Source organism: Pteronotus mesoamericanus, unplaced genomic scaffold, assembly GCF_021234165.1.
Source record: "Pteronotus mesoamericanus isolate MK-2021 breed Mesoamerican mustached bat unplaced genomic scaffold, CSHL_Meso_final contig_2, whole genome shotgun sequence".
NCBI classification, from domain to species: Eukaryota; Metazoa; Chordata; class Mammalia; order Chiroptera; family Mormoopidae; genus Pteronotus; species Pteronotus mesoamericanus.
The window spans coordinates 25,924,182-25,994,612 of NW_026555084.1; the positions used below are offsets into that span (position 1 = coordinate 25,924,182).

Genomic DNA, 70,431 nt, shown 5'->3' on the forward strand with positions numbered 1-70,431 from the left:
TGGAGACAGCCCTGCGGGAGTTGTCGGTGCCTGAGGCTGCCTTGGGCCCTCGTCCTGTGGATGTGTGTGTAGGAGGTTGTCCCAGACGCCGACTGCCCCTCCAGTATTCTCTGAACTACCTTCATCCGGGGTTTGGCCAAAGGTCACTGTGGAGTGAGTCTTTCTTTTCACGCCAGGCAGGGACGACCAGCGGCGGCCCTGTCTGACTTCTCTGGAGAGGGCACCAGGCCCACCCCTCATCCCACGGCCCCCCCTCCTAGCTTTGGAAAATTTCTGAGCACAATATTCTGAGCAGCGCCTGTCAGAGCATGACAGTGAATTATGGTTTCAGGCACAGAGGTACTTTCCTCTGCGTGAGAATCCCCTTCCTTTCTCCTCTTTCCCAACAGCCATGTGGCTGGGGCGTCCCTGGCTGCCGTGGGTCCCCCTCCCTGCCCTCCAGCAGCATGTGAACAAGTTACGGTCTGGGCTGTGTGAGCAGAGGCCAGGCCGCTGCGGCTTCTCGGGAGGCGTGGGGTTTTCGAGCCCTTTCTGGCCACCCTGGCACTCAAGCCCTGCTTGCCCAGGGCTGCCTGGGCTCCTCTTCAATGGACCCCGTCAGGTGGGGCGGGTGGGGCAGACTGGGTAAGAGGGTAGGATTGATATTCGCATGGACCTGGACTGTGTTTCCAGCCTCTTCCTATTCTGTGACCAAGCTGCTTTATCTCTTTAAGCCTCTATTTCCACAGCAGTAAAATGAAAGTTCTACCAGCAGTTACCCATTTCACAGGACTGATGTCAGGAATAGGAAAGACCATGCTTTCAGGTTGGCCCACAGCGGGCCAATGAGGCCGGGCCTGGACAGCCCCTGCCTCTGTGGGGAAGGCCCACCAGCCCAGCCGGCCCTTGGACCCTACTGCTAAGCGCCTTTGCAATCCCCTCTGCACCCCAGAGGCTTGGTAGCCCCAGAGTGACAGCAGGGAGAGAAGGGACCAGGCAGAGCCCTCTCTGTAGTCCCTCTCCTTCTCTCTCCTGGCCGGAGCGCAGCGGGCAGGGCTCAGACCAGGAAGGCCAGGCAGCCTTCCTCCGGCCTTCTGACGGATGGGGCGCAGGCGGCACTCACCCTCCTCCGGCGATCGCCCACCCCCAGCAACAGCCAGGGCTGACCCCTTAACCAGGGAGTCCATCTCCTGGTGGCAGCTCCGAGTACTTAGCACACTCAGTCTCCAGGAAAGACATGGGTGTGTGTGTGTGTGTGTTGTTGAGGACCCCAAAATGGGAACTTGACCTTCCCTGGTGGGAGGAGAAGGCGGGGCAATGGCAGTCACAAGGAGGACGCCCCAGGGGAACTGAGAAAGTGCAGCGGAGCTCCCTTTTCCGGGGAGGCTGGGTGGGGGCTGGGCAGAGGTTGAAGTGACAGATGGAGCGGGTTGGCTTTTTTAAGGAATCCTGTGGTGATCTTTATTTTGCATTTCACCACTCGGGTTCTGATGTTCTTATGAATGGCAGCGTGTGCACCTCGAGCGCTGGAAGTGAGGTGCGGCAGAGCGCACCCAGCGCTGAGCCAGGCTATCCTCAGCCCCGCCCCTGTGACCGCCAGGCCAGGCGAGCAGGGCAGGTGACACCTCCCCTCTCAAGACGCCTTCTCCCCAGAGCCTGACCTCTTACCCGGTTAGATCCTTCACCTCCTCTGTCTCCCCACTTCTGGGAGCTCCTGTGTGTCCCACCCTCCAGCCCTCGCTCCCTCAGATTTCTTCAGTCTCTGCACAGAACCACAGGCCTTCCTCCTGAGCCCATATGGATCTGCAGGCGGTAGCGCTGTCAGCTGACGAACGATTTTCTTCCAGCTGTGGAATGAATGGATGACTTTACTGGATGACATGTAATGTCTGTAAGGCAGGGCTGTCTTCTCGGCCACTGCTCTGTTCCCAGCAGTGGACAGACCAGCAGCGGCGGCCTTGGCTCAGTGGCTCCATTAAGTGCAATGAGCTCCGCCTGCTGGAGAGAGTCAGCCTTGGCCAAGGCAAGTGTGGGAGGGCAGGATGGTCCCATTTCCCAAGACAGTGGGCTGCCCTTGGGAAAAGACACAGGAAACAGGGCTCTCAGCGGCCCTGACCCTAAGCAGTCTTGGCGTGATGAGAGTAAGGCTACCTTCTGCTGTGCCAGGCATGTTGTATCATCTTGTTCATCCCATGATGGACCTATGAAGTAGATGTGATGGTCATTCCTGCTACAGGTGAAGAAACAGAGGCGGTGAGTGGTGAAGTGATGGACCTGAGGCCACACAGTTGGGGAGCAATGATGCCAATGCCACACTAGCCTCTCGGTGCCAAGGACGTTTAAGATGGAGAACACAAAGGGGGCAGGGGAGGGTACTGGAATGTAGTTGGCACAGAGGGTACGGCTGGAAAACCTGGGCTTGCTTGCTTGTCACAGGGTGGCCTCTGGGAGTCAGGCGACTGGGGTTCCAGTCCCAGCTCAGCCGTTTTCTCTGTTCCCAGGGGTTTTCCCCTTCCTAAGACTCAGTTTCCTCATCTGTATAATGAGACCAGCGGGCACCCATTTCACAGGGTCACAATGCTGTAAGGGAACACAGACGCTTCGGGCCAGTAAGAGACATGCTGGTAAAGTGAACACTGAGGACCCAAGGCCCTGGGGCTGGTGGGAACTGAAATGATCACAAGTTCCACAACGGCGGAGGTTCAAACCCCTGTGCTGTCTGGGCACGTGAGGACCGGCCCATCCTCAGGACCCACTGCTGAGATGCCCCCAGGGGCTGTGGGGTAAAGGAGCATCACAGCCCCAAGGACCAAAGCCCATCCCTGGAAAATACCCAGGCCAGGACAGCCCCCATCCACACGGACATACGTTTCTTTGGCTTTATTATTACAAACACATCATGGCCCTGCTACACCTGGGAAATCCTGGGCTCTGTGTGCTCTACCTACCTTCCCTCATCTACCTGGCCAACAGAAGTGTCCAAGCCACGTGTGGGCTCGGGACACGTTTGACAGAACAGTTCAACTCATAGCTTATAGTGATGCCACTTCTCCAGCGTGACAAAGCTTACAAAAACAGTGCCAGGGCGCCCCCCCCACCCCCACCCCTGATGCTGGGTTGCTCGATGCATGTTTTGGAAGCTTCACGAACTTTGGTTCCCTCTTCTGGAGCAGTTGGCATAGGCAGGAAGTTCCACGTTTGGGACAGGTCCTTTCTGGAAGCGAATGTCAGGGAGTGACATCCAGGTCTCTCCATGCAGTGGGTTAACAGCCATGTTTAGAGAGAACAGAAATGAAGAGTGTATCTCTCCCCTTCCTCCCCAACTCGCCCAAGGCTCAGATCTCACTATGGTGCGGCCCATGTACATTGAAGTGTGCTATTTGGTTTCAAAAACATTCAGTCTCTTTGGCAAAGTGGGAGAAATTGGCAAGGAGCAGCAGAAGTGCCTTCCTCCCGTGGTCCTTCGCACTAGTGCTTCATCCTCTCTAATAACCGCTGATAGACTGGGGCTGAAAGAGAGAAGTTGGAGAGGTGAAAAGGAGGCACGCCTCTCCGTGTCCGCCTAGCGCCTATCAGGTTCATGAGCACGGGGGCCAAGGGGTCTCTGTCTGCCACACTCCCCGGCGTCCAGCAGGCGCTTTGTGGTTTGTGAAACTTCCTCTTTCAGTGAGGTTCTGAACTGGGATTTTCCAGGTCTCCTGGCTTTGAACCACGCCCTCACCATGGGCTCCCGCCAAGCCCCCGTGCACTATTTCTAGGCTCCCAAAGCCAAACATTTACATCAGTCCCAAGAGGCTGGTACTCTTATTATCTCCATCTTATAGAGAAGGAAATGGAGTGTTCTGCGCCTGACCCCAAAGGCCAGGCTGGCTTTATTGCATCAGTGATGTTTTTCTCTCTACAAAGCAGATGGCAGGGATGCCTGCTGGGGGGTAAGGCCCACACAAGCCTATGGGGACTTCAAACCCAGACCAGACTCACCTAGTTTCACAGAGCTCTGGGCGGCCTGAAAGAGAACACAAGGTGTCAGGTTTTTGAGTCAGAGGTGTGCCTGCACCTGCCCATGGCGGCGGCTTCACTCACCGCCATCCCTGCTCAGAACAAGTGCTGGGGAGGAGGGAGAGGAAGGGGGGCGTGGAACTACTGGGCCCTGGGGAGCTCCTCAGTTGGCCTTGGCAGCCCTAAAGTGATGTGCAAATCCGCACCAAGTGGAGCCTGAGGTGAACGTTCCCGGGACACCTCAAGGCCAGGGTTCCACCGAGACCCCGGCCTAGAGCTTGGGGAGCTGGGATTGCACAGGGGAGTCAGAGCTCAGGGCCAAGAACCTTCCTGTGGGGCACTGAGGACACCCCTCTGTCCAAAAGGAAAGTGACACATCCCAGCTGCAGGCCTCTTGGGTAAGGATTGCCTCCCGCAGACCCTTTTCTTGACGTGTAAGGCTTCCGTTAGGTGCCCCATATTCCCAAGGGGCTCCACCTGACCCAAAGCAGCGGAGCATCCTGGGAGGGGCTCCGCGCCCTGGGCACGGCTGGAAGCAGGCAGAGAAGCACAGAGAGAGTCAGGGGTCCCGAGGAGGACGGGGCGAAGGCACAGAAGGGAGTCTCTGCCCACAGAGCTGGTCCTGTGTCCAGAACCCACACCACAGCCTGGGAAGCCCCTGCGGTGCCCGAGAGGGGCCATGTCATGGAAAACAGGCCCAGGCGGGGGGCGGGCCGGGCCGCTGTTGGGCAGGTTCAGGATGGGGGCCCTCCTTGGAGAGATGGGTTCTGGGGCTGCCTCTGTTCTCATCAGCAGTAGCTGCCCTATAGATGGGGCTCAGAGGCCTCCGTTTTAAAGGCCTGAGAAGCAGGGGCTGCCTGGGCTCTTGTCCCTGAACTCCACACAAGCCAGGGCTAAGGATGCCTTGATGGGAGAGAGAAGTTTCAAGAGGGCCCTGGGACAGCAGCCAAGGAAGACAGGGGATCTGGAGAGCCCTTCCATGGGCCCAGGACGAGGGCCCAACCAAGGCTGCTCAGGCCAGGGCCGAAGCTAGCAGGCATCTTACCCTGGAAAAGGCTGACGCCTGTTTGAAAATTTCAAGTGCGGAGTCTGCCAGCTCGTCCCCTCGTTCCTGAGGCCTGTTGGCTGGAGATGAAAGAAAAGGCAGCTTTGGTGAGAGAGAAACTATTAGCATGCCACTCCTAACGCCAGCGGGCTTCCACCGGTGTGCTGTGGCGGGCGCATGGGTGGCCGCGAGAACGTTTAAAACACACAACACCTGACTATTTAGTCAGGGGCACTGACTTCTTTTCCCTTAGACTGTCAAATACAATAAAAATGACAACAAGCAACACAATAGCTGTCCGATGTGAATGAGTCAAAATCATACCTATTTTTTTTGTTAGATTGGCAAAAAATGTATTTTTGGGGGGTGCCACAGAACTTTAGTAACTAAGTTACACGTGTCATGAGATGAGAAAGGTTGAAATTGCTGCCTAACAGCCATGACTGGGGGGCACTGCTGGGCTTCCCGGCTCACATTTTCCAATGAACTTGTCCCCCATGACTCCCCTAACACATGGCAGAACTGGGCCCGTGGGCAGAGGGCACAAAGAAAGGAGAACACACGAGTGAGGGCGGAGGCTGGACTCGGGTGCAGCTTTGCCGGGGTCAGGAGGGCTCCCACGGGGCGCGATGCTGTCAGAACCATGTCCACAGTGTCTGCAACGTGACAAACACTGGGCTGTGTCCGAGTGGGCTAAGACAGCCGGGCGACTCACAGAGAGAGGCCTGGCCTTGCGCGCTCCCTTACAGCGGCCGTGAAAGAACAGTCCCTCATTCTTTCACTCAGCCACAGCGATGCCGTCCACAAAGGCTCGGCTTGCACCTTATTCTTTTCTTTGCTTAGAAGAGTTTTTCTACCAAACACCAACTGCTAGAGAAAGGCAGCTACACCCTGAGGGGGAAGAGGAGGCTCCGGGGCCTTACCTGGAGGCTGCAGGACACTGGAGATGGCATGGACCACGCCGTTGGTGGCCATGATGTCGGCTTCGGCAACAGGCTCCTTATTGACACACACAACATTATTTTTCTGGGAGAAAAAGAGGCAACAGTCATTGCACATAGAGCATGTTTACCTCATTTGTTCAGCCAATGCTGACCGGGCACTTCCAGAGAGCAGACCCTGGGCCCAGTGTTGGGGACGCTCTGGTGAAAGGGACAGTCCCTGACCGCCTCGAGCCTTTGGTCTGCTGGATTCGCTCCAGCCCCCTTGTGCGGACTCAGCACACCGTGATTTACAAAATGCTCTTTTGTGTTCCTTACTTCATCCTCACAGCATCGTATGGAGGTGAGGCTGATATTATTGCCTTACGTAATGGAAGAGGAAACTGAGGCTCCAGAGAGGCCAGGGGCCTTCTTTAAGCTAAGTTGGTTGGATGGATGGGGACAGAAGCCAGATCTCCAGCTCTGGGTAAAGGGCTCTTAGCACTTCGGCGCGATGCCCTCCTTGGGATTTTCTCACAGTTAGCGCACTGGGGTAAATCTGTGTCAGGCTTTCTGGATGACCCGCATGTCAGACCGACGGCGGGAAGAGGGGGCTGAAGCCTGTGACCGACAGGACCTGACAGCCAAACCTAAGAGCTGGGGGAGTCTCAGGTGACCCGCACAAGTCAAACAAATCGTTCCTGCCTCCCTACATGCCTTCCCATGCTCTGGAGAGAAGCCGATGAGCAAAGAGACGGCTGGAGGGCAGGGGAGAGCGGGGTGCTGGGCCAGCCGCACGCTGGAAGGGCGGTCCCTCCACAGGGGGTCGGTGGCATTGGCTGGGGCAGCCACGGAGGCCTCAGGCAGCTCCAAAGTGGAATGTGTCTCAACGTGCAGAGCAGGGAGGGCTCACAGACCAAGTACTTTGGGATGGTCTGGCTCATGGTATAAGTCAGTGAGCCCTGGATTTGGGGGATGGAGTGAGAAGGGGATTGGGGATTAATCACTCAAGACATGGAAGTGATTGCCCCTCATCTCCTTAAGGGAAGGAAGATCTAATAGATGCCAGATGCCAATCAGAGGCTTCATTCCCCTGTAAATCTGAAAGTTCTTATTCATGTCTAACCACACAATCTCACTGGATTTCCCTGAAGACCTTTTTCTGTTTTCTTTTCTTTTCTTTCCTTTTTTTGGACAAAATGCTCTCAGAGATTCAAGATGCACCTTGAAGACTGTGTGTGTGTCTGGTGCCTTCCGGGGGAGAGGTGAGCCCTGGAGCCTGGGGTCAGGCCACGGCCAGCCTCTGAACGTGCGGACGCACTCACCGAGCCGACTTCCAACTTGTCGCCTTGGAGAGACTTCAGTCGCACCAGGGCCCCGACGCCGCCGCTAACCAGGATTTCATCGCCGATGTGGTACTTCAGGATGTTGGCGAGCTCCTTGGCATTGCCTGCAGGTTTGTGGGAAAGAAAGCCGAGGCAACGCCAAGGTTGGTTATTGGCAGGGTCAAGGAGGGCCCGGAGGAGAAGGTACAAAGGGTCGCCCTTGAGCTGGAGAACCTGCCTGGCTCACAGATACTCACTGAGCACCACTGTGTGCTCAGCCCTCGGCCTCACTGTCCCATAGTGATCAGGGGAACAAGGCCTATGTCCATGGCCACGAACCTCCCCTGCAGCGGCGGGCTGCCGCGTTGTGATGCTGAGAAGGAGTTAATCTGTGCTCCTCTGCTAGTGATTCATGTTTCCATGAGCTAAATATTTGTCTGGGAAGCCAGGGACCTTCAAGCACTGGCATCTGGGACATTTCATCATCAGCATGGCTCCCAATAGTTATAACAGTAGTGAAATATTTACACATTCTGCTCTCAAATGCCTATTCAGAGACGGCTATTTCCTGAAGGGAGAACTTGAAAGAATCAACAGCTGCAATCTGGAGGAGCTGTGGAGCCGATGAGGTCAGGGCCAAGGGGGGATTCCCGCCCCCGCGGCCCTCCCCCCGCGCCTCAGCATTCCTTCCAGCCCGCATCAGCCTCCTTGCCTACTGCGGGAGGCATCACGTGGCTCATCAAGGTGCACAGGCATTTCCCAAATTAAGTGTGGGAGGCAGTTCTTCAAGCTGCCATCTGCTCTCTCATCTCTATCGAGGCTGCCCCCACGATGCTCACATTACCAGCCAAATGGCTGAATCTCCCCAGGGCTATTTCCAGCATCTTGGGCAGGAAGTTGTAAAGCATTTTGAAGCATTCACTTGATTATCAGCACATCCCCATTAGTGCTAAGGGACAGAGCCACCAGGTACCAAGTGATTTCCAAACACAGACAGCTGGCAGCTGGCAAGAGTCCCCCTTCCACAGAAACACTGCCAGCCCTCGAGGTGTCTGCCACTGGGCCAGCCCTCCAGGCCCCAGAGTGTTGGGGTCCGACCCTGCCTGCGGGCCGGCAGGAGGGCGCGCTGGGGGAGCTCGGTGCTCGCCCTCCTCTGCTCCCACGCAGCTGAAAATGAAACGGAAGCTGAGCAGGCTCAGGCCACCTGGGGAATATTTCGTTCCTGCTGGACAGAGGCAGGGTGGAAAGTTTATGTTCACAATGAACTTCTCCCCTCTTCTCAGGAACATACGTCAGCATCAGAGACACAGGCATTCAGTTAGCAATAAAGAAAATTAAACAGGACACAAATTCAGCTCACAGCTGCCTGCAACCTGAACCTTCTATTCCGTTCCAGAGCAGGAAGGGAGGTGTAGACTATGTGGCCCCAGGGTTTGGCCAAGGTCCTTCCTTCTCCTCCTTCCCAGGCCCACCTTCTGTGATGGGCCGAAGTGTCTGTCACGGGCATGCGCCAGAGCTCAGCACCGCAGCCCTGTCCCGCTGCCCCTCCACCGCAGCCATCGCTGATGGAGGGTGTGTGCCCAGCACAGTGGGGAACACCTCAGTTAGTCCTCAACGCACCGAGCAAGGTGCTCTTACCATCCTCATTTTTCTAATGGGAAAACAGGCTCAGAGAGGTTAAGCAACCTGCTAGAGGCCCTTTGGCTGGCAAATGCCAGAGGCAGGATTTGAACCTGCGTTCAGGTCATCCGAGAGCCCAAGCTCTTGGCTAGATTTCTGCTCAAACATGCACAGCTACATTTTTCAGGGCCGTGACCAGCTTCTCATACAGCTTGTATCCGGGGGGGAACATGTGATGCAGGTAGAAGGCTTCATTATCACTGCTCTCACAGGCCCTCAGTGGAAGCCACATCTCAGTGACTGGCCTGGCCGTCCCCGACCCAGAAGCCCTCTCTGCTCTTCTCTGCCTTGTTTGGTGCCGGGAAGGCTGACGCTGTGAAATATGTCTTCCAGGCTCCCTCCCTCACCTCCCGCAAGCAGCTGACAGGCAGTGAGCGTGTGGGAGGAGAGTGGGGCTGAGGCGCGTGGTGACCCCGGCTCTGATGGCAGCCGTTTGTGGCTCTGGCCACTGTCCTGTGCCCCTCGTCCAGCTCTCCCTGGTCCCATCCACCCCGCCCTCGGGCCCAGGGCAGTAAAGGCCCCCCATGGCTGTTAGTCCCTGGGGCCACCACCCTTTGCTGGGCCCCTAACCTGCCCACACCTCTGCCAACTCTCACTGTTACTGTTTCTTTCAGTCAAACCCTTTGTAATGCGTCAACTCTTTCCTGTGGGGACCCTGACTGACACAGCGACGTGAGAGAAGCTGCAGCATGGACTTAAGCTGGTCTTTACCCAAAAGTTTGTTCCGCTCTTCCGGTGGCATGGCTTGGAAAGCTTCATCCGTGGGGGCAAAGACTGTGTAGACCCCGTCCCGGTTCAGTGTCTCCGTCAGCCCTGCAGACTGGATGGCGGCCACCAGCATGCTGTGGGGAGACGCACAAAAGACGTCACCCGCCTGGAGCTGGGGGTGTCCCTTTCCCTCACATACCCTTCCCCCCCACTGCAGGCAGCTGGAGCCCAGAGCACTGGAAATCCCCCCTCCACCCCATGCACAGAAAGGGACGATCCAGTCTCTATCTTTTCTCCTTAAATGCTAAGCTCGGTTAAACGGCCAGAAGTCAGAAGCCAGAAGGGGAACAAGGAAGAAAGGGGCAGTGGCACAGCTGCTCTGGAGCCTGGCTGAGCCACTGGGCCCCGGGGATGTGATCGGGGAGGGCAGAGGGTAAGTCTCCCAGGCTGCTGTACTGGTGGCTGACCTGGGTAACAAGAGGCACGCCATGTCACAGCGCCTAGTGGTGAGCAAGGCAGTCAGAAATGGAGAAAACAGGCCAGAAAGCGGACACCAGGAGGCTGAGAAGGAGTGGCAAGAAATCTTCAAATGCAATTGGCAGACACGGCACAGGGTGAGGCGCATGTGCGCGCAAGGCGGGGTGCTCTTGGCTCACCCCGGGCTTTAAGTTGAGAGTGTGATGCCTTCCTTGCACTTGAATAACAAAAGTGCAGGCCCTCCCTGTTTCCCACGGGGGAGGGCTATACTCCCACAAGTAACCCATTTTCTCAGCTGAGCCTTTCAAGGTCTGTCTCCCTGATCTTTCCCACAAACCTGGAAGGTCACACCAGTGTCACTAGTGTTCATTGATGCCCAGGGGGAGGGGGGAACTTGACAAATAGCTGAAACCCAGTGTCCTCCCCAGCATGACCCCTTGGCAGAAGCCCCGCCCTGGGATGGGGCTGGTCACCTGAAGCGATTGTCCCCCTTCAGGACGTCCATGACGGTCCCCATTGGAGGGGTCAGCATGCGGTCCATGGTGAACAGGGTCCCGTAGCGTCCCCTCTTGTCATGGGCGGCGATGCAGCTGTTCTCGATGCACAGGCTCTGTGTGGAGGCGGGGGGGGGGGCGGAGAGAGGGCAGGTTATCCCCCAAGGAGGAGCCCCCTGATGTGTGCTGAGGGCGTCATCCATGAATGTCAATGAATATACACAGGGCTGGGTTTTCAAGACTAGGATAAACGGATGTATTTTCTCCAGGGAAGAAAAACATAAAAGCAGTGTTCCAGAGGGCCCCAGAGGCCCCGTAATGAGACTATCACGTTACACGTGAGGTCCACTGACAATGACCAAATAGCCAGGCCACGTCTATCCATTTCTTATTTAACAGATGTCAACGATCTGTGGTCAGGTGGTGCTGGCTGGTCTCAAGCAAGAGCTGTGTTGTGTTGTGCTTCCTGCCTGATATTCCAGGGCAGCTGCTGGGTTTGAAGAGAGAGAAGGGACAGGAGAAGAGAGGAGACCCTTTGGACCAAGGAGGGCTGCGCTTCGGTCCAGGGGGCTTCTCTGCGCCTAAGCCAGGAAGGAGTCAGACCTCCATCCCCCCACCCCGAGTTCCCCACCCTGAGTTCCCGGGGGGCTGCTGTCCACCCAGCCAGGCCAGACAGGGGCATGGTTTCTCCCTGAAAGCCTCCACAAACAGAGGTTCTAATCCTTCTGCAAAGGCTTGTTGGATCCTTTGAGGTCAGATACACTTTGCAGAAATTCCTTCCTTCCTTATTTTTTTTTTTTAACACTAATACAGCTTCTATTTCTCAGAGCTGAGAAAAGGAGGGGCCTGGTCGAGGACCCAGAACTTACATTACGATAAACAAAAACTCTCAGTTTTTTGCCGCCCAGAGTGTCCAGGGTCTGTCCGTGGTACAGATACTTGGAGGCCAGCTGGGTTTTAACCATGTGGTTCAGAAGCAAGTTCTTCGTACGGGCATCAACGGGAGGGGTCCCATCTGCAAGAGAAGGGGTGGTCAGTTCCGGCGCACGCCCCGGGGAGACCGAGGGGAGGCAAGTGCAGCGAAGAGCCCGTCTGTCCTTGACTTTAGAGCCGGAGATTGAGAAATCGAGGGAGGCCGCAATATTCCTTAACATCTGGCACCTTCTGTGAATTAGAAAAAAACACAAGGCGGCCCAGATAATCGAGGGCGTTTGGAGTTTTGCCCTGAGAGGGAGGGGCAGGCACGGACACCACGGACCGTCTCCGCCTTCCGCATGGCCATGACTCAGCTGCATCCCGCCTCTGACTGCCGACTATCACTTTGGCCATTGTCCCTGCAAATAAAGAGGCAGGGGAGTGCCCTGCTCCCCCCATGGATGCGAACTCTTGAGTTCTGAAGGCCAGAGCCCCAAATGCATTCTTTGCTCTGCCAAAGAAAACAGCAGCGGCTCTGGAGTTCCTGGTGAAGTCACATCTGCTTTCGGCTGAGCTGGGCGGGAGGGCTCATGTTCTGCAGGGCGCTATCCATCAGGGAGGTGACAGCGGCAGGGCAGTGCTCCCCAGCGACACATTCACAGCGATGCCTTCCCTACGTTACCTTTGAAGACGGAATTCAGGGGGGCCAGGAGAGTCAACTGCTCATTTCCAGAGAGATGAGAGCTGAGGCCCGCTTGTTGGAAAAGGTCAACGGCGGTGGAAACATCGGACTCTGCAGCCAACTCAAACAGCGTCTTGGCTACAAAGGAGAAGAAAGTGGGTTCAAAAGTTAAAAGTGCTGTTTTCATTTGTCATCTGTGCACCCCAGAGCCTGACACACATCAGCAGGAATGTCACCTCGTGAGTCAACAACACCTCTGAACACTGCTGGGGCACTGCAGGCTCATGTCGTCAGTGGACGGTCACCCAGAAAACCTCCCTGGTCGGGGAAGCGAAGCGAGGCGAGGCTCCATGCGGCAGGGGTCGGCGGCTGTCCCAGCCCTTAGTCAGGGCACTGTCTAATGCCCGGGGCAAAGGCAGCACCGTCTATGCCACAGCTTCTGAAGAGCAGATGAAGGCCAGCGACCACACCCATGGAAAGAGTTTTCTTCTGGTTCGGTTTTTCCTTTGCAAATTCAGCACTCATGGGACATAGACCTTTCTCGAATTCCAGAATGGGGCTAGGATGCTAAATGAAACCCAAGCTATAGTCCATTCGGTCATTTCTCCCAGGGCCAGTGAACCTGGGATGCCTGTGCGCTACGGAGAACGCAAAGGCCTTCCGTGCCCAGCTGGGGTGGGCCGACCTTCTGACAGGCTTCGGTGATCGAATCGCTCCCTCCCCCGGCACCTACGGTGGCTCTCCGCTGCCTCCGGGCCTGCATCCCAGGACTCTCTGCAGCCGGGCCACAGCCCACTGGGCGCCCAGCCTTCCCTCCTGACAGGCTGTGAGCTGGGTGCAGGTGAGGAATCGGCCCCCAAGACCCCTGAATTCCCCCAGCTCTGCCACCGTGGACGGCAGAAGGGACAGTGGGCTTGGTAAAACTGAGGCCCCCCGAGGCCTGGCTTACCCGAGTCTGGGATGAGCAGCTCATCGATGAAGTGGATCACACCGTTGGTGGCCAGGACGTCTTTATTGGTGATGATGGGCTTCCCGTTGATGGTGAGCATGTCCCCGCTGCAGCCCACCTCCAGCGTGGTGCCCTGCAGGGTCTCCACGGACAGCCCCGCCACGATGGCCTCGGCACACATGGCTGACTTCAGGATGTGGTTGTTCAGCAGGTCTGGGGGCCGAAGCACACGGGCGGGTCAGGGCAGCCTGCCCATGGCTCCGAGGGTGCTGTGCTCTCCGGCGCCCACCTGCAGACGAGGCTGCGGCACCGCATGGCCCGGAGTGTGTCTCCCCCTGCCTGCGGTCCCTCAACCACTAGCCCGGCTCTGCGGTCAGGCTGCCTGAATTTGAATCCCGGCTCAGTCACTTACCAACTGTGGGACTCGAGTCCAGTGGAGATTAGCAGAGCATTCATCTCCTGGGGCCGGTGCAAGGCCGAAGCTCTGACTGCGAGGCGCCAGGCACAGTGCCAAGAGTAAACGCCCAATACATGTGATTAGCCTACTAGTGCTTGAACCTCAGGGATACGGGAAAAACTCACATGAGTTTACACTGGGACTTCGTGTCTACTGACCTTAATAAAAATGTAAAACGTGGGGAAAAGACGGAAACTGTAGCAAATGGGGTTATGAATTATTTGTACATTTTATTTGCTTTTGTACATTTTACCCAAAGGACCACTGTTGCCAAGCTGTCTTAGGGGCTGGGAATGGTGGCCAGTAAGGCATGGTCTTTGCCGCCCCATTTACCCCACCATAGATCATACATATATAATCCCTTAATTACTTGTCCAAGTGCTGCTTTAGGGACCAGACAGGGGTCAGAGGCCCCGAGGTGCCTGTGCCCGAGCCCCAGCCTGGCAGAGTAGGTTCTGGGACTGCGCCTCACGGAAGTCACCATGGACCTTTTGTCTTATTCTCACGGCAGAGGCGCGTTTCAGTGTGTCCTGAGCGTGGGAGCCAAAACCGCACCGCCTTGGTCAGGAGGAAGCTCTGGGGCCCTGCAGAGCCCTCGGGCGCCTGCAGAAGTGCCAGGGGACTTGAAAGCCAGCACTGACCCAATTCAGCCGGCGGAAGAGAGGGGACAACAAGGTCCCTATGGGAATGAGGCCTTGGGGATTTAGCTTCCTGGGGACGGAAACTGAAAGCAGAGGTGGGGTAGGTGACCTGCCAGGGCCACCCGCAGGGCGAGCAGGGCCAGGGCTGGAAGCCAGTCCTCCAATGGGGCACACTGGCCTGGGGCTGAGTCTCACCCATCTGTCAACCCACTAGGAACAACAGGACACTGTGGGATGAACTCACGGCCCCTGCCTTCCAGCTGCCAGCTCGGCGCCCACAGAGGGCTCTGGCTTTGAGAAAACGGGTTACAGAGCAGAAAAAGGCAGATGCACATAAAGGATAAATTAGGGGTGGTTTTGTTCACTTTATAATAAGAAGTTTTGACATCTACAAGATAAAAGTATGCTCTGTACAAACGTGTTTTAAGGAAAACAGTTCTAAGTGGAAAGCTAACTCTGCTGAGATGGACCCACAACTCACCTCCTCCAGGAAGCCTCCCAGACCCCTCAGGCTGCATGTGCCCAACCCGTGTCCTGCCCTCATGGTGGGCATCTTTGTCACTGTGACCTGTTTTGAAGCCTGTCATCCTCACTAGCCTTAAACTTCCTTGCAGGCAAAGGCTGTATCGTGTTCACTTTTGTGGCCCAGTTCCTGGCTCAGGCCAGACGCACAGAGGCAGCACAACATCAGGACACAGCGGATTCCCATCTGTGCACTTGGCACGCACCCCTTCCTGTCCCTGCAAGGCTGCAAGGAGCACCTTCCGCATTCACAGTGTTAGAAATGCACCAGGTGTTGTCGATAGCGCATTTCAAAGGGGGGCTTAAATAGATTCAAAAGAAACGAAGCCGTCCCTAGATTCTATCTGGGAGGAATAGGCGCGGTGGGGGCCCACAGGGGACTGGGGCCTGCCCCCTTTGCAGAGCCCTCTGGGTCACGGGGCAGCAGCTCGGTGGTCCTGGAGCTGAGGGGCAGGCTGGCAGTCGGCGCAGGGCCTGGCCTCCCCTCTAACCTCCTGGCAGGCTTGGCACCCGCTCCTCCAGCAACAAACAACACACCCCTGGCTTGGAGAGGGTGAGGAACGACCTGGCAAGGAGGAGTCCAGAGTCGACGTTATCGGTTTTTGACTATCACCCCAGATTATCCATGACACCCCTGGCCAGACATGGGAAGCGTTCAAGGGTCAGTGTGACAACTCCGTTTCAAGGATGCCAGGACCAGCCACCCCCGCCCCATACCGCCAAGCTGCCGCCCACCTGGCTGCCCGCTTCTGCCTTTGACCATAGAGGCCTTCAGCGATCCCTGCGTCTGGCGTGGACCTGCGTTGCTCTCCAGCTCTGCCTCCCTCCTCCGCCCAAGTACGTCCCTCGGCAAAGCTGGCCTGAGCCCGGATGCGCCCCTCCGGCCAGGGCCCTGCCCTGGCCTCTGCAGAGACCTGGCCGCCTGGAGCGACGGGACAGGATGCAGGCGGTGTGTGCACCTCAGATGGGAGCAGGCCTTGGGCTCAGTACGGCTGCCCCCATGAGGCGACAACATAAACTGAGGGATACTCACCTCTCAGGGCATCTGGGTCACCCAGGATCCGGTTCAAGGTCTCAGCAGGGATCTTCTCAAAGGCCTCATTGGTGGGGGCCAAGAAGGTGTACTGGCCGTCGCCCTCGAGCAGGGTGTTGAGCCCCGAGGCGGCCACAGCAGCCTGTGGGGGAGGGGAGAAGACGGAGCGTACCCTGAAGGCTCTGGCAATTTCCACGGACACACACGCGCCTCGCCGGGCCTCCCTCGGAGGCCTCCGGGCTTCAAGAGAAGCCCAAGATGAAAAGGGGGGCGGCACCACAGCGCACTTGCTACCCCGGCCGCCCATGGGGCCTTGCCCAGCCTGAGCCCAGCTACTGTGGCCACCTCTCAGGCGCTTCACATGCCTTCCCCCTCCCGCCTCCAGCCTGCGCCCCTGCCCTTCCCTGTCTTTGCTTCTGTGACTCCTCGTCCTTCTTTGGACTCTAACTAAAACGTCATTTCTCTAGGTAGTCAGTGTGACATTGCCTCACACCTCCACCTCACCTTGCCCTTGCCCCCAGGCAACGGGTCTGTTTGTTACACACACTGGCACAGCTCGCTGTCCTTCTCATGTTGCAATTAAATAGTTACTAGTAACGATGACTTGTGTGAGCCCTGTGAGTATAAGGGTCGTGTCACCTGTTGTCTACAGAGCAGCTAGAATGGCCTGAAAGCACAAACGGCCTCCCGCCGCCCTCAGGATGAAGCTGCAGTCCTTGGCCAGCTCTGCGCGCCCCGAAGGAGCGGCCCCGCCCCGCCCCCGCCTGGCCACACCCCCCTCCTCGGTCCTCGGCCCTCGGGCCCCACTGGCCTGCTGCTCGCCTCCGGGCCATCCGGAAAGAACACACCTGCCATGGAGGACAGGCATGTGCGTGTCTGGTTCACCTGACTACCCTTAGCATGTACAACACCTCCTGGGAAGCAGCAGGTACTTAAATACGTGCTCACAGAAGAAAAGATGGGTGTTAGGGAGAAGCAAGGAAGTCTGTGTGCCGAACCTACGCAGTAAGAGGTCCCTCAGTGGGGATGAAACGATGTTCCTCCAAAGATGCGCCACCCACTCTGTGGGAACATCGTTCCTGAATAGACTCCTGACCCGTGAGTGACCCGGAAGGAAAGCAGGAGAAGAGCCTTGGCAGCAGAGTCCCCAGGGCCCTCCTGAGCCGCCCCCTGGGCCCCTCAGTGCCAGAGCAGCCCGGGGGTGTTTGTCTCTGTGTGTTGGAGATCTCCAGGGGAGGAGCCGCCCCGCTCCCCACAGCATCCTTTGTGGTCAGGAAGTTCCTCTTGAATCAGGGCAAAAACCCTGACGGGGCGGCCCATATTCACTTCCTCTGGGCGGCCGTTGCCAAGAGGAACGCCCGCTTGCCCCTGAGCTGTAGGACAAAAGTCTGCTGGGCAGTGGGGCAGAGACCATCTTCTGGGGTCCCTCTCTGCTGGCCTGGGCTCCAAGGAAACACGGGTAGGGCTGGAGCAGGGGTCCCCTGGAAGGCACATGTCAAGAAGATCATGCAGCCCGACTGGCCATATATTCTAGTCCCATGTGTGGGAACCACCGCCTGGGAGGAGGTGTCCCAAGCCCTGGAGTCCATGGGGCAGGTCTGGCCACTTGGAGGACCTTGACCTGCTGCAGCCACAAGCCACTGAACTTTCCAGAGAGTCAAGGAAAGGAAACCTTCACACAGGAGAAGATGGGCTGGGGGGTTTACGGCTTGTGACCACGTTGTTCCCTTGGGGCCAAGCGGAGGGTCCGGTTAACGGATTCTCCATATTCATGGCTTTTAGAGGAACGTGTTCTGTGTCCCCTAAACGCCCGTGAACATGGAGAGGCCCTCGGCTCCTCCCGCAGAGGCAGCCCCTCTTGGGAGGCAGTCTGGGCTGGGCCCCCGCCTGGGGCAGTGCCTCACCCGAAGGGTCTCGAAGGTGTCCTCGATCTCGATGATCTGCTGGATGCTGTTGGTGGTGGTGGAGATGACCTTGTCAATGAGGTGCACCACCCCATTGGTCGCATGGTGGTCGGCTTGCAGCAGCCGGGCACAGTTGACGGTCACGATCTGCCCAGAGAAGCAGAGAGGACGAGTGGTTAACCCACAGAAGCGCCGACTCGAAGCCCCAGGCAGAGAAGCCCCCGCGCAGCATGTGGGTTCCACGGGCTGTGGGACTGGGGGCCCGAGGAGAAGCAGGTGCAGGAGGCAGAGGGTTATCTGCAGCTTGCGCCACCTGCGGGACCAGCCCTCAGACGCCAGCCCCGCCGTGGGCGCAGGCAGTGCCGTGTCTCGGGGACGCCCTACCCCGTTGGGATAGTGGTGGATCTGGATGTCCGAGTTCTGGTACATGGAGGTGAGGGCCAGGCCGTGTTTCAGCTCGTCCGTCAGGACCCGTCTGTTCACCATGTGGTAGCGAAGGGCGTTCAGCAGCTCGATGTTGACATTGCTCACCAGGGAGTCCAGCACTTCCTGGGAGGAAGGTCAGTGTGGCGTTTAGGGGGCTGCAGACCTCAGGCTCGAGAGCTGGGGCATTGCTACCCTGGCCAAGATGCTCTGCAGCCTGGGTGACCCAGGCCTCCATTCTGCCAGGACCCCTCCTCAGAGGACACTGCGGTGGCCTGTCCAACTGGAAGAACCCAGTGAGGTCTGTTTTAGCCTGAGGCCCTGGCTTGTTTCCTGAGACAGTGGGAAATCCCTACAGAGTCTCGTCCTTCATGCCCACCAGCCCACCCGCCTGGGGAGTAAGGCAAGAGCCCCTGGGCAGAGGGAGGTCGTCTCACAGCCGGCAAGGAGTTCCAGGCCTCGTTGCTGGGGGCGAAGATGGTGAAGCTGCCGGGCCCCTCCATCTCGGGCCTCAGCCTCTCAGTGCGGTCCGTGTACAGCTGAGTGGTGGTCGAGCCAACGACTCCCAGCGTCTCGTAAAGGTTTGAGAGCGGGAGGGCTGCAGGGGCGGAAGACGGGGTAGGGGCGGGCTGTGAGGCCACCCCCAGTGGACCATGCCCTTCCCTGTCGCAGGGAGAGGGTGGCACATCTGCAGGAAGGGGCCTGGGAAAGGCCCGGAGACGGCCTGCCAGCGGGGGCCTAAAGCTTGTGGCGCGCCTCTTAACAGCACTCGGTCAAAGGCCTCCCTACTGGAACTCGACCAACTGGTAATGTTTAATCATTTTAACCACATCAGAGCAAAGCTTCAGTCCCCAGGCACTGAGATGATACAGGCAGGAATGTACACCAGATACAGATATCCTGACAGATTCATCTAATTGTTGAAACTGGTTCCCGGAATGAAAGAACCGCACGGATCTTCGAGACGCTCTGCGTATTTACGAGTAGCTGAGGAGGGCTGTCCCTCGCACACTGAGCTTGCGGTTCGTGGCCCAGGCCGTGACCCTCAGGCTCAGAGGTGGGCTCCCCTATTCCAAGGTCATGCGCCTTCCCCATCCCACATTCCCACCTGCCCTTCCACGTAGGCCAGGAAGGCCAGGGCCCGGCCCGTGCCGACCACACCCTGTGGTGACCCTGGCGTCCACCAAACGGGCCCCTTTCCTTTCAAGTTTTGGTCTCATATTCTCAACTAATAAAATAGCACATACTTCAAAATTTACAAAAAATCTCCTCTGCACAGTCCCTGGTGGTGTATGGGAACTAACAGGAAGGCTCTGATGACATTCACAGGTGCCACGCAGTCCTTGGCCCCATGTGGCCTTTCGCGGCACCTTTGCTGACTGGGGATAAGCCCGCCTGGCCTGCCGCTCCCCTCGCGACAGAACCCCAATGCAGCAGGTTTCTGCGGAGCGAGGCGGTGTCCCCAGCCCAGTGGAGGCCACGGCCGTCCTGTCTGCTCTCTAGCACGCGGGTCAGGAAACTGGCTGTGTTTAGAATCACTCCCAGCCAGGGCTGACAAGGTCTGAGCCTTCGAGCCCGGGCAGGTCAGGGCTGGAGCCTGTTCCCCTGCGGGTTAAGGAAGTCGGCTTGAACAGGAAGGGCCCCACGGGGAAGTCAGTCTGCGGCGTCTGTCCTCTGGCCCTGACATGGAGCCTGCAGGCCAGAGGCACACGGGGCTGGGGGGCTGGGGGCAGCCCGCCCAGCCCCATCCCTCGGGCCCCACTCAGACCCGGCTGCCTTTGTGTGGCTGTGTATCTCCCCCACCTCTGCCCTCCATCCGCACTCACCGGCAAGGCCTGGCTCACTCACCTGCGGGACAGCCCTTCTCTCCCAGGACCTTTTCGTACCCGGGACAGCACTCGTAGCTGATGACTCTGCAATGAGACGCACACAGGGAGCATTAAGCAGGGTGTCCCCCTCCTCACAACAGCAGCCCTCTCCCCAGGAAGAATGGCCTCTGTTGACAAGGAAGGGAAACGGCGGGTGGTCGTTCACTAAGACACACTCATGGCTTTCATTGGCAAGGAGCTGGTCACTCCTCCGCTCTGTAGAAATTCCTGACAGCTGCCAACTGGGAAATGGTCAGGGGACAGTGGCAGCATATTCAACAGCAGGATTTGAAAAATACGTCAAGGCCTTATCTCTGGTGTAGTTCCCAGGGACCCAACAGTTGGTGCTCCTGAGAGGCAGCAGGGAGGGCTAGAAAGAGCCTCGACCTGTCCCGGCTCTGCGGCTGCCGCTGACTCCTTGGCCCCGCCCGGGAACAGCCCCCCCCCCCCCAGCCTCTGGGTCGCAGTTCCCTCATCTGTGACACACACGTGCGCACTGTGTGATGGTGGCTGGAATAAATCTCTCATGTCCTTCTAGCTCTCCGGCTTAATAACCAAGGAGGAGGACAGTGTGTATTGATCAAGGTTTTCTCAGTTTTCACAATCAAACTTTAAAAATTAAAATGAAAACAAAGCTCCTTTTATCAAGACGCTGTAAAAATTTTTTACATTAAAAACATTTTAATCAATGAAAACGTTTGTATGGTTTCAAATTGAAAATATGCAAAGGATTATACAGTAAAGTGTTCTCCCTCCGCCCCGATCCCTCAACCATCCCGTCCACCTTTCTGGGGGCAACCAGCATTGCCAGTTTGCGAGAGTCTATTTGGAGGAAGGAGCCTGGCAGGATGCAGTTGGAAACTTTGACATCGCTTGGCAGAGAAACTTACAAACTTCTCTTCTCACTCAGACCTGTCCATCGCGGAACATTTACCTCCTTCTGGACGTATGGAACACAGAGCTTCATCTAACCCCATATTCTGGGGAAGCCCCAAGACTGTCAAATATCATTGCAAGGAAGTAGGTGTTCCCTCTTTAAAAAGTTTTTTTATATTCAATTCATTGGGGGTAATATTGGTTAATAATATGTAGGTTTCAAGGGTACAATCCTATGATATGGGATCTGTATATCGCATTGTGTGTCTACCACCCAAAGTCAAATCTTCTGCCACCATCTATGTGGCCCCCTTTCCCCTTTACGCCACCCCCACCCCCTAAGGCCACCCCACACTGACAATGTGAGCACAGCCCCTCCTCGGCAGCTCAGAAACCAGATGCAATCAGCCACGTCCTCCCCCGCTTCCTTTCTTACACGCGGACGTGCGCTTTGAGACAGTGGAGAACCCAGAATGCAGCGGGTTTTACGGGCTCTGCCAACAACTGCTCAGGGCCGGGCTAAGGAATGACGCCACGAGACGGGGCAGGCGGATGGGGAAGCAAGCGGGTTTTGCCGCGCGCACAGAGCGTGGCGCGCTCTCAGTGAACCCCGACACTCCGCCCTGACTAACAATCCCACCGGCATTGTCTCAGGAAAGCCCTGGTGGGTCATGAGAGGATGAAGCCTGGTTCGCCTGTGATCCCAGGTGGTGGCCGAGACAGGCTGGGTAGGGCTCCCACGCGGCCATGGAGCTACAGTGTCATTGGCAGACACGCTTCTCACCCCCCGCCCCCGCCCCCCCAGGATCTGGCTGAGAAGTGACAAGCCACATACACTCTTCTTCGCCCGGTGCTCTTCATCTTCCCGCCGTTCCCGGCCCCCTTTTCTCCAGCCCCCCTCCACCCTGCTCCTTTCTAGCCTTGCATCCCTGTGCTTGTGAGGGCTAAACCGGCTGCTCCTCCGGACTCTGCTTGACTGACCCACAATTTCATCTTTCAAAACTGAAGCAAAACTCGATTGATACTCAACCTTTCAAAGGCAGTGTGGCATAACAGAATTAAGTACGAGCATTAGGAGACTTGGTGTGTGATCCATCAGTAAGTAGCAAGGTGACTTTTAAAGTTCATTCTCTCTCTGAGGCTCGGTTTCCTGGTCTGTAAAATGGGACAAAGTTAAACGGGATGATCTCTAAGTTTCCTTCCGATCTCATGCTCACAATTCTAGTCAGTGGCATTGTTTCTAGGGGCAGGGAATCTCTGAAAGAAGGAGAGAGCCAGCCTCTCCCAGCTAAACCCGGGGGAGCGCCAAGCCTTGAGCCCACAGGACCAGGGGACCAGGGCCCACGTGCGGGACCCCAGGCTTTCTCTGACAAATACCAGCGTTCTGTGGCTGGGGCAGGGAGTGGGGATTAAGACAAGTCCCCGAAGGCTTAGGTTTTTTCCAACAGTGCCCGGGTGACATTCCATGAAGCTGGAGAAGCACAGTTGGAGGATGAGTCTTCCCCTCAAAGCCTCCCTTATTTCTGGGGACCCCTGTGCACACGGGTGCTACACACTCCGTGCCTCGAGGCCCCCAGCCCTGCCGGCCCTGGTGAGCCACGTGAGTCACCAGGAGAAGACTCTTCTTCCAGGGTGTTAAAACCTGAGTTCCATCCCATAAAACCACAAGAGAGTTCAACAGCTCAGGGGCCCTCATCAGGATTTCACTGAGGACAAAAGAAAAACAACCCCCAAGTGTTGACGGGTTCCTGCGGTCAAGTGTGTGAGTGTGCATGTGTGTGTGCGGAAGGGAAGTGGTGAGGATGACACAGGAGAATGCAGGGCGGGGAGGAGGGGCAGCGCACGGCAGAAGGCTCTCAGCGAGAAGGACACTTGGGGGGAATCAGGACGCTGCAAGGGCCTTGAGGGGCAGGGGCTTCTGAAGACCACCGCTGGGGTGGGGTGGATCTAGGGCTCTCCTCAGATTTCAGCAAGTCCGGTCCTTTCCCGGTGCTCTTGTCAACGCGCTTACTCGGGGGAGAGCAGGCGGATTTGCAGAGTTTGACAGCGAGAGGACACGGGCGCTGTCTCCCACGTGATCAGCGCTGCCCCTCGTCAGCATTCGCTGTGCCTCTCCAGGTGGGCTCGCCGCGCCCGTGTTCCCCAGCACGCTCCCCCCCGCAGGGCCTCAGTGCCCCAGCTGAAGCCTTCCTCCTGGTTCTGGGCCAGGGCGCTTCCTCCCGCTCCTCTCACCCTGCTAACAGCCTCTGCCTGCCCTGCCCTCCGGCCGCCCAGTCCCGACCCCTGGCGCTCTCGAGGGGAGCAGGGGCCCCCGGGCCTCTCCGCCCGAGCCTGGCAGCCCAACGGGCTGAGATGCCACCATGGCTGGTGGCTTCCCTGCTGCCAGCTGCCCCCACAATTGCCGCTCTCCTCGGACCCTGCCTGCATGGGCCCTGAGCAGCAGAGAGCAGCTGGAAACTGGAGAGCGAGAAGACAGCCCGTTGGGACAATCTTGACGGGATCTTTTTGGTCAAGCAGCCTCTGTTCTCAGCCTGGTGTGCGGCCCTGGCCCTGGCCCTGGCCCTGGCCCTGGCGAGAACACCGTGCTGCGGGGAGATGGGGCTGGGGCAGCCACAGGTGGCGGGCCTGATGCCATCTCTCTAGGATGAAGGCAGCAAAGGGTGGAGACCACGGGGACCCCTGGCTGTGTCTCCCCAGTTCCTGGGCTTCCCTGCGCAGAGAGGACCAAGTTGTTGGTCTTTGAGTCAAATCCCATCCGCAAAAGCCGTTCTAATGAAAGGCGCCTGGCTCTCCTTGGCCTAACACAGTCCAAGAAGTAAAAACCTCGGGTCAGGAAAAGCATGTCCTCGAGGGCACTGAGACACTGGGTTACTGTTCCAGCTCCCCCGGCCAGAAGGACAATTTGAGGAAGAAAGTGAGGGAAAGTGCCTGATTCAGGAGGTCCACTGGGGGAGAGTCAAACATAGTGTCAATCCAAGGTCTAAGATGCTCAGGAAGCTCCCCTCCCGCCCCCTCCACAATTTCTACTCATGATTGAATTAAGAGAGAATTATTGGTGTTTCCCCAAATAATTTTCCAAGGAGCTAATAAAATAAATTAAAACAATCACTCTTGCCCAAGTATGCTTCGTGCTTTTGGCCGGCTATTGTGGCTGTAAATACCCCAGAGATGAACTAGACTTTGGATGGAGGTGGAGCAAGGAACAGGGCCTAGAGCTGGTTTCCTGTGACAGAAGGTAAACCATTCAGCATGTCAAGATTTCCAAGAGGAGTCGCAGAGCAAACACAGACCATGTTGTCTAGACAGTCAGCGTGCCCCACAGACTGGCTGCCTGGAGGGGTTCATTTTCTGTGCTGCTGGCCTTGGAAACACAGCTGAGCTTTCTTGGGCCTCCCAGGAGAAAATCAAAACGTTGAGCCCGCTAGTGAAAACGGGCTTGTTTTAACCTCCTGTCCATCCCCCAAGGCTCCGCCACTACCCCATGCCTCAGGGAGCGGCTTGGTTAGTGTGAGACTGTCTTCAGAAGACGTAGTTGCGCTCGCCCGTGGCAACCTGTGCGCGGTGCGGGGCGTTCTGGGGGCTCCTGGATGCTGGCCATGTCTCCTCCCTTCCGTGCCCTTCCTCCTCTCAGTGGGGGTGGTGGGGAGGCCCCTGTAGCAGGGGATCAGAATGACACCAGCCTGGGGGCGAGCAACCGGGAGAAGGCTGGTGACTCTGGGTCAAATGGCCTCTGCTGACGCCGAGAAGGCCCCCTCCCTGGGGCGCAAAGCCACGGGCTGTAGGGCAGCAGGCAGCAACCTGGGGCCACACGCCCAGGCCCGACAGGGCTGCTCACTGGGGGCTCACTGGCATTAGGCGCTAGGCTTCCTTCTCCCTGGGGGCAGCAGAGCAGAGCCAGGAAGCCGACCTCCCCCGCTGACCAGCAGGTTGCCGAGGCTTCCTGGGCCTCAGTCTCCCCCTCCCTAAATGGGCTGATGCCCATACTGATCTGACAGGGTAATTGTCAGGACAGAAGGAGTTCACACAGAAAAGTCACTTAACAGATGCTGGACATTTACTAAGTGCTCAGTTGTTGAGCTGCTTCATTAACAACTCCAGGTATAAACTTTAAAATTCAAGTGAGGTTCATTAATTTCATTAAAAGTAATGTCCTACACCGGCCGGGGCCTCCATTCGTTCCTCATTGCAGCTATAACAAATTTGATTTTAGGAGCTTAAAACAACACACATTTATGATCTTACAGCTCTGGCCTCAGAAATTGGCCTTCGGGGGCTAAAAGCAAAGGCTGCGCTCCCTCAGGAGCCTCTCGGGACAGAGCCACTCTATCTTTTCCAGCGACTAGAGGCCGCCTGTATTGCTTGGCTTGCGGCTGCATCACTCCCGCTTCAGTTTTCATTGTCACATGTCTGTCTGCTTCTGACTCTGCCCCTCCTGCCTCCCGCTTACAGGGGCCCCTAGGGTTACATCAGGCTGGCCTAATAGTGCTGGATAATCTCCCCCTCTTGAGATCCTTAGCTTAATCATATCTGCAAAGTGTCATTTTCCTTGTAAGGGAAATGTCCACAAGGGCGTCTTTCGGGGTCCACCACAGGGCCTTACCCCAGATGGTACATGGATTCATGAAAACACTCAACAGAACAAAGTTCCACATCAGCTAAGCTGCCACCTAGGAGTTTGCAGAGTGGGACGGTACCTTCAGGAAGCCCTGCACCACAGAGACATTTGGCGGACCCCTGGTGTGGGCTGCATGTCAAATCTCAGCTATTTCAGCACAGATTACCCATGGGTCCCAGCAGGCAGGACAGCGACTATGAAACAGGGAAGGAGGGACTGGTGCGGGTCTGGGGACAACCTGGCCTCCCTAGATGGCTCGTCACCGTCCTCTTCTTTCTCCTTTTGGGACGAAAGTTGTGGGATACAGGACAGGGAGGACAAGGAGGCTCTTCTGCAGCCTGACTGCAGTGACCCTGGCTGCCCTGCCAGCAGACGGGCAGCTCGGCCATCCACCCGCGGCTTCGGGGAGAGGCCCGTTCCTGCGCTGGAGCAGCACTGGCATCTCAGCCCCGGGGCAAAGCGCCGCTCGCCGCTCGAGAAAGGGGAGTGTCCTGCCCGCTCATCTTGGCTCTGGAGAAGGGCTACTGCGCTCGTGAAATGTGTTGCTTTTGAAACAACTTCAAGGCTCCTGGAATGGACAGCTGCCACTCCAACGAGTCAGCTCCCTGGCCTCCAGGTGCCACGTTTACGATGTCTGAGCTCCTGCGATGGCTGTGACAGCCCCATGACGTCAGCCCCGACTTGGCTGTGAACTCGGCCTCCCTCGCACTGGGGTCTGCACAAAGGACGCCTGTGGGGAGGCAGCGAGGCTTCGGACCACAGCTTCCTGCACCACCACTCAGGCCACTGCGCGTAAAAATGCCGTGGCTGCTGACCAGACAGACTGGGGCCTAAAACCTGAGTGGCAAGCCGGCTCCCTCAGGGCTCCCATTGTTTGGTTAGCTATTGTGTTGCTCTGGTGCTGCTTAGGGTCTGAAATAAAAGCGAACTGAAATCGCCAAGTAATAAAATTCATTCAAGTCACTAAAGAGAGGCCCACCAGCAACCTCTTCCAGTAGTAAAGCCCACATGTTGGCTTGACAAACAGCACCAAAGACTCCAGTTCTTCTCTTATAGGAAAAGCTGGGAAGTTACTGTCTGAGGACAAGGCAGTGTCCCCTGAGGGGAGTGCTAAGGTGGCATGTCCCCTCCCTCCCTCCATGGAGGTGGCTCCAGGCTCCTGGGTCTCTCTGCGATCTGACACTACCAAGTCTACACACCGCCCCCCCGCCCCACATGTTGGCTTTCAAGTTCAAGTTGTCCTTGGTCTTGGGCCCTTGGTGACCTGTGCTTCTCCTTCTCTGTGACACCGTGCACTTCTGCTCCAGCCTCTTCCCTGGAGTCTTGCTGAGAAAGTTCCCAGGGCCCAAAGTGGCCCCGCACTGAGGCAGTCTCCCCCAGCCTCCCCTGCTCCCCATTTCGCAGTCTGGTCCTCACCCACACAAATGTACATAGGGACCCGTTCTCACCAGGGTGACATCAACTCCAGCCAGCACAGCTCCCTCCTCCTCCCTGCCCAGCCACCCACGGCATTTAATTCCTGGGGCTCGGGCAGCAGCTCTGACATGGGTCTCCGCATGGCTGCTCTTTCTCAGCGCCTGTGGGGACACCGGACAGCGGCTCTCCCTGTCCTTCCCTGGCTGCTCTGGGCCTCTACCGACTCAGTGCCACCCTCCCGACACGCACATGACATTCCAGGAAGGGACCCTCTTATCCCAGATCACGAAGCTTTGTACCACCCCACGTCTTTCTATCCTCATTCCCTCTTTTGAAGCTGCCCAATGCCACGGCCCCTTTGGAGAGCTGAACGCGCCTATCGTCCCCTCTGGCCTGTAAGGCCGGGGCGGTGGCCGGGCCCTGGCCCTGGGCTCTGGGGCCTGGCCTGCACACGGCGCTTTCCGCACCCGCACCCCACCCATCTGTTCCTTGTCCCAGCGCCCGGGACGCCCTGCACGCACTGGTGTGAGGGGGCTGCACCGTGACAGGGCCACCCTCTGCAGGTCAGGCCTAGCTAGAGGGGAGGGCCGGGCCACCAGGACATTTGCCGGCGCACCGCTGTGCCTGGCACCCAGATGGGGAAGGACGCAGGTGCAGGCGCCAGTAAGCCAGGGCGACTCACCACCAACAGCAGTGGCAGCCTGGGGACCATGGGGAAGCGTTACCGGACTGCTGTTAACTGCCCAGGCAAAGGCCTCCATGAGGGCCAGTTGGGATACCGTGGCCAATGTCGCTCTATTGCCGGCTTGACGTCATGAGCAGGTCCATTTTAGGGAAGCCTGCGCTGACGCAGAGGTAGAGCCCTTTGAGACCCAGGATCCGGGTCTGCTCAGTACTGACGCTTGGGTTGTCTTCTAAGAAGCAATTATATGGGGTCTGGCTTGGTGTTTAAGTAATTGTTTATTTGAGCACATAATGTATGCACATGGGAAAAATCAGAGTACTAAAGGTATTCCTTTTTTCTTTAATCTTCATCTGAGGATCGTTTATTAATTTTAGAGCAAGAGGAAGGAAGAGAGAGAGAGAAAAAAAGAAACATCCATGTGAGAAAGAAACACTGATTGGTTGCCTCCCATATGTTCTCCAACCGGTGATCAAACCCACAATCTAGGTATATGCCCCGACTGGGAATCGAACCCGCATCCTTTTGGTGTACAGGATGATGTTCTAACCAATTGAGCCACCAAGCCAAGGTCTTTTTTTTCTTTCCTTTTCTTTTTACTTTTCTTTTCAATTTGAGCACCCCGAAAGGATCTGTGGTCCAGAATCTGCATAATCTCTTTTGTCCACAGCAGCACGGACTATCCCTGGGTGTTTGTTCGTGATCCTGGGAGGTGTGTCCTCTGAGCTCACTCAGCCCTTGGCTTTGGAGCTGGGCTTGGGCAAGTGGGGAGCCGGCTGTCACACCGGCCCGTCACAGGCTCCCAGGGAGCTGCTGGCTTCTCCCCAGCTCTCAGCCGTGACCCCTAACTTCCCTGGATTCACACTAGGATGGATAATTGACTAACATAATAAGGATTACAGTTGGGATATTTATTTCCATGTACATTTTAAAGAGAGAGCATTTGACCTTCCTTTAGTTGGTGATGAAACTGAAGGAGATATCTGCTCAAAAGCAATGTCACAAGCAACACTTTTAAAAACGCCTAACATGGGAAAGTGTTCAAGACAGTAGCTTAGAGCCTCATCGCCCTCCCATGAGGCAGACAAGAGGAGGGTCAGGCCCTCCCAAATGGCTCAGGAGGTGTCACACACACGTGTTCCTGTCTGTAGCAGAGAGCCAGCTTTGAGATCTGTTGACGGGTGGCACCCAAACAGATTAGGTTTCCCCGGGCTTCTGTTGGGACGTGCACACCACCCTGTTTGCACCAGGCAGCAGGTGGCCGGGAGAACGCGCCTCCCTGCACCTGGCAGAGGCACTGACAAGCCCGTCACCACTGGCCCGCGCCCGCTGGCACCCTCGCTCCTGTTTGTGTGGCCTAGATTTGCAAGGTCTAGTGGTGATGAGAACAGCAGGGAGCCTCTCACGTGCACTATTTCATTCAATCCTCTTAACAGTCCTGGACGTTTGTCCTGCTGTTATTTCCATTTTACAGATGAGGTAACTGAAGCAACTTGCCCAGGGAAGCGGCAAAGCCAGGGTTTGAATTAGGGAGTCGTGGCCTACGTTCTTACTCTGCTAGACAGACTGGTAACATGCATGTTTCTAGGCTCTCGCCGTCATTCTGGGACGTTCACCTCAGCGCTGCACGGCAGGGCTGGAGCACCAGCTCACCGAGGGGGTTTTCCTTCCCAGGGTCACAGGCTGGTGGCTTCTCCATAGTCATAGCATTGGTGTCATTTAGTGAGGAATAAGAAACGCACACACACTCCCGCCACATTCCATGCTCCCTGTCATCTCAAATCAGCCCTGAAAAATGTATCCAAGTCTCAGCGGGAGCCTTAAAAACGCAAAATACAACTGGCCAGCTTACCACCACTGCCACTCCCAGGCACACAGCTCGCTGGCACGTCTGCACGTGCGTCTGCCTCCCAGAAGGACCGCCGAGGCCGCCCGGGCCGAGGGTCCCTGCAGCGGGCTGGCACAGAGCCCAGCCCCCTTGCTGCCTGGTGGTCTTGGGTGGTCACACATACTCACGTGGATTTGCCACAGATTTTCCTCTGGTACCACTGCTTGCAGTTGGTGAAGTACTTCTTGTTGGTGCCGATGACCTTCTGCACAGCACACACGTTGGGGCTGCAAACAAAATAGTAGTGTTAGCAAGATGATCCGCACATCCGCCCACCTCCATGTCCTTCCCACCTGGCATGTTGGAACATTCTAGATACATAGAAGATACAGTCTTTTCAGTCTTGGTACCAGGAGGTGGCCTGGGGCACATGTTGATCCTCCTGACCTAGATTTCCACCACCCTCCTAGAAGTATCCCTCCAAACTAAAAACTGCCAAAGTGTATCACGCAGGGAGGGACATAATTTCTTCATGCAAGTATCCTTCTTTGACACTGACATTTGATAACAGAAGTAAAAGTGTCTTAAAAGTTTTGGATTGCATGTCACTGATTGAGAGAGCAAGCTAAGTAAAAGTCATGTGTTTGCTAAGTCAATGAAGTAACTTTCTGAGAAGGCCCCAGCCTCCTTTGCCTGTCCACCCCACACCGAGCCAGGACGCCCGCAGGCTCTCCGCTGGCATCCCAGTGCCACCGGCGGTGGCCTGCTGGCAGGAGGGGAGGCCAAGGTCGGGTCCCTGCGCCTCCCGGGCAGCTCCACGCACGGGCACACTCTGTGTCCCTAGACCGGCTGCTGGTTCCCAAACACAGCTGTCCACGTGCCACCCTGGAAGCATGAGGGCACGGCCGGCTGCTGTCAGGGCTTTCGTATGAGACCCCGTCCCACTGAACGCTCATTCATTCATACACAGGCCCCAGCTCAAGTCCCACTTCCCCCAGAAAGCCTTCTGGTGCACCAGGTGACACTCTTCTGTCTACTTCTGACCTGGGACATGCCCTCGTTTGACCCTGGGTAACAGACGGAATCCTAGAACTGATCAGGACGCATATATCTCCTCTCTTCCCTGCCTTTCAAAGAACCTTAATGGCAGGAGATCTGCCTGGTTCTTTCTTTTGTGTTCTGAACGGGGCCTAGGACCGGCCGGAGGGAAGGAGCATCTTGGGAATGAACGTGAGGGAACAGAATAAGAATACTGCTCCCAGGACCGCCTCGTTCAGGAGGCTCCTCAGTAGCTTTGGGGACAAGCCGAGGGCGAGCACCCGGGGTTGGGCTGAGGAGGCTTTCCCAGCGCCACGAGTTCTGCTTCTGCGGGTTGCACTCTGGGGTACCAAGTCCTGACCCAATCCGTGCCCAGGCCATGTGGTGGCGGGAGCTTCATTAGGCTCCTGGGGAAAGCAATTAGCTGTGGCCACGTGGTGACCCCCGGGAGGGGCTCGTCCTGAGCTGGAGGCAGGCAGTCTGTGTGGCTGAAGCGCAAGTCAGAGGAAAGCGAAGCGAAGAGGCTGAGGGCCCCCACACAAGCCCTGTCCGTGCCCAGGGAAGGCCAGGCACTGTTCTGTCACATCAGTTCCTCTGTTATGTGAAAATGCACTCAACAGGCATCATTTGACATGCATGGTATTTTTCAGGAAGGCATTGATAATGCAGTGAGGCCTATACCTGCCGCCCCAGGTCACTGGGGGACAGCACGCTGACCCTTTATTTCTCTGCCCCTGTGGCTGTCACCTCTTGTCCAGTGGTTCAGCAGGTAAAGATGAACGGTAAACGTCACCAAGTTGATGCAAGAAGCTGAGGGCCAGAGCAGTGAGGGCTGAAGAGGAAGCCCCAGGCTGGCAGGGAGGTGGCCCACGTCCCCTTAGTCCTGGCTCGGTTTGGCCAAGTGCCCGCAGTTCCCTGAGGATTCTAACAAGAAGGCACCTTGCTTCTGTTTGCTGTCCGCGAGTCACAGGCTACAGCAGTCCCCAGATGACCCCCGGAGACTTCCTGCTGGCCACACTCCAGCCCTGTAGGTGCGCAACCTCCAGAGCTCTTCTATCTGACCAAGCAGGAAACAATTACTGTCGAATCCCTGCAACTTCCCGTGGGCGTTTGGCAAATCTTCAGCGAGCGTCTCGTGAATGTGGCTCCCACATTCTTCTGTGGCGTGAGTTTCCACTGCTGCTGCCTTTTGAGACAGGAGCGGGGGCTGGGGCTCACTGTGACCCGCCCTGTCCCACCAGGGTGAGGGGCTGGGCTGTGCACACAGGAATTGATGCCGAAGTTTAATCGAAATGAGCAAGCCCTTTCTGGGCCTTCTGCCTCAAGCACGGCGGCTCTGCAGTTCAACTTGGACTTGAAAAGCAAGTGCTTCAGGAAATTCAGTCCAGTTTTGGTTGGTGTTGTTCGGAAGTGTGATTGCATTTTTACTTCTCTTTCAGTACTGTTTTTTCCTTCCCTATGGCAACACAGTCACAGCCGGGAGTAAAGCGACCGCGTCAAAGTCACTGCTCTCCCAGCGGCTCTCTGCGCTTGGACCGGGTCGTTCCGTCTCACTAAACTGCACTTTCTCCACCTGTAAAATGGGGCCAGGACCAGCGGCTGCAAGAGCGGTGATGGCAAGGCAGGGCTGCGCCCTGGCGGGGCCCGCGGCGCTTCCTTAAGGCAGCAGAGAGCTTTTTCTCCCCTTTTCACCACTGTTCACTTTGAATGAAGGGCTGGAACGTGAACAAGGTTATCCTTTCGCAAAGGGCACCACACCCAAGTGTCAGGCACGCAGCCCTGTGGTGTTTTCAGGGACAGTCAGAGCAAAGTAAACACAATTCCACCTGCCACTGTTTTGTCACAGTCCATCTGCCCGAGCATCTAGGCTTTACTGGGGGAGGGGTGCACATGTGACATCTTAGATCATTCTGCCCATCACAAATCACGACAGGCCTTCCTACGGCACTGCAGGAAGCTACCCAAGGGGGCCAGCCTGCAGGGGGACTGGGGACTGGGGTGGAGAGAAAGTTGATCTAATACCTGAAATTCATAATAAAGAGCATTTGCATTCAAAACAACAAATCTGTTTCCAGGCAGGTTAGTGTCTCCTCTGTGCTCGGACAGGAGGTTTGCTATAGAGGTGGTTCCCGGTGGAGCCTGGCAACACCTCTGGGGACGTCCCCTGCGCTGTGCACGGACCTTGTTCTAGGTGACAGGCTACCAGGGACTCGAGGGGCTTCTCTTACTCAGTGGCTAAGACACAGGAGGAACACACGCCCCCAGGCATGACTGTAACACGTGCCATTTGCAAGCAAGGCAGGGGGACCAAGGTGAGCTGGGCAGAGACAATGAGAAGGCCAGTTGCTACCATCTGGACTTTGATGCCTCATATTCCCCCCCTTCTCTCTGACCTGTCCCCTCACCCTTTTGAACCAGCCTAAGGCAAAGGCGATTCCTCCCCTTCCCTGAAGGCCCCAGGACATCGCTAGCACTCTCCTTCTCCTGGGAGGCACTGGGTCTGCAGCACAGCCTGGCTCCATTCCACTCTGCAGAGCGGTCAGACTCGCTCCCAGGGGTCCCTCTCCCTGCGGGCCTGGGCACCTGAAAGGCCGTGTAAGGGCAGAGGGCCGCAGGCAGAGGTGATAAGGGAACGACACCGAACCCCACAGCAGTCCGGGGGTGGGGGCCAAGGCTTCATCAAGTCCTATGAAGTCAACTCAGATCGCCCCTCGCAGTGAGTTGCGATCTGAGTGCAGACCTCCCTGGTCACCCGGTGGCAGGGACACTACGGGGGTGTGAAGGCCGGACCCAGCGGCATTCGGGCGGCTGCACGCTCTGCCCACACACGGTGTCCCCCGGGGGCGAGAGAGGGGTTGGCCCAACAGGGCCGGCAGGAGGCGGGCTACGTGTGAGCGGCGTGGCCTGGTCTGCGATGTAGACATGCTGCCCACCTCTGCCTGGGTTTGCCAAGGTCTTTACCAGGTCAGACCCTCTGCCTGGATGTGCCTTCTAAAGCCAACGCATCTTCTTATGCAGATACACCCCTAAGGAATATCTGCAATGACAATGTCCCAAATTTACAAACATAGCTATTGTTTTAAGAGAGACCCCAGTCCTGGCTCCGGCGTATATACTGCAGGGCCATGGGAAAGTGGTGTGTCCCCTCCAGACTCAGTTTCCCCATCTGTGCAATGGGTGTGAGGCCATGGAATTCTCCTGCTCTCCCTGCTGCAGGGGCGGAGATGCCACACTGCCTTTACTGCCCCTGCTGTGCCCAGAGAGCTCTGCCTACACCGAGGTGGTGGGCACAGGGCCAGGCCAGGTGAACAGGAACCTGGGGCCTTGGATACTACCAGCTCGTGTGGCTCCAGGGGCGCGCCTGGAGGTGCTGGACAAGGACCTGGCTAGGCTGGAATACGCGTTCTGTTGGGTGGGCTTCGTCTCTGCCTTGGCCAACTCCGCAAGGTGACTCGGGGCAGAGCTGCCAACTCCCCTGCTCTCCAGTTTGCTGGGAGGGGACGCGGAGAGCCCGGGCCGGGGGTCTCCTGCTCCTGGCCTGAGTCTGGGGTGGCGGGTCGGCTCTCCCGCCCCCGGCCTCCACAAAGCTCCAGCCGCTGGCTTTCCCTCCACCGCCCCCTCCCTCCCTCCACTGCGCGCAGGCAGGTCTCGCGGAGGAAGCGCCCCACGCCGCGGGCTTTGTCCCAGCGCCCCCAGCCCGCCCCAGCACCACCGCGGCGCGTGGCCGCCTTACCCGTGCTGCCGGCCGCGGAGCCGGCTGTGCTGCAGCACCAGCTGGTACGGCGACTTGGCGCGGCCCGCCACGGCGGCGGCGGGGCCCAAGGCCAGCGCCAGGGCGAGGGGCAGCAGCCGCACGAGGAGCGCCATGGAGCGGGGACGCGCACAGCGACGGCGGGCGGGCGGCGGGCAGTGAGGGCGCCTCCGCCGCGGCCCGGCTAATAAGCGGGCGGGAGGGGCGGGGAGGCCGGCCCGGCGGGCGGAGGGCGGGAGCCCCGGTGCCTCCCCGCCCCCGGCCCCTGCCCGCCGCCCAGTCCTCCCTCCCCTCCCCAGCCCGCTTCCTGGCACCGAGGCTGCAGGTCCCGGGAAAGGAGAGGCTCTCCGTACACCGCACTCCCTCGTGGAGCCTGCCGGGCCCTGGACCCGAACATCTTCCACTGGCCTTGAGGCTACAAACCCCTGCCCGAAGTGGGGGAGCCAACGCTGAGCCCCACGACACTGTCCCCGGCAGGCTTGCCTCGCATTCCTGGAGCGCCCCTCTGTCCCCCAGGCTCGCTCACTGAAAGATAGACAGGGACTAAATTTTACGGTTGACAGAAGCCCAAAGAATGTAAACTGCTCTTGGAAACCCTGGAGAAGGGTGGGGTCCGTCACCTTGGTAAGTCGTTCTCTCTTTCAATAAATATCTGTGTGGCGCTGCGGCCAGGTGGATGCCGCAAAGATTCCTGCCCTGGGGGAACTCAGAGCCAGTAAACAACAGTCACAGGGAGGGAGGACTCACCCAGGCACCTATTAATCACCCACCAGGTAGCTACCTGGCTCTGCTGGCCTGGGGAAGACAAAAAAGGGTGAGTGGATAGCATCCAGGCTCTTTCTGAAAAAGCTCACAGCCGGGAGATCCGTGTGCCCCCCAACGACGTGGGGCAGAGCAGGGCGGCTGGGGCCCTGGGAGCCTGGAGGCCGCAGAGGCCCTGGCAGGAGGCGACACCTGGCTGAAGGGCGCAAAGGAGTTTGCAAGCAAAACCAGCATACATTCAGGGGACTCAGGCTGTCGGGCTGGCTGAAGCAGGGGATGGTGGCGTCAAGGGTAGAGGAAGCGGGGAGCCGTGTGGCAGGGCCTAGACCCAAGCGAGGAGTCCTACAGGTGACAGGTGACTGATAAGTGATCCATCGGTGTCAGGAGCAGGCTATCAGCTGAAATATAACAAGGCAAGGCCGGGGGAGGCAGGCAGGTCAGGTGACTAGGAGGGCGCCATGTGACAGCTTGACCTGTGGTAGTGGAGGTGAGCCTGGAGGGAGACCACAAATCCCGGGGTGGGGGGCGTCCGGGGGTAGCGGACGCAGCAGAACCTGGAGGCGGTGCACAGGATGCAGGGGGGGAGGGGTCAAGGATGACTACGGTGCCGTTGGCACGGGCGTGTTGGTGGAAGGTGGTACTGGCTTTACAATAAGGGACAGGGAGCAGGGGCGGGTGTGCGGGGACAGCGGTACTGGACCTGCTGAGTTGGAGGTGCTCCTGATTCCCCCGGAGGGAGTGTCCTGTGGGCAGCTGGATATAAGGGTCTGGAGCTCGGGCTGGAGAGCTGGGGGGAAGGATCAGATGTAGGGGTCGTCCTTGGCCTCCGAGACGCCGAAGCTGTGGGAAAGGATGGGAGGATGAGCGGATTCTTCGGGGCAGACAGGTGGAGCGAGAGGCGAGTGATGACAGGGGATGCAGAGGGGGCGGGGCAGAGAGCAGCCACCAGGAGGTGAAGGGGCGCTGACAGGAGGGCAGGGGGAATGGGGCGGGTGGGCGTGCATTCCGGGGCGCTGGAGGAGGGAGCTGCTGGCCGCAGCCCCGCACACCAGACACATCTGACACATCTGACACATCCGGAGGGCGAGCCCCCCCCCCCACCACGGCTCACCCTGGAGAGGGGGGAGGCGCTGGGGACTGGGCTGAGGAGCGCGGGTGGGCTGAAGCCAGGTGACAGTGGGTTGATGGAGGGACAGCCAGTGTGGAGTGCAGACGAGTCTTTCAAAGGCCCGCCTGAGAAGGGAAGGGGAGAGTCGGGGTGGAAGTGAGGGGAAGGCAACATCAGCAGAGGCTTGGCCATGTTAGGATGCTGAGGGGAGAGAGAGGGAATGTCAGAGGGAGGGGGAGGGGAAGCAGGAGAGGAGTGGGGTGCAGCCGTGTGGGGGCCGGAGGAGGGACGGGTCCTGAGGGGCTGACGGGGAGGGGGTGCGGAGGGTGGAAGGGGTGGGGTGGAGGGGATGGTTTCGGGGTTGGTTCAGTGGTAGCACTGACTGGACTTGGGGACGCTGTGGGCAGGGCGGGTAAGGGAGAGGGGCGAGCCAGAGACGACTGTGCTGACTGGGTGCGTGCTGGTTCCTGGTGAAGGTCCGCGTCCGGGGAGGGGGCGTGACTCGGTGTCCACAGCGCGACTGATGGCCCCCTGCCAGCCGGACCCATCCAGGAGGCGCGACCAACAAAGGCCTGAAGTTCAGGGAAGGCATGAGCAGACCCGAGTCACCATACAGCAGGTGGTGGCTAAAGCCATGGACTGGACACACTCCTTCAGGAGCACACGTTGGAAATGAGAAGACAGAGCAAGGGCCAGAGCAGGAGGCGGCAGGCCAGAGCCCTGGGGCCTGCCCACCCGGAGAGGTGGGGGGAAGGCAGAGAAGGAACCGGAAGGGGCAGAGGTCCAGAGTGGCCACAGGGGAGGGGAATTTAAGCTGGACTCTGCCTCTGAGTGGTTCCTAGATTACGGTTGGCACTCAGGAAACCGAAGACTACAAGGCTACAGAATGTTTTCTGGAACAGTCTGACCCCAGGTTGTGTTGTCTGCGTTGAAAACTAGGTGTTCTGGGGTGGCTTTGACCTCAGAGAGAGCCAGGCCTTTCCTTGATGTCCTCCCTCTCCCATCCCTCCAGAAAAGAGAGCTGGGACTCTCGCTGCCCTGGCTGTCCGCGGGAGCCAGTCCCAGCGCCAGGGACCCCTGCCGCACTGGGTAGGGTGTTCCCTTCACCGTCTCTCTGTCCAGGTGGGGCTCATTCTGCTGGCTGGTGAGGACTTCAGCCTGGAATCACAGGACTTTTCTGAAAACCACTCTCTGAGAGAGGAGAATGCTGCTTCTGCTGCGCTGGGCTTTGCGTTTGGGCTCTTGGGACGTGGCTCCACTTTGCCTAAGAATTCTTTTCTTCAGTTTCTTTTCTAGTCCTGGAGCCTTGGGGAGAAAATCCAGAGAACAGGATAGGAAACACTATTGTGATGATTTCCACATCAACAAGTCCTATCTGCTGACTTTTGCTCAGTCAGTGATCATGCAAACAGAGAGCACTGTCTCTGGCAATGACCCTGCGCAGTGAGTCCGTAGGGATGAACCTCAGGTCGGCAGCTGGGAAGGCAGCACCGGCCCGGGGGGTGGAGGGGCGCTGAGCACGCAGCGGCTTCCATGGGTTGGCACCCGAGTCTGAGCTGCTGTGAAACAGCTCCTTTATAACATCGGCGTGGTCCTGACCAGGAGGGCAAGGTAAGAAACGATAAGTTTCAGGGGAGGAAATGCACCCAGAGCAGAGGAAGGGGCCTTTGGCAACTTTACTTGATGGTTTAGGGTCTCAAGTCCCCCAGGCAGGACCCAGAGGACTGACAGCCCTGCCTGAGCAATGGCCGTGGGGCAACAAGGTGCTGCATGAAGGCCGGGGGGTGGGCAGGCGCCCTGAGTTGAAACCCCAGTCCTGCCACTCACAAGCGGTGTGGTCTTGAGCAAGTTGCTCCACTCCTCTGAGACAGTAAAACCGACCTGAGAGATATAATTCCAGTAAAGTGGCTAATGAAAACGCTTACCTCTGCCCCGTAATTGTTCTATGTAATAGAGGTTACTGAAAAGATACGATAATTTAGCAACTATAGAAGTAAGCCTCTGAGAATGGTCGTTTAATTGGTTGAAGGCAAAACATTGCTGTTTCAACATGACCGCTTGGCACAGGGTATTGGGAAGGCTCACAAATATGCAAACGAGTGCGTGAAGTGTCGCCTGGGGCGGGAGCACTGGCCGCAGCCCAATTTTAGGAAAATGCGATTTGTGTGTAAGAGCTTGGGAGCTCTGCCCGGTCCAGCTCTTCCTCTGCGTGATTTACAGGCTTTGGGGCAAGTCGGCTAACCTCGCTGTAGAACTTTCCTCGTCTGCAAAACCAACATTCCATGACTTGAGTTTTTCCATGAGCTCAGAAAAAGAAATTACAGCAATACTTCATTTACTGTTTAGATGCAAAAAAAAAAAAATAATAAAGTTACACCTCTGTGCCCCACACAACCCCTCCCCCAACCATAAAATGCAGATCCTGGTGACGGCAGACGCCCCTCCCACCAGGCATTGCTGCCATGGGGGTGTTTTTGTCGCACACAAGATGTGGCTGGAGGAGGTAGCAGGGTCCTCCATCCCCTGTGACCAGAGCCAACCAGGCCAGGCACAGCTCACTACAAGACCTTTCACTTGGGAAGGATTTTCTATTTCTTTCCATGTTCGACAAACTGAAGAGAAAGAGAGGCTTGTTTGGAACAATAATTACTAGACTTTTTCTGGCACTTTATAAAAATGACTACTTTCACATTCTGTGGCTCATACAAAATTACTGAAAAACAGTTTGATTTTTTAAAAAAATAACCCTGGAGAGCTTGACAACAGGCCTTATAACAGTGGCAAATTGTCACGCTGGGGGACCCTAACCCACCCCGCCATTCGTTTCATGTTGTTTCTGTAAGTGCTGACCCTGACTAATACGTGGCTTATAGATAAACAGCATGTTTGTGTAAGAATCCTAGACACTAACTTCAAAAGATACAGACTCCAACCTTCAGGCACCCTGGCTCCAGCAGGTTTGCTGATCTCCTAATGTAAAGTCAGGGTGACGTGAAGCCGGGGTGACTAAGCCGGGATGGCACGCACCAGACCGTCACTCGTCTTACAGAATGGACTGTGCACGTCGGCCTGCAGAGAACTTCGCAGCCCGTCCTTTGGTCTCTTTGTTCTGCTCCCCTCTCCCTCCTTATAAACACCTCTGCCTCCAATGACGGGGGAGATGGGCTCTGAGACACGAGTCCCCCACCTTCCAGGGTGCTGGCGCCTGAAAATAAACCACTTTCCTTTCCATCATCACCTGCCTCTCGTGTGTTGGCTTTTGCCGCGGCGGGCAGCCGGACGTGCGTTTGGTTACAGCCTTAGACAGCAAGATGAATTAGTAGCTCCAATAAGTTCCCTACAAAGGAAGCGAAAAAAAGAACTGGCCTGGGTTTGTCATGGGAAAGCGGGCATTTTCAGCCTCGCTGAGTCCGCGCGTTCCTTTTGTGACCCTCTCCCGTGTGCTTGGCGACGCTGGGTATCTGTTGGATGGCACCCCGCCTTCCCGGCCTGCCGCTGTGCTGTGAATTAGAAAGCTCTTACAGTGGAGCTTCCTAAGACTTGCTAGGGAGAAAGAAGGGTTGATTTTGGCATGGTAGCCAATTTAAAAGAGTACATGAACCAAACATAGGGGAAATGCACATTCTTTATACAACACACAGCACGTAGAACAGTACATTATACACAGCAATTATTTATCCACCTAATAAACAAATGCAAGAAACATCCACGTTTACTAAAATTAAGAGCTGTAGTGCCATTTAGGGAATTTGGATTTGGTTTCCCAAAGATTTCCTACCCCGCTCTCTCCACTCAGGGTCTACATTTTAACAAGGTCACTAGATCCTTTGCGTGCATGTCAAAGGTCAAAGGCAAAGGCCTGGGTGCAGCGGCGGGTGGGGTTAGGGGATGTGGTATGTTAAATATCTAAAGCTCAGAAGAGTTTCAACCAGGATTCAATTTATGTAAAAGCTTTCAAGAAATATAACCATTTTCAAAAAAGAAATACACCTGAAAATGCACACCAATGAAATGACCACATGGGGAATCTTGGCTCACCCACCCCATCGTTGGGTACTCAGTGTCTTCCACACAATGAATGGGTGAAGGAAATTGTGTTCAGTCTGGGTCACCTTCAGTTCTTCTCCTCTTTCAAACAGGGGCCTGGCTGATCCTCGGTTTGTAACAGTGAGAACCCGAAACAAACTCGCCGCCTCAGGAGCCCCGACTGAGGGAGACAGCGGCTGTCATAGCTCCAAAATGGCATTCGGTCCCCAGTGTTTACTTTCCTCAGGACTTCCCCAAAGGCTGGCTTTCTTCCTCCGGGCTTGCCAAATGCTACTACTTGTTGGTTAGAACCCAAATTTATTTTCCAGGGAAACTGATTTTTCACAGGAGAGTTCCATCGATTTGGCTGAGATAAAATATCTTAACAAGAGAAGAATCCAGAGGTGCTTTTGATGTTGCACCAGTTGCCTGACCTCAAAGGCTTTCGTGGAGGGGTGCCCACAGGAGGGAATTTGATTGTTGGCTTAAGAAGCAAAGCTTACCCCAGCCTTTCTCCTGCTTCCTGCGAGCTTTCTTGCAAAGGCCTCCGAGAAATAGACACCCCCCTCCTACCCCAGGGCAATGCATCCCCAAGTCCAGGAACCTGCGGGGCTTGCATGGCCCCTTTGTCTCCCTCTTCGCCTCTCGGCTCCCATCTTTGGCACTGCCCAGGGCTGCAAACCAGTGCAGCCAGCTCTGCTCCATCTCCCCTTCCTGCCCTGCCCCGCATGCCACCCATCACCAAGACCCTACCCTGCTCTTTCCAAATGTCTCCTATTCCCCCACTTACCACTCAAACACCCAGACCCTCCCTGCCTCACTGCTTCACCCCCAGCCCGTCTCCTCGACATCACCTCCCCCTCACCCCGACCCCAGCCACCCACCTTTCCCATGCTGCCCGCCCTGTTTCCCACAAACATCGCTTCCACCAAAACACTGCTCGCCAAGGACGTTCCCAGTGGCTTCTATTGTTTATCAGAGAAAACCCAGACTGCTCTGCCTGTTTGGATTTAGTGACTATCCTTTTTCCCCTTAGTTAAAAAAAAGGAATGCACACAGGCCCATTATGCAATGCTTGGAAAATACTGAAAAGGATAAATAAGAGGATAAAAATGACCCACCCATAATCCCTATATCAAAAGATACTTTCCAGTCCTGTCCTACTGTACCTGGCCTCTGAGTCCCCTACAGAATGGCTTCTTTTGATGCAGCATCAGGCCTGGCTGCTGCAGGGCTGGGCCTTCGCCGCCCGCACGCAGACCGCAGGGCCCCACCTGCGTCCCCTGGGAGCAGCCCCAGCCCCCTCCTTGTCTCTGCCTACTTGTACCATACTCGGCCTTCAAGGCCAGCTTTGCTACTGAGACACTGTGTGTCCTTAACCCTTCGGGGCTGCTGGGGTTTCTGTTTTCTTTTTTCCAGCTAGTCTCCCTTCCATGGCTTTCCATGGAAGGCTCTCCTTTTCGATGTCTGGCACGTCTAGCCGTTAGCCCTTGGGTCCACCATCACAGTGTGCACCTGTGCTTCTTTTCTACCCCTCCCCCCGGATAACTCAGCACGGAGTCCAGTTAACGTTTAGGGGTTCATTAACTGACTGGCTGGCTGTGTTTCAAAAGGTCTGGCCTAATCCCTTCTGGTCCACTTCACACCTGTTCCAGTGGATCTGTCCGGGTAGGCGGAGGCTGGCACTGCTTTAGGTGGCTGCTCCACCGCACACCTGGGACTAGCCCGCGGCCCCCGGGTCAGGCAGAGACTCCATAGGGCTTAAGAACACAGGTCCTGGCTCCCCTGCCGCGCTGCCCCTGCTGGGGCGTGCAGTCCCAGCAGGAAGAAGCCGGCTTCTCCCAGCATTGCATCCTGATTCTCTGACTGTCCCCCATGCCAGGTGAAAAGGAAGCCTCCACTCCCTCAGCTACAGGGCTGAGCTGGCAGCGGAGAGCAGAGGGCGGACGGGAGGCTGAAGCTAAGAGCCTTGCTCAAGGTGCCTAAGAAGTGCTTTTATGCCGGCACCACGCTGCTCCGTCCAAAGCCACCATGGACATTTATTTGAACCTGTGGCACAGAAGGCAGTTTGTGCTGGAAGCACTTATGAGATGAGAGCCACAGAATTTTGCTTGCGGCTTTTCACATTTGGAACGTGCTCATTCTTCAGCCCAGCACCTTTACGCTGGAACAAAGGACAAAATTAACCCTCATGCAAGTGCTCCATGACACCCACCGGATGTCTCTGGACCCTGCCTCCCCCCAGCCCCGGCCCCCGGCAGTCAGGCTCTGGGCCCATCCAAGAGGACTGGGCTCGAGGGCCACCTGTCAGCATCAGTTAGCAGCAACACCCCTCCCAGGCCGCTCTGAGTAAGCATCCTCTTCCTGAAGCCTGTCTTCCATCAGGGAGTGAGTGCCTGCTAACGCACCAGGTCCCGAATAGGGTAAATGCTAGAATGAGGGGAGGCACATAAAGGGGCCATGATTGCTGCTTCTAAACACAGCAAGAGCAGGGGTTCGCCTGAGGCGCCCCCACTTGAGGCTGTGTCTAGGAAAGGCTGCAAGCTGGCGAGCCACATGGGGGGCCCTCAGTGGGGAAAGCAGGCACATGCATGCATGAGTACCAGCCTATTAAAGAATAATTATAGCTTACCAACGGCCTGGACTATCCTAAGTACTTTCCATGCCTTAAGTGATTTCATCCTTAAAATAATCCCATGGGTTGGGTATTGTTATTTTTTCACTGGAGAGGCGAAGGAAGCTGCCAGAGTGGCGATGCAGCCAGTCAGCAGTGGAAGAGTCAGCATTGTCCCTGAGTCAGCCCCGCGCCCAGCGCCTGCCCGGCTGATCCCGGGCACCATGGCCCTCTCCTGAGTGATTCAGTTGCATATGCTTTGAGAGCCCTGGAACCCTCTCTCCCTTGCACAGATGTTCCTTGAACAACCCCCTGCAAGTCCCCAGCGGTCTGCTGGTGCACGAGGCAGCCTTGGTGAGAAAAGTGCTGGCACATGGCCACGCCCCTCCTACCCCACGGCCACGCCCCTCCCACCTCACACAGGCAGGGAGCTGAGCTGCTGAACCACCGTTTACATTCACCATGAACTCAGTGTTCCTTTGAGTGGATCAGCTAGAATTACTTAGCAATGCTCAACAGCCTTGCTGGGGGCCACTCTCAGCCTACAAAAAGAGGGCTGCTCTGTATGGGCGGCGTGGGGATCCAGGGAGTCCGTCTTCTCAGGCCCAGGGAGAGGCCCCCAGCCAAGTGCTACTGCTGCTCCCGCAGCAGCCCTGACTCATGGCCTCTTCCAGATCATCCCATGGCAGGGGCCTCCTCTGATAAAGTCTGCAGAATTTGAGTCAAATAAAAACGTCATGCAGCTACCATGGGCAAGAGGAAAATTGCTTTCTTGAATTTCTGGAAAGCACATCCCTGTGTTTTCCGCCCCCCTAGTGTCTGGGTAGGCACCTGAGGGAGCTTGCAGCACTGATACTGGGGCTCCCTGCGGCCTGGGACCGCCCAGCGGCAACGTCGCCCGGCTGACCCCAATTCGCCATTATGCAGCTTCTAGGCTCCAGGTGCTAATGTACGGTCTCCGTTCTCGTGAGATTTGTAAACATACTGAGGCAGGCGCCAGCAAGACCCCACCCTTTCATCTTAATTATCGAGACCCCTCTTCGCAGCCAGCTGCACCTCTGCATGACCTCTGTGCAGCTCTTGGCTGGCAATACAGGTCATTTTCTTTCCTAATGAGTTTCATGTTGGGGGTGGACTGATAGACGCTAAGCCATCATCCCTTCTCTCAGAGCACTGCAAAAATACTGTAGTCCTCCTGTATCCACCCAGCGATGTCCGAAACCACGGATAGCACTGAACCCTGTATATATTGTTTTTTTCCCATACATACCTACAATGAAGTTTAACTTATAAACTGAGCACAGTAAGAGATTAACAACAATAACTAATAACAAACTAGAACAGTTATAACAATATGCTATAATAAAAGTTATGTAAATGTGGTATTTCTCGCAAAATATTTCAGTGTAGTGTACCCCTCCTTCTTATGATAATGTGAGATGATAAAATTCCTTATTAAGTTGACAACTTTCCCCTTTTCACACAGCAGAAGCACTGCACGGCTTCTCTTTAGCAAGTCTGAACTGCCAGCGTGACCACTCCTCCGCTTTGGGGCCATCATGAAGGAAAATAAGGGTGACTTGGACACGAGCACTGTGACGCAGGGACAGTCGATCTGATAACCAAGACAGGTACTAAGTGACTACCAGGTGGGTAGCATGTACAGCGCAGTTAAGCCAGACACAGAGATGACTCACGTGCAGGTGGGAAGGAGCAGGATGGCACGGCATTCTACCACGCTGCTCAGACGGCGTGCAACTTAAAACTTAAGGATTATTTATTTCTGGGATTTTCCATGTAATATTTTCAGGCCGCAGTTGGCTGTGGATAATGGAAAGTGTGGAAAGTGATACCATGGATAAAGGGGGGCAACTTGATGTAAAATAAGAAGTGAAATGTAATTTTTTTTTTCGGTGCTTGACACAAGCCCACATGGGACAACACTTCGGCAAGGCACATAAAAACAAACTTTTATCCCTGTTTAATTACTGATCAAACATTAATTATCTGAGCCTGAAAACTCTTCAAACTAGTAGCATGGTCATCTTAGTTAACATTTAATACAATAAGATCCCAGGACAGCAAAAGAATTAAAACAACCCATGGGGTCTGCAGGAAAAGATTTGCCTACATTAATAATGAGTGCATTATTGATGTCACAGTTGAACTAGAGGTTGAGTTCATCCTATTGGTCTACATTTAAAAAAAGTACTACTGACAACATATGGACAACCGGCCTGCTCCGGAGGGTGGTACTGGACTGACTGTACGAGCACTTCCTGAACTCATGCAACGAGCTCGGCCGTGGGCTGCAGGCCGTGGTTCCAGAGATGAGTCAGTCCTTCTCTGGCCCCGGGGCAGTCTGGTGGGGAAACCGGGCGCGTATACAATGAAATAAGTGCCTAACACATGGCTCTCTGCAAAAGGAACTCCAAAGGGAAGTGTCCAACCACACAGCGGGGGCTGGGGGAGGGGAGGAGAGGGGAGGAGTGGCAGGGGGTCAGGCTCTTCCCAGAAGAGGTGATTCATCCTGTGGTAGAGAGGGAAGCCAAGTCAGCAAGGTAGGTTGCAACTCATCCAACCAGAAGCCGGAGACGGGCCACTGGGCTGGGTTTCTGGTTCCTGTTAGTGCCGTATACAGTTTCCGAGATGCAAGAGCCTGGAAGAATTGCTCTTCCGTGTGTCCACTCTTCATGGCCAAGGAAAATGCCATTCTGACTATTATACTCAGGAACCCCCCTACACTATTGTAATGAACTCTACTAGATATGCTAAGGCTTGATTTTTGTTCATTCTCAAAAGTAGACCCAAGCCTCCTATGTGGGCACTTTCCAAACTCCAAAAGCACCGAAGCACTTGAGTGGGCCCCAAAGCCCTGTGGACTCTCTTTCACCAGCAATTCAGGGCACATTGTTCTGGTGCCACACAAGCACTGTGCAGGTGCCTTACAAACTTGCTACCACTTACAGTTTAAAGGACGGGAGGAGGAGAAACAAATGTGTACCTGAGTGTGTGTGATGTGCAAGCAGCAGACTGTATCTGAGTGTCCATGTCCAATCCGTGCAAATCCTATGGAGCCCTGACAGAGAGCCTGCCAAGTTGGGAGGGGCACAAGGCTCGAGGTAGAGCTTATAAAGGCTTGGCTTGGTGATTAAAGTCCAACACAATATGCAACTTCAAAAACATGTTTGTTTAGGTACAAAGTTCATCCAAGACCCCATAAATAAGACCTTGGCCTGTTTTCATAGAGTACTGTGACAGTCATGGCCTCTTTTTAATTTTGGCTCCTATGACTTACGCTGGGGACCGTTGCTGATCACTCCAAACCAGTATATTAATAAATAAAGCAGCAGAAAGGAAGACTGCAGGGTCATGAGGCCCGGGCTTTCATGCCTCTTCTTTCTTTATAACTGTTTCCAGATGTGAGTGGTTGGCACAGTGTCAGCTCAGTGACAATAACGAATGAAAGTCCTTCCTCCCCAGCTAACAGCAGGCAGCTACCGGTCCCAGCAGAACAGGCTGCTTGTGTTTTCATTTCAGAAGGACTCGCTTGGCTGGAAGTACCGCCCTTGTTGAGTGTTTACCTGGCATAGGCTATGGAGTTGATCGTAGCCAAAGACAAGAACCTCAGGGCAAGGTGTCTCCTGAAAAAGGTTGGGGAAAATTGCGTACTTCTAACAGCAGTCCTACACAGTGGAGAAAGATGGGGGCTGGGTTTGGGGTCCAACCACCCATCACTCAGGCAAGTCTACACCAATGGTCATTGGCCTGGGACTCTGTCCTCACCATCGATCAAATGCTTCCTCTATAGTTCCCAAGAGGAGTGGTAGAAATGTTTTTATTTCCTGACTCCAGGGTGCTTATGGTCCAAAATGGAGTGCACACCCTGTGAAACAAAACCAGAGAAGGTCTGGGTCAGGTGAGATTTGTCAGGGAAAACGTCCTGGAAAATACGCACATTAAAGGACTCTTGAAGGATAGTTTGGTCTTTATTCAGTAGCAAAAAAGAGGTGCCCTTAGAAAACGGTAGTCCTTGCATGGTTCAGTGGCCAGTCTCCACATGTGGGGAACTTTGTTCTGGAGCTCAGACCTCGGTCAATGTACCCGTCCATCTGTAAGAGGCCCAAGGCCTCTTGTTCTGCTTCAGTTCTCATGATTTCTGGGTAAGCTTCTTTGTCGTCTGATTTTTACTTGCTGGTCAATGTGCTCATCACAACCGCAGGGAAAATCAACTCTGAATTTCTAAAACTGGAAACTTAGAAATTAGTTTGATATTAGTGTGATCTTCTCCAGCAGATGAATAGGCAGTAAGTTTGCCTGGGCAGTGGTGTCACCGACTACCTTGGAGTCAACCCCATAAGAAGGAATTTCATTGCTTTCTAGAACACAGTGCTGCACTTACTTTTGGATTTCCAGGAAAATCTCACAACTGGGAATGCTCCAAGAGAGCCCAGAAAATATTTGTTTTCCTGCCTCAAAAGATATATCTGATCGTGGTTGCTTTTGATAGTCAGAGGCCGAACTCGGTTGCCTGAGTCATTTGCAGGAGTTAATTTTGTGGACTTAGACAGAAAGCCCCAGAGGGTGTGAGGGAGACTGGGAGGGCTTGTGGCTGGCCAGGGCCACTTTGGGAAAGCAAGAAAAGCTGCGTGTGTCTGCTGGTGGCCGGACCAGAGCCAGAGTGTGAAGGATAGTCCTGCTCTGCCATCCCTGTGCTGACTCTCTGCCCTCCCCGGTCTCAGATGGGAAAGGCAGGCAGAGACAAGCCACGTGTTTCATCCTTCTCACAGGCCCATAGCCCCAGCCCTCGAGCCAGTGGGTGCACATACCCTTTGCAGGGGAAATGCTCCTACTTAATCTTGATTTTGGAACAGTGCATGACAACATATTTCAGAGCATGGTTTTCTGGGGCTTCATGTCTCAGGCACCAACAGATGGGGTTCTGTTAGCCTCTTTCCTGGCTAGATAGGTTCCATATAGTGCTGCCCAGACCCAGGGATGTATGAGATGAGCTCCAGAGAACTGCTAGAAGGCCTCCTTTTCTAGCAAGTTCAACACCCAGTGATCACATATTCAAGTGTCAGCTGTGGGTGTTACACAGCTGAGCAAACATGGGAGTAATCATGAAAGATGGAGATTCTTTGTGTCTTTCAGAAGCGTGCCATCATCTGAGAGGGCCAAAAAAAGGCAAGGAATCAAGTTCAGAATAGAAAACCTTTATCTCCATGGCCAAGTTTACGAAGGTCTTTTCTGCTCTCAGGACCCAGCATGCCCTTTCTCTTCGTCAGGCCTGTTTATGGATGCACCGTCCTTGTGGCTGGCTTCCACTTGCCTAGCTGATTTTAGTATAGACAGCGCTTTCTCCAGGAAGCCTTCCTTTCCTGAGGTCTGTTGTCTGGGCTTGCCCTGGCCCCTATTTTTCTACTATTGTGGCATCTGTCTGGTGGTAACTGTCTGGTGACACCTAGCCTGCAGGTTTGGGGAGAGCAGGGGAAATGTCTGTCTCCTTCACTTCCCCATTCCCAGCATTCATTCACTCTGACTCGTTAACTTATTGATGCACTACCTGGTGTGAGCAGTCAGATGCTCAAAGAAGAGAAAGGTCATTGTGAGGCTTTATTTCTGGGGGAGGCATGTTGGAAGAGGTGTCTTGCGAGGTCTTCTTGAAGGAGGTTGACACAGGAAGACAGTAGGAGGCCTGGAACTGAGCTGCATCATGCTGCCACCCTCGGGAGATGTCTGGGCTTCCATGGGAATAAGCCTGGGAACCATTAATATACAGCCTGGGAATAAGTGGGAAGGTTGCTCATATTCAAGGAGCTCCTGCCACATGCCAAGACAGCTTTCCAGATGCCAACCACGTTGACAATGTCTGCCATTCACCCGGAGCTGGCTGCAGGCCAGGACATTTCTTGGGCTCTTTCATGTGATCTTTCAACAACCCTGTGGAGTAGAGATGGTTGTCCCTGGTTTTACAGATGAGGGACTAAGCCTCAGAAAGGGCAGGATTGGGCCAGGACCACAGTGTCACTGAGCCAAATTTTAAAGTTCTTATTTAAAGATTTTTATCATACATTTACATACCTGCCGAAGATGCCAGAGTACTATATTTTGAGTATGTACTTTGCATTATATTTTTGTCAAAATATTGGAACAGTGGATTTAGTTCATGCAATTTACAGAAAATGTTTGCTGTATATCAACTCTACCCCTTACTGGCCATGTGACCTTGGGCATGTTACTTAACCTCTTATATGTCAATGTTCTCTATCATTTAGGAATGATAGCAGTACCTACTTCTAGGGCTGTTGGGAGGATTACATGAGTTAATTCATGTAGCATTTAAGATAGGAAGTAGTCCATACTGCTATATAAGTGTTTGATACTATTATTATTCTAAGATCTAATCGTGAGTCCAGTCCTTCTTGTCAACATTAGCCAAATCAGTTTTACTTTTGCTCTGAAGAGTACAATTTCATTTTTTAATTCAAATAAACATATTACTACCTGCCCTCCTGACAGCCATCCTCTTATGAATTCTAACCTTGTGAAACTGAGTGTTCGCTACTTCTTGCCTAGATCTCGGGAGCCTGCAATTTCCAGTTGTCCTTTGTTCGGCCTCCTGGGGACTTTTGGGACCTGGCCCAATGTGGCAAGCCAGATGAAGGGGAAATCTTCCTTTTGCAAAGTGTAGGACAGTGGGAAAGGGGAGGCATGCACTCGGGCAAATGTGCTGCAGGAGAGCATCCACATGAAAGCTGAAGAAACTGATTTTGGTAGAAGTTCTGCAGGCCCACACTCCCAGAAGGTCTTTCTGTAGCCCCAGGGGTATGTGTACTTCAGTTGGAAGTTCCCATTTGTCCTTGATGGTCAACTCCAATTTCTCTGGACTTTTCCTTCCCAGAAAAGTCAAATTGCAGGCAGGTGCTCTGCTGACATGGCATGGCCAAGACCCTTGCTGCTTGGAGAGTGGCCCATGGGCCAGAATCACTGTCTGCTAGAACAGGCACCACCCGCTGCATCAGAGTCGGCTACGAGCCTGTGGTTCTGAACCTCGGCAGCATCCTGACATCACTGCTCACGGGCAGCCATCCACAAATCCTGACGCTTGGGAACACACCCCGGACCAGGGAAACCAGAACCCTGGTTCAGTGGTCGTCCAAGCAGCAGTTTTTTAGCTCCTCAGGCGATGCCTGTGTTTGGCCAATGCTGAGAGCCACGGGTGCACACACATGTACAGCCATGTGTGGACGCCCCCGCCCCCACTCGCAGCGGCATGCTCCTCTCTTCCCCTGGGTTGCTGGGGCGGCCACAGCCCTTTCCTGCCCTAGGCCAGACCCTCCACCACTCCCCCCGGCCTTTTCTGCAAATGCTCCTCCCACCACATGTCTTGGCACATAAGAGCTATACACACACACACACACACACATACAACACACATGCCCTGTTCCTTCCCCAGGCAGAGGGCAGAGCCTGGAAAATCCAGGCAGGGCCCGAGAGCCGTGCCGGGCTGCATCTCCGCCACCACTGGGAGTCATCTGCATGCCAATTCGTTTTATTAAATTAAAGCTATTTTAAATGACTACTGTGAGGGGAGTGGGCAAAACCCACACGAGGCCATTTTCTTTGGTTTCTGCACCATAAAATTTTCCTGGAAATAACAAGTTTTCTAATGTGTAGCAATGTTCACACAGAACTTCAAATGCAGGCACCCTCCCTTCTAAATAATAGCCTTGCTCTTTGGTGGTACCAGAGGTTCGCTACCACCGCACTTCAAAGGGAACACTCTGCAGCCTCCTTCCAGCCACTCTGGCAGCCTGAGCCTGACCTCAGTTCAAAGCCACGATAAATGTTCTTTTAATGCAGAGATGTGCACTAGCGTTTGGGCTTGGACTCCTCTGCTTTCCCTTCATGCCGTGGAGATCATTTACTGATTCGCTCTAATAAAACTCAGACATATTTAACATCTGGAAACAGAACACAGGGAGGAGGACTCCCCACCCCGTCACTGGCAGCCACGTGTCTTCTGCCCCGGGGACCCCGACTCCCAGCTGCGGCTCCATTAGTGCCCTGGCCCCCTCACTTTCACCTCCTGCCCTTGCCAGGAGTCCACTTTTATTTTAATTGAGATATAACTGACATATAACATTGTATTTAGGTGCATACCATAATGATTTGTTAGAGAGAGAGAAATGATTACCATAATAAATTTAGCTAACATCCATTACCTACAGTTACAAATCTTCTTGTGATGAGACCTTTTAAGATCTTCTTCCTCAGCCACTTTCAAATATGCAACACAGTAGCATTGACTACAGTCACCATGGACATCGCATCCCCAGAGCTTACTTATTTTATAACTGAAGTTTGTACCTTTCGGCCTCTTTACTGATTTTGGCCCCTGCCACCCCCACGCAGTGTTAGTCTTTCTCAGTCTGATTTATGTCACTTAGCCTAATGCCTTCGAGGTCTATCCATGTTGTAGCAAACAGTAGGATCCCCTTTCTTTTCTTTGAATAATATTTCATTGCGTGTATATATTTACACCTGACATCTTCATCTGTTGATGGACACTTTGGTTGTTTCCATGTCTCAACTGCTGTGAAAAAGGCTGCAGGGAACACAGGCTGCAGACATCTTTCCGAGTTAGTGGTTTGGGGTCCACTTTTCCTGTGGCTCTGCCAGCCCCTGTTTTAGACAGGGTTCCGAGAAGTATCAGCATGGGTCACATTCAAAGTTCGTGTTTTCCCCTGAGATCAGAACTCGTGCTGACAAGGTGATGTTACAGGTGTACGGCAAAATTTATGGAAGAAGCAGCAGTTTTATGCATTATCATCTTAGCACCAAACCACAGCTCTCACATGTAATTTTAGAAAGTGTTGCTTTCTTAGTAGGTGCAATTTCAGAGGAAGGCTATTTAGCAGAGATAGAAACAAGACAGCCTCTCTCTGCCTCTCACCTAGACAGGCGATGTTAAGGCAGCAAGCATCCCCACGGGCCCGGGATAGAGCTGGGCCAATGTATACGACACATTTCAAAGGCTCTCTTGCCAGTTAGGGTTGGAATGTGCTGCAGGAGCTGCTGGGAGGTGTCCCGAGGAGATCTTGAAGAACAAACAGCCACCTATTACACTTGGCTGAGGACGAGCACTGCAGGGAGGGGAAAGAGAGTTTGCAGGCTGCTTCCAGCCTGGGACTTTGTGACGTGTGCAGTCTGCCCCTGGCCAGAGCCAGGCCAAGCGGTTGTCCTTCTCTAACTTTCTCAACAAATGTGTTCAGCACACTGTACAACTTGCACTCTGCTGTGAGGCCTCCCTCTCACGCAGAAACTTCAGCCCAGAGGAGAAAGAAACTGAGCTTTCTGAGCCAAGCGCCGGGCAACTTTGTCTGTGCATGTGTCCCTGTGTGAGGCATCTCTTCATAGGCAACACAGTTGTCGAACTTCCAAAGTCTGAACTGCCCCTTATTTCCAAACATTCTTTAAGAAATGCCGTCTCAAAGGCACTCAGAGATTTTCACTTTGAGTTCAGAATTTCTGATGAGAACTGCAACTTTTCTACTTATCAGGAAAAGCATAAATTAGACACTTATAGTAAGAAGAGGAAATGGCTTACCAACTATCAGCGTTAATCCCTGAGATTCCGTTTAATTACACAATACTCTACTTCCTCTTCCTCAATTAGCATGAACAAGCAATTGTCCAAAATATTAAATATACAAAACCACAGCAAAAACTAAGAGATCCTAAAATTGTGTATGAACGTTCTTTGCGTACAAAGAAAAGCAGATGACATTATAGGAAAAAAAGGGCTAAATAAGGGAGAGAGTCCTCCCCCTCCTGGAGTTCCTAGGGGAGCCTAGAAAACCATTTTTCAAGTTTATTTCTGATTTTCAAAACCACTAGCTGATAACAATAAAAAGCTTTTAAGTCTTTGGCCACAACCACTGGGAGTAAATTGCTCCCTTATTAACCTGGGGAGAATAATTATCGAATAAAAGATCCGCTCTTGTTCCTCAGCCACAATTTGTTTCAAATGCATCTACTCAGTCCACATTCAGCTTCTCACATATGTGAACACTTAGCCATTGGAATAAGTTTCCTGTTAGAGCTGTCATTGTGCATTGCTTTTCAACTCAAAAAAAAAAAAAAGATTTAAAAGATTATCAAATAGAAAATATTTCAAAGCTTAGAACAAATCCTCTTATTGTACCCCCAACTACTTTCTGTCTCTTATCACAAGGTTGGATTAGGTAATACTCTGGCTGTTTCCCCAAACACACAGACGTGTTTTATGTGGAGTGTGAGTCATGGCGGCCCTGCTTTCAGAGCCCGGGACAGTCTTCTTGGAGGGAAGAATAAATGGCAGCCTTAAGTTATTGGTGACGATGGACTGGGAACTACACATCTACCCAAGTGAAGAAAAACAAAATAGGAAAATATTGCCTGCCAACTTTAAATAAAAAGAGCTAATTGTCGTAATGGGAGTTGTGTCAATGAAGACAAACGGGACCGTGGCTGGGCCTGGAAAGAACAGATGGTGGAGGTGAGCTCCGTCATGGGTGAGATATTCACACTCTGGAGCAAAATACGGGCTCCTGAGAGTTTGGTGGAAAAAACATCACTGTCTTTCCTCCCTCCAGTGTTGTTCTCTGTGTGGTGAAGGTTTATGATGACAATTTCAAAAGACAGTGGACTCAGTTATCTCCTAAAATGTCTATTTTATCCGAACGGTATGTAACATATGTGTGATGAAACAAAATGATTAGCGGATTTGTATCTAGATCTTTTGCCCTCCGACATCTCCATCAGAGGGGAGTTTTATTTCTGCCAGACCACTGAATGGGATTTTTGTGTTTTTGAATCAAGACATCAGATGGAAGAAGAGAGAACCACAGAAACAGGAGGAAAAGGAGAAAACTGGGAAGTCCTCACGGGTCTGAGTCAGTGCTGTCCAAAGCGGAGCTACACAGGTAATTTTAGATTTTCTAGTAGCCATATTCAAAAAGTAAAAAGCAGCAAGTAAAAGTAATCTTAATGTATACTTTAACCTGATATACTTAAAACCATTATTTCAACATGTAATCCATATAAAAATGATTAGTTTACATTTTTTAGACCAAATCTTCAAAATCCAGTATGTATGTTACACATAAAGCATGTCTCAATTCACAGACACATTTCAAGGGCTTAACAGCCACATGTGGCCACTGGCTGCTGCAGTGGACAGCGCAGGTCTAGGTAATAAATTACTGGGGCGAGGGGCGTTAGGAATGAAGAAGAGAAGCCGCAGAGCCTGTGGGTTTAGGAGCTAGGGCGAGGGTGAGAGCTTTGAAGAGAGGTGTGCTGGAGCTGCTGGGAACTGCTGGGTAAACGTACAGAATTGCTGTGAAGCATCTACTTAGATCCCTTTCAGAATTTTCAAAGCATAAAATTAAAATATCTGAGTTATTTTGAGATTAATTTGGGTCATGGACTTTGTTTCTTGAAACGGGACCACTGGGTCCTGGCTTTATAAGGGTTACAAGTGCAACATGAATGGGGGAAAAGTAGACTAAAATGTAGGGTAGAAAGATCCTGGTGGTTGTGGGCAGAGGCCAGAGCTATATTATTATCTAGGTGTGCCTGATAGTAATATATCCCTTGTCTAGCATGGGTCACAACCAACCCCCAAGGGCACGAAATTAGCAGGTCGATCAGGTGCAAGAGAGGGCATCAACTGGAATGGCCCACTGGTGTTATGGAACAATGGTCTTGGAACCTCGGAGGAGAGGCATGGTTGTGTGACACAGATCCTGACATGTGGGGCAGTGTGGGGCGGTTACCCGAAGTGCAGTAGCACAGAACAGGCCAAAGGACACCTGTCGCCAACCTGCACCACAGTCAGAACATGGACAGGAGAAACTGACACTCCGGCCTTCATAGGCAGCTCAAGCCCAAGTGTCAGGGTAGCCCAGAGCTCCGAACGTGTCCTCCGTCAGAGGGGAGTAGAAGTCTTCCCAAATCGGCAGTCTGATGGCCCAATCTAGTGAGATCCTGTGAAACACCATGTTGCTCTGGGAGAGTGATTTACTCACCAGGCCATCTTCCTGGATCTGGGGTCTGTCACAGGGTCCCAGAATAATCCCATGAGCGTGGGTCCTGAAGTTCCTTTGAGCATCCGGTCAACCCCGCATTGGGGGAAAGAGCCTCAGAGAGTACCCCAAGCAAGAGACATGAAAATCAGAATTCATATATACGTAACTGATGATTTCAGCTGGTTCCAGACATCAGAGGGGGCTTAGAAAATTTCAAGAAAATGACACCAAAGCATGCGGTCCCTGAGGAATGGGGCCCAGGATAGAGGTCTCCCCTTTGTGGGTCTAAGGCAATGTAGGAGGGAGCTCTCCTAGAACAGTTGGGAATAAAGTCACTACAGAGAGAGAAACAGAGTAGGAAAAGCCAAGTGCCAGACACAGGCCTGCTGACACCAAGCCCTTGAGACCAGTTCAGCCCCTGCAATGACCAGTTTTGGCAGTCAAGACATTGGCTAATTTGCAGGGGGCCTCTGCCACCCGCAACTAAAAGAGCCTTGGCCATTGCCAAGCTGTTCCATGTTTTTAAGACCAAAGTCACGGTTTCCATCATCTGGGGAGCCACTCCCTCCCTCCCAGTCCCAAGACCAAGGACATCCCTCTCCTTTACAGGTCTGAACATGCCCCAGAGGTGCTGAGCAAGCAAGGTTGTAGCAAAAGTGCAGCAAAAGTCGTATCCCTCCCTGGAAAATAAACATGAGTGTCTGAAGGGTCATCCCCATAGAAGCATGAGACCCTGGATTTATCCAGAGGTCTCTTCAAAATGCTTCCATCAGGAGATTTGTCCCACCCTCCTCCACCCAGCTCACCACACCGTAGCGGCCTCACAGTGCACTTAGAGTACGATGTGGCCCCAGCCTACCTGCCTCTTCGGTCTCTGGCCGTTTACTCCCCACTCCCTCCCTGTGCTCTTCAGCCATTCTAGGTTTCCTCCTGTTCCTTTAACAAGCCCAGTTTAGCTCTGCCTCAGGGCCTTTGCACTAGCTGCCTCCTCTGCCTGGCGTGCTCTTTCTGGTGTCTCACTTCTTTTTAACCTCAGATATCACTTTATAGAAGACAGGTCTTCCCAATCAGTCTACCATTCTTTTTTCATTCCTTTAACAACTGTTACTTGATTGGTATTGTTCATGGTTTATCATCTGTCTCCCATTATATTTAAACTCCTTGTGAGTAGAATCATATTTGTCTTGTTTACTGCCATATCCCCAGTATCTAAAAGAATACCTGGCACGTAGTAGGCGCTCAATAAATATTTGTCAGTTTCGCAAACTGAATGCACCAGGCTGTTTTGGTTGACTGACGCAGCTTGTCTTCTGGAGAATGTCATCCTCTTGGCTCTTCAGCTGAGCCTGGAGCTGACTTATTTATTTGGCTTCACAAACCACTGCTGGGGCTGTACTCTGCATAGGCTCTGTCTGAGGTGATAACTGGACAAGAATCTAAACCTCCAGGAGTGAAGACTGATGGGAGAGACAGACAAAGACAAATACAGTGTGGAAAGGGCTGCAATCCAGCTGGGGAAACAAAGAAAAGAGCATGAGCTTTCTGTAGGGCACAGACATTCAGGCAGTGCAGCCACGGGAGCCACCGAGGAAGATCCCTTGGGATGCGTCTCTTTTCCCCTCTTGCAACGCCTCCCAGTATGAATTATAAAAGCAGTTCTCCCCATTTTTCTCTCTCCCTGAAGTATGGGTGTATGTGAACGGCCTGAACATGAGCAGTTGCCCTGAAAGGAGAGAAAGCTGGAGCACCAGGGACTTGGGACACTTTGTGATGATTCTATTTGCATGTCAACAGCCAATTACATTGTTTAGGCCCCTGAAGTGGCTTTTGCATTAACCTGCATATCTGGTTTTGCCAGTGCTTTATAATCTACTAAATTACCTAAGAGCCCCTCCTCTCCTGGCTTGGGGTAATGAGATGACAAATGAAACAGAGCAGTGGGTGGCAGGACCGCCTGCCCACTGAGTGCTCAGGAGGACGGCCAGCCCGCGGTCCCCGCAGGAGCCCCTGTGCTCCGGGCTTCCAGCCCATTGCCCCGGGGGTTCATCCATGAGAGCAGCCTCAGCAGACAGCAGCATGCCGCCCTGCTCGGCACCGTGGGCGCCGACTCACCTCCGTCTGTCATCCCCACACAGGCTGCGGCATTCAGGGTGCAAGAGGAAAATCCACCTGGAGCCCAGGAGGCTCCAGGTCAGATCCTGAGGTCTTTGCCCTCCCTGATGTATCAGGAGTTGCCCCAGACCCCTTGCATGAACTCGGCCTAATAAAAGAATATGGCTCATTGTCAGAATGAGGCAACATCCAACTCCTTATAGCTAGACTATGAGTCAGGCATAAAAAAGAGACAGACTTCTCACCTTTAAAAGGAAGCCTGAAATCCATTTTCTGCTGCATTAAACACACATATACATACGGGTGGGATGATTTAAATAGACGGGACCTTTGTAAACTGCAAACTCACATGCGAGTTTATAGGCCATCTTGTCTAAGGGAATCAAGCAGACAAAGAGATGAGGTGGAGAGGCTGGAGTTGGGCACCCTCCGTGGGGACACAGGGCACCCCCTCACACTGAGGCTGGACAGTGGGAGGTTTCTCAGTTTCTGTTTATCTGGCCCCTAGGAATGACCCATCAGCCCAAGATCAGCAGATCCCTCCTTTCTATAGTACTTCCATGGAATCACAGCCTCCCAAAAAGATGAGGAGTATTGGCGCTGGAGGCATGCTGGAAACTCTCCAGACCAATTCTCTCATTTGTAAACAAGGCTAGAGAGTTCCAGAAGGGAGCCCCGCCTTGTCCGAGGTCACACAGCAAGTCCACGCTGGAGCCAGGCACGAGAAGCCAGAGTTCCTGAACCCCAGCCCGTGACGCTCCCAGTGCGCCTGTCGCAGCACACAGTCTGGCACTGCAGGTTGTTGTCCCCGTGAGTCTGTCCCAGCTCCCTTACGGGGCTCTAATCTCCATTGGTTACGGACACGGCTTAATTCTTCCTGATCCCCAGTAATCCCTTCATTAGAAGTTTCCCTGGGCCTTTAGTATTAACATGATGCTTGGTGAACAGCCTCCAACAGAACTGTTCCCAACTTCTCCTGAAAATACCTAAGGCAACGTTGATGTAAGCAAAAACCTCCTGTGAACAGGGATCAAACCAATGCCAGGCAAGAAACTGGGTTAAAAACGCCATTTCAGGACTGCTCACGCAGCTCGCCGGGGAGCCAGTCCCTAAAACTAGGAACGCAGGGCTGAGCCGCACAGGCAGCCTCTCCTCAAGTCCTGGGAGATGCAGGTGGAGAGGAACGGGCTGCACAGCAGCCGGGAGGTGAGTCTTCGCAGACACAGCACTGAGGCCACCGCCCACAGATGGCAGCGCCTGGAGGCATGCCGGGCTCCGCGGCCCTGCCAGCTCCTTCCTTCAGCATGACAGAGAGCTCTCCAGGGGTGCAGGAGAAGGAGGATTTCTCTTAACAGATGTTCAGTAAGTAAAAACCCTCCTGGTTATTAGGAACTAGGCCAGAAAAATTGCACCACAATCTACAACTCAAAGATTGAACAAGGCTTTTGAGAGACAAACCGGATGACAGAGGCAGCAACAAGCATAAACACCCACAACCTCTCTTCTGGAGATTAATGGATCGATCTATTGCTAGATAATCAGTCTCCCATAGTTTGAGGATGAGTAGCAGGGGAGAAAATAACAAGAAAACGATCCTCGAACATCTGGAAAAAAGCACTCAGGTTTGCAATTAAAAATTTTTTAATGCACTAAAACCCACCTGCATCCTTGGCTGGTGTGGCTCAGTGGAGCGCCAACCTGTGAACCAAAGGGTTGCTGGTTCGATTACCAGTCCAGGCACATGCCTGGGTTGCAGGTCAGGTCCTCAGTAGGAGGCACATGAGCGGCAACCACACATTAACGTCCCTTTCCCTCTCTTTCTCCTTTCTTTCCCCTCTCTCTAAAAATAAATAAGTAAAGCCTTAGAAAAACAAACCCCACCTGTGTTAGGTCCACAGAAGCAGAGCTGACACCATAAGAAAAGTGAATTAATAATGTGGAGGACAAGCCCAAGGCTCAAAGAGAATGCAGAGGAGGGCAAAGTGGTGAAAACATCGAGGAAGAAAAGGGCAGGTTGTGTCCTCATTCTCCATCCTGCCAAATCCAAGAACTAGTACAACAGGAACAAAAGCAATAATGGAAGATATAATTAAAGAAAACTTTATTTAGTATGCAAATTGAAAGGGTTCATAATATTTTAAATAAAAATAAATTTAAAGGGGGCCTGTACAGGAAAGAGTTAACTAACTAAGCAGGTCTGAAATTGTCATCTGTAGACAGGTTTGCTTGCTGGTGTCTGGGAACTTGGCTGGTAAATAGTTCCCTGCATCGATGTAAAACTTTGTCTAAATGTTAAGTGGCTCACTGTGCTTGAACTGTTTTTACAAACACTGTGGTTTTTGCTGAACACGGGCTTTCCTTCTGGAAGTCTGGAATTTGGGTGCATACTACGTAGAATGGCTATATGATCAGACCCTCCCCCCCCCAAAACAAACAAAAAACAACTTGAGTTCTGAGCCTTTAATGGGCTTCCCTGGGCAGATACATCACGCAGAAGCCGTCTCATTTTCCTTGCTGGGGAAAAAGTGAGCTCTCTGTGCGCGTTTTTCCTTCTAAGGCAGTCGTATGTCCTTAGTACATCGCTGTAATAAATCTTAGCCCTGAGGATACTTAATGCAGAGTTTTGTGAGTCATTTTGGTGAATTTCCAAACATAGCAATGGCCTTGGGGACCCCTGACACAGGGCTTCACTTAAAGTATGTTCTAGCAAAATATTTGAATTATAAGAATAATTTACTTTTATGAGAATCAAGGAAGAAAAACAACAACTTTTTACTAAGAATATCAAATTGGGTTGGCTTCAGACTTCTCTTTTGCCATCTTAAGCGGATCAGTGTCTAGGGGGTTTCGAAGGAAGAAAACTGGGACCCAATAATTCTGTTGCCTTCAGAGGAAAGGCCTTGGACAGACATTCTTAGATGTGCAAGGCCTCAGAAGCAACTAACACTAGTGGCTGAGATCATAAAATTTAAAAATGTGAGAATAGGGAATTCTGGATATGCTATTCTTCTTTTATAGAGACCCCAAACTCAAAACCCAGTTGGATTGGTTTGTTGGAGGATTCCGTGACTTGAGGCTTAACCCTTCACTATGTCTCCCAGCTGCTTTTCTGCTCCTGGAGTTTTATGGCAACCAAGGAGTGAATTCCTGTGCCACATCTTTCACCCCACAATTTAGGAGGAATCTTCTGCACAGCTGATGTCACTTAATCTATTAGGCAGTGTAGTTCTATCCTAAATGATTGCTAAACACAAAGGACAGCAGTGAATCTCAATCTGCAAGAATTATTGTGTGGAGGATAGTGGTGCTGAGCAGGATTCTGAAGCTCCATGGGAAAGAATAAGGGGCTCCGTGTGTAAACCCTCTCCTGAGGAACATGGCTGTGTGTGTGTCATGCATTCACTACCCTGACCACACGCTCAGGATACTGTAGTTTAAAAATTAATTTAAAAAAAATCTTACTTTTGTCTACAAAAGAAGAGCTGCATAGTGCAAGAAAACAGACCCTTTACATTTCAAGCAGCTTGAGTAATAATTTTCTGCACTGAAGAAATTCATGTTGGGAAAAAAGTTACTCTCTTTAAGTGATTGTGTGTATATGTATGTGTGTAATGGGAAAGTCACTAAACCACTTAAATGTAATCACTATCCATCACCAATAGTATCAAAATAGTTTTTGATTTGGGCCTCTAACTGCTCCTTGCTTAATCATGCTTTAGAAAGCAGTTATGTAGTATGATCTCAACTGTATAAAAGTAGCGCATATTAAGGAGGTTGGGGAATGATGAAGAGAGTAAAGGGGGTCAAATATTCGGTGACAGAGGACACTAGACTTCAGGTAGTGAGCACATAATAGAGTATACAGATGTCATATTATAAAGTTATACATGTCAAATTTATACTTATTAACCAATGTTAACACAATAAATTTAATTAAAAAGTAAAAAAAATGACAGTCATGCATATTAAGAATTAATTGAGGGGCTCTACCAACAGTGTTAATCCAGGTTGCCTCTGGCTGGTGGATTTTGAGTAATTTTTAACTTCCCTCTATTATTTTTCCTGGCTCTTCTCAGTCAGGAGACTGAAGGGTGCATCGGCCTTCAGTCTCCTCCACCTTGCTCTGTGACCCAGGGTCGGTAACCTTGATGGTCCACATTGCCTGGCTTCTTTGCCCTCTGGCTGCTGGTTGGGTTTGGCCAATGGAAACATCTGGAAGAAATCAGAGGGAGAAAGGGGAGAGAGGCCAGAAAAAAAGGTCACATTGGAAGAGCGCTGGCTTATTGTGGTGTTTCTCAGCAGGATGGTGGGCCACTCCTGTACACGTGCTGCTCCCCTGCCTGCTTTTAGATATTCTTCCGCGTGAGTGTAAGTGAATCACGTCGTCTGTAAAGCTTACACTCATCAGAGCCCAGCCCAGACGAGCTCTCCTGCAGTGCTTCTCTTCCTTCCCGTAAGGAAGGGATTGAGGAGGCAACGAGGCCTGGGACCGAGGACTGGAGGCCAAGGTCAGGAGGGCACCCTGGATTCTGTACTCCGTGGCAGAGATCTTAACTTTGATTATATCTTAACCTTGAACACATAGAGACTGGATGAAGTTCTATGCTAAAAATTTTTTAATGTGATAAAATGTTAGCTTTATAATAACTGAGGAAAATCAAGCAATGCTTTGTGATATTTAAAGAAAACATTTATGAACCTCGTTAATTAGAGAATGGTGAGATCTTCCCTACAGTGTTCAAAAGTCAGACCAAAAATGAACAGAGATAAATTTTGTTCCTATATTTGTGTTTTAAAATAAAATAACTATGTTAGCCTACACCCTGAGTTCACCATTGGTAGGGTTCTCAGTCCTGTTTTCCTGGGCAGACTGCTGATAGGGTTTCTTTGTTCCATTCTCTTTGGTCACTGAGTTCCCATTTCAACATCTCAATTCTTCAGTTCACATCATGACAAGTTCGATTTTAAACAGCAAAATAAAAGTCTACATTTAATACTCATATTTATATAATATTGTTGGAGACAGAAGAACTTTAAACAGAAGAAGTTTAAAAAAATAAAATAGTGCAAGGAAGAAGGTACAAAAAAAATAACTAATAAATCAGTTGCACAATACAGGGGTGAGGAAAAGTAGGTTTACAGTTGCTAGTATGGAAAAATATATAATACAAGAATAGCCCTGGCTGGTGTGGCTCAGTGGATTGAGCACCAGCAGAGCCAAAAGGTCGCAGGTTTGATTCCCAGTCGGGGCACATGCCTGGGTTTTGGGGCCACGTTCCCTGGTTGGGGCTGTGCAAGAGACAATCAATCAATGTATCTCTCGCGTATTAATGTTTCTTTCCTCCTCTTTCTCCCTTTCCTCCTCTCTAAAGGTAAATAAATAAAATCTTAAAAATATATATATATATTACAAGAATAAATAATAATACAAACATAAACTCTGTGTTTTGCATACTTAAAATGTACTTTTGCCTACCCTTCTATTTTTAAAACTTAGACAAAAATGCAAAGACATCATATGATAAAAACACAAATGATTAAGATACCTATATACAACACAGGCATCAAAGGATCAATATCCTTAAGGTAATACGCTTTTGAAATCAATTTAAAAATAAGCTACACAATAGAAAACTGGGTAAAGAAAATAAGCATTAAATTTATAAAATAATAAATTATAATTGATAATGAATGAATGCGATAGTTCATTGTTTGGTCACTAAAAAAATGAGTTAAAAGTTTAAAAAGTGAGCCCTGGCTAGGTGGCTCAGTTGGTTGGAGTGTCGTTCTATATGCCAAAAGACTGCAGGTTCAATCACTGGTCAGGGCACATACCTAGGTGGCAGGTTCAGTCCCTGGACAAGGCAGCCAACTGATGCTTCTCCCTTACATTGATTTTTTTTTCTTTTTCTCCCTACGTCTTTCTCTAAAATTAATAAACATATCTTTGGGTGAGGATTTCATAAAAAGCTTTAAAAGTGAGTCATAAGTTTAAAAAATCCTTGCCGATTTGACAGATGAAAGACTATAACAGCCAGTGTTGCAAGTATAACTTTTCTTGAAAGAAATTTCCCTCATCTTTCGAAACTCTTTCAACTTCATATGCCCACCCTCACAGAAATTGCCCTACTGATGAATCGTGGCAGGTGGGCTTAAAGATATCAGTACTGAGTGATTGGGTCAGGATTATAATGGCAAAATTTGGAACAATCCGAAATCAGGGGATTGGCTAAATAGGTTAAGATAAGTCTATGCAATGGAATATATGCAAAATCATGTAAAATATATGTAAAACCATGTATAAAGGGCTATAGATTGAATGGGAAAGTAGTCTATTGTTTGGTAAAAACAGGACACAGAGAAGCTTGCTTTCCGCACAGATGGGTGCTGTGAGGTGGTATTGAGCTGTGGAGTCTGGAGTACCCAGCCTGCAACTGAATCCTGGCCCCACCTACCTCACTGGGTATCTCTGGGCAGATTTCCTGCCCCTTCTAAACTACAGTGTCTTCATTTGCAAAAGTGGTGTTAATGAACGGGCTTACCTAATTGGGTTGCACTACATGCAGTCTGAGACCATCCAGGCAGAGTATTTAGTACACTGCCTACCTCAGAACTGCACATGAGGTCATTGTTTTTAAAAATAATGCTAAGAAATAGACCAAGAGAACATGCACTAAAACCTTTGGTGGCTGTCACTAGGTTTTGCATCTTTTTATTCTTCTAGGTTTTTTTCATTGAATGTAGAATACATTTATAATGTTAAAAGACACACACAATAAATATCCTTTTACAAAGAGGTCACCAGGAGCCTTGGGGAAACAGCTGAAACCCATCTTTCTAGGAAGAAAAGAAAGAAGAAATGGCCAAATGAGGGGGAACCACCCCCACACTCCAGGAAACAAGCTCCCAGCCTACAGGCTACTCCCCAGCCGGCCAGGCAGCGGGCCCGGGGTCACCAGTGCGGCTGCCCGGGGCGAAGGCTGCACGCTGGCCCATTGTGTGCCCACGGCCCCGCTCGGGTCAATGCGAAGCAGATGGCCACAGCTGCCTGAACGCACCTCGGACGCAGGGCCTGCTGCGGGCCGCCAGTGAGGCAATCTGCTTTTCATTTTACGGCAGAGGAAGGCCATAGAGGAGGGAGGGAGGCCACGGTTTTCAAGGTGTCAGGGGAGTTGATGCAAGAATAATTCAATTCTCCCCTACTCTGAAAAGCAAAGCAGTCCAACCCCAAAACAGTCCAACCCTGCAGGATGCCTGCAGCGCTGGCCTGTAAACTCAAACTCACCTCAAACTACCCCCGGTGGACACAAGCCAACCCCAGAACCTGTGACCTGGAACCCGAGGCCCCAGGCTGTTAGGACCAGAAGGGGAAGAGAGTTCCGACCGGGGGTTCCTTCCATTTGCATTGGGAAGAGGAGCTAGAGGAGGACCAGGAGGAGCCTTGGAGCGGCAGGCCTTGCACCCTGTGGCCAGGGGAATCACTTTAAATACTGAAATGGAGCCCTAGCTGGTGTGGCTCAGTGGCTTGAGCACTGGCCTGTGAATCAAAGGGTCACTGGTTCAAGTCCCAGTGTTGTAAGGCACATGCCTGGGTTGTAGGCCAGGTCCCCAGTAGGGGGCACACAAGATGCAACCACACATTGATGTTTCCCTCTCTTTCTCCCTCCCTTCCCTTCTCTTAAAAACAAACAAACACTGAAATGGAGAGTGGGGAGGTGGGTAACCATTTTGCCTGTGGGGCCCATTCCTTCCTTGCCTTGAGGTCCTATCCTTTCCTGGGTAGGGCCTTGGGGTCTGTGGTGGCTCTTCGTCCAGGGTCTTATCCCAGTACTCTGCTTACTTGCTGTGTTACCTTAGGTGAGCTACTTGACCTCTCTGAGCCTATGTCTCATCAGACAGATGGGCGTGAGATTCGTGTTACCTGATAGGAAACTGAGTGCAGGAGATGATCTGTAGGAAGTGCCTACACAGTGCTTGGCACATAGTGAGTGCTCATTAACTGTTGGCTGTTACCATTACTACAATTGCCAAAGTCTCTCTGGGTCCTATGTCCCTCTTCTTTACACTATGGCATAATTTACACTATGGCCTGCCCTCATCTGTAATTTCTTCTCATAGCAGCAACTGTTTCTAGTTTTTGCTTAAGGATGGCCTCTGCCTGTGGACCACATGTGGTCCCACTTGCAGTCACCAATGATTTATGTTGTCTTTGGGATGAGTTCAGATCATCATTTGCAATCACTGTGTGATGGCCCAACGCAGCTGGGCAGAGTCCAGGGAGGGCCCAAGGAGAAGGAAGCCCAGAGCAGGGGAAGCAAAGGCAGGTTTATGAAGTAAGAGGGGGGATGGTTCCCAGAGGAAGGGGAGCAGGTAGGGAGCATCTGCACAGGTAGGGAGGGGGCTGCAATCTGAGAAGACATCAGAGAAGGTACAGAATTTCAACATTCTCAGGAAGGAGAAGCACTTCAGTGGCCTCTTGGAGGTGGCGGCAGAAAAGAAGGCTCCTAAAAGAAAGACATCATCAACATGAAGGTGTGAAAACACAAGAATCATAAAGATGCGGCATGATGGATGAATTACCAGCATAGGGGAAGAAAGGAGGACTCTGTGCAGTTCGCTTCGTAATGGAGGGTCTCAGAAAGAAATGACAGGCAAACTTCAAGGCACGGCCCGGTCGGATGTGGATGTGGTTGGCATCTTCCTCTGAATGTGCTAATTACACTTATTAGTTCTCAAACAAAAATAGCTTCTTTGTCATGATGGCTGAGGCACTGCAGTGTGAGAGAGCGTCTTCTCTCAGTGAGCAGGTGGGTAGTTCTGTTTGAAGGCAGAAAATACATGACTCTCCTGCAATGCAATCTCTTTTCATGAAGATATTTGGATCGGGTCCTACAGCTAAATCTCATTGAAATAACTGGACCCGAGCGTGGCTAGGATGAGGGTTCCAGAGAAAAAGAGCAGGTGGCAGCAAGATTAATAGTGACACTGTCCTTTGCATCAGCAGGTTTTGATGCAGGAACAATCAACTCCAAATTTCCAGGCTTTAAACAACAGAGGTTCATTTCTCATTGGGACCATACCTACACAGTAGGTTGGCTGGAGCTTTGCTCTGTACCCCCTCACTTGGGGCCTGTTCTGGTGATCATCTCTATCTTGCTAATCACCATGCCAGAGGAAAAGAAAGTGAGACAAAACATACCCAGTGGCTCTTACAACTTGTGCTCAGAATGACACATGTCACATTTCATGGGCCAAAGTCAGTCACACGGCCATGCTGAATCCACAGAGGAGCTGGGCAGTCCAATCCTACCATGTACTGCTCAGCAGAAGAAATAGGTATGTGTGAACAGCCAGCCCTATGAGCTACACCAACCACCGACTCCACAGCACACCCATCCGCTTGTCACGTGGCTGTCCCTCCCCTCAGCCTGCACCCCTCTCCATGATTCTCAGCCATCTCTGCCAATGTGGTCACCACAATCTTTGAGTCACATTTTGGATGAGATGACCTGTGACTGGTAACAGTGCCTCCAACTCACTCCATCACATGGAGAGAAAAGGCGACTCCAGGCAGAACCTCAGAGAGGACCTGGCCCATGACTCCCTGTTTACAGGTGGAGAAACAGGGAGTCATAGGAGAACCATGTGTGGTGGCCAGAACTGTAACCTCCCCCGCTTGAGTGTGAGTGGGACCTAGAAATATAATGGGCTCTCACTCCAGTGATTATGTTACTTTATATGGCAAGAGGGGTTTGGCCAGTGTAACTAATCAGCATTAATAAATCGCAGATGTGATCCCTGGGGTTCACCAAAGGGGAGACTATCCTGGGTGGGCCTGAAAGTCTGGGGAGCCCTCAGAAGCGACGAGAAGCAGCAGAAGGCTCTCTCCTGCTGGCCCGGATGGACACCAACAGCCTGTAGAGAGCGGCCTATGGAGGGGCCACGTGGCCAGGACCTGAGGGCAGCACTAGGTCAGCGAGCAACAGCGCCTTGGCCCTGCCACTGCAGGACCTGGATTCCGCCAGCACCCCGAGTGACCGAGGGAGGGAACCCTGAGCTCCAAATGAACACACTGCCCCGCTGACACCTTGAGGTCAGCCTGGTGAGGCTCTGAGCTGAGAACCTGCTGACCTGTGCCCCGACGACTGCTGACTCACGGAAATTGTGAGATTAAAAAAGAAAATGTGTTGTTTTAGCCACTCGGTTTGAGGAAACTTGTTACACAGCAACAGAAAAAAAAATAATACATCATGACAGTGGCAGGCTCTGTGACTGAGCCCCACGCTTCTCGCAAACTCTACCTCGGCGGGCAGGCCGGCAGGAACACGGGCTCAAGTGAGCACCCACCACGCTCTTTCCTGGCATTCTTCACGCCATTCCAGCCACCTCACGCAGCCATGACAGGGAACCTTTCAAAACCTCGCAGGCACCCCTCGGAGCCATCGCGGTCGTTCCAGACCACCGTAATAGAGTGAGCGTCGCAATCATGCGAATCGTGATCTTTTTGTGGGTGGAGTTCCTGCCTTCAATTTGTGAAAAACGCAACCCCTGTGAAGCAGGACAGAAAGAGCTCTGCCTGTGCTTTCACCCATGCTCTCCCGCTGCCCAAAACCTGCAGCGACTGCCTCCTGTCTGCAACACCAATTCTAGTCCCAGTGTTCAAGGGTCTCGAGCCCTTTCTCTCCCTCTGACCAAACGGGAACTCTCTTCCAGGGCTGACAGGATCCGCGTGGCCCCTCTGACCTGGGAGCCTTGCTCCCTCCCATGCCCTTTCCCAGATTGCTCCCAGGGACACTGCTTCCTGGCCCCCTGGTCCCTGGTCATCTGATAGGGGCTTTACCACGCCAGCCCCACGTAGCATAAAACCCCCTGCGGTGGCTCCCGCCCACTGCCCTCTCATTGTCTCACTGTTCCGCCGCACCTGGCACAGCCTGAAGCCTTCCGGGGGGTGACCACATCCAACAGTAAACTTCCATGGCTGTCCCATCACTTAGATCTTGTTTTCCTGACAAGATTTCAAGCTCTCTAAGTGCAACAACCATGGCTACTCTAGGTGCTACAGCCAGAATCAGAAAAGGTATTTGTACTCACAATACCCGCCAAATGGAAACAACTCAAATGTCCATCATCAGGTGAATAGATAAACAGACTGCGTTATACCCTTGCAGCGGAAGACTGCTCAGATAAGAAACAAATTATTGATAACATGTGACCATATGGGCAAATCTCAAAAACATCATGCTAAGCAGAAGACACAAAAGTGTCTACACCATATGACTCATTTATAGAAAAACCTAGAAAAAGGGAAACTCATCTATATCAGCAGAAAGCAGGTAAGTGGTGGCCTAAGGCTGGGGGCAGGGGGATGGTTGCAAAGGGGCACAAAGGCACTTTTTTAGGTGATGAAAGTGTTCTTTATCTTGATTGTGGTGGCGGCTACGTGGATGTATACATTTGCCAAAACTCACCAAACTGTATACTTAAAACGGCTGCATTTTATTACATGTAAATTATGTCTCAATCAAGCTGACTTAAAATCTTAGTATATTCTGAATCATGTAAGACCTTGTTGGAAAGGTCATGGGACATATCATTCCAAAAGGGAGCTCAGCACACGATTTGCAGAGAGTGAGCACAGTAAAATGCCCACAGACTCCCGTTCAGGCAGCCAGCCCCTTGGAAAGCTGGTAGAATCACTTCCTCCACACACATGAACTCCCCAGCCAAGCACAAAGGAGAGGCTTAAAAGGTGAGTTAACCAACTTGAAGAGGATTGCTCAGTAAGAGAGGCCCAGAAAAGGAGAGAGAGAGAGAGGAGGGCCAAAAGGGCCCAGGTATTTGGGAAGAAAGGCCTGGATTTGGAGGGCTCTCCTCCTGCATTCAGTGGGGGGAGGCTTTTACAGAGCCTGCATTATATGGCCAAGGAAGAGCTTTGGAACTGGCCACCCTGCCTCGCTCTGAAGGCACAGGACCCAGCCCCTAGCCTGGTTACGGACTAACTTCTGAAACAGCCGAGTCCTACAAAGGGGACATGGGTTTCCCATCAATGAAAGGTAGCCACCTTGGTGCCAGTGTCACAGCCCAGGTCATGCCTTGGGTGGCCCTAGGGTAGCTAGCCAGGACCCCTTCCTCCCGCTGTCACTCAGGACACAGTCCAAAACGTGAGGAGAAATCAGCAGGGCTCTAGGCTTGGACAGGGCCAGACGAAAACATTCTCTTCTTTTGTAAGAGAGAAATCATCCCTGATCAACGCGCACCCCTGACTGCCGAGGCAGAGACCAAGTTCTGAAGTAGGAAGGGAAAGCGAGTGGGTCCAGAGGCGCGTGCCGTGTGGAAAGCGGGGTGTCTTGGGAGCAAGTGGGAACGAGGCAGGAAGAGGCAGGGAGCTCAGCCAAGGCCAGAGCAGCAGCAGAGACTAAAGGGCGCTAACGAGGAAAGGCAGCTCTGCCGTCACAGGGCCTGCTGACACAAATGGCTGCTGGAAAGCCCCTCCACCTGCCCAAACCCCAGGTGCTCCTCTTTCCCTCTGAATTCCTGAACATGACTGAGGGCACCAGCTTCCATCAGAGCCCCCAGCACCACACTCATCAGCACGACCCTGACCCACCTGCCCCGCGGCCCGGAGACTCTGCCCTCCTCTCCCCATAGCTCAGGGCCTGCTCACCCCTCCTGCAGAGGGAGCTGGGAATTCTTAATTAACCTCCTGCTGTCCTACTTGCTGAACCACATCCACAGGCACTCAGTCACAAAGAAGGGAACCAACATTATCAAGTATTTATCATCCCAGGCATTTTAATTACAGTTCTCGTAACAACCCTAGGAAGGTAGTACTATCTTCATCTTGCTGACAAAGAACACGGGTTTAGTTCATTTGCCTAAATCCAAGCAGCTGCTAAGGGGCCAGCCAGGATTCAAACTTCCTTCCATCTCTTCTCTACTGCTCCCAGGGTGCCCATAAATAGAAACCCAATCATTCCCCCTGATTAAAATCCTTCAGAGACTCCCCCTTGCTTCCACCAGTGTTTTTCCATAATTTTTGTGATCATAGACTATTTTCTCCAAAAACTGTTTGCACAGAGCACTAACCAATGGCACCAATAACAGCAGAGCTGACTCGGTGTGAGTGGGGGTGGGGCCAGCACCCTGCCCGCTTTCTCTGTTGACATCTCCACTTGAAGTCTCCACATCCTGTCAATTCATGTGAGACTGAAGTCTTGATCTGATCCCTGGCCTCTTGCTGAATTTTCTATCTTAACAAATGGTCCGACCATCCACTCGGGAACCCGAGAGCTACCCTTCTTATCTTCTCCCTCATCTTCCGTAAGTAACTCATCAGCAAGTCCACTTGATTTGCCTTCTACTTCTCTTGAACTAGCCTCCTGCTCTTTATATGCACTGTCAACACCCAAGCACCCGAGTCCAAGTTATTACAGTCTCTTACCTGGAATGGTGGCATAGCCTCCCACATCCCGCCTTGCACCCGGAAGTTCGGTCTGTTCCCCACACAG

At 53.2% G+C, this 70,431-nt stretch overlaps 1 protein-coding gene across 1 annotated transcript; it reads right to left on the reverse strand.

The window, feature by feature from the left end:
• Positions 1–2,859: 2,859 nt before the first annotated feature.
• TGFBI (transforming growth factor beta induced) lies at positions 2,860–34,384 on the reverse strand. Its single transcript, XM_054567976.1, has 17 exons — positions 34,210–34,384; positions 29,627–29,725; positions 20,002–20,066; positions 18,591–18,751; positions 18,115–18,279; positions 17,731–17,877; positions 15,827–15,968; positions 13,174–13,386; positions 12,225–12,362; positions 11,497–11,642; positions 10,607–10,743; positions 9,660–9,790; positions 7,269–7,393; positions 5,947–6,049; positions 5,024–5,103; positions 3,961–3,985; positions 2,860–3,488 (listed from the first exon to the last, which is right to left on the reverse strand). Exons 1-17 carry the CDS (start codon positions 34,341–34,343, stop codon positions 3,448–3,450), a joined length of 2,052 nt encoding a protein of 683 aa, XP_054423951.1. The 5' UTR covers positions 34,344–34,384; the 3' UTR covers positions 2,860–3,447.
• Positions 34,385–70,431: the final 36,047 nt, after the last annotated feature.

Excerpts from the sequence above, each read along its gene's own strand:
- TGFBI (XM_054567976.1), bottom strand. The coding sequence starts at position 34,343 with ATGGCGCTCCTCGTGCGGCTGCTGCCCCTCGCCCTGGCGCTGGCCTTG. Across the intron at positions 20,067-29,626 it reads AAAATCTGTGGCAAATCCAC|AGTCATCAGCTACGAGTGCT; the intron begins GTGAGTATGTGT and ends GTCTCATTGCAG. Across the intron at positions 3,489-3,960 it reads CCAGAGCTCTGTGAAACTAG|CCCCAGTCTATCAGCGGTTA; the intron begins GTGAGTCTGGTC and ends TCTCTCTTTCAG.